This window comes from Copadichromis virginalis, linkage group LG2, assembly GCF_057382275.1.
Source record: "Copadichromis virginalis isolate Kocher_CV1m ecotype Utaka linkage group LG2, C_Virginalis_male_GT1.1, whole genome shotgun sequence".
Lineage (NCBI taxonomy): Eukaryota > Metazoa > Chordata > Actinopteri > Cichliformes > Cichlidae > Copadichromis > Copadichromis virginalis.
The window spans coordinates 16328617-16400705 of record NC_140619.1 but is presented as its reverse complement, the minus strand read 5'-3'; positions in this window follow the sequence as shown (position 1 = coordinate 16400705).

Below are 72089 nucleotides of genomic sequence, written 5' to 3'. Positions count from 1 at the left end.
AACTGAAATCTTTTATGGAGATTCTAGAAAAGTCTAATAATAAAGAGTTACAACAGTCCATCCCAGAGGGGCAAATGCATGGATTAGCTTTTTAACAACACTCACAATATGTTCCTTCATTTGAAAATGTTACATTCGTGAACGATGGACATCTTGGTTATTTGTTTAATGTGGGAGAGACAATACCTCATACCTCTGAAAAATGATTAAAACATCACTCATAGTATTTAGCAAGCAGTCCTAGCATATCAAAAAATGCATTTATGAAGAAAATTCATAAGATGGAGAGGGACATCAATTCCTGCCACATTTAGCTCAAATTTTAATAAAATCATTCTGACACTATTCTATTCTTCATTTTCATGAATCAGTTGACACGCTTGTCTTTGGTCACAAAATGAAAGCAAACACATGACTTGAACATGACTAAAATTGTGGGCTGTGGTTCACAGCAGTGACTTTAATAAAAAAAATATATAAATAAAAGCTCTGAAAAGAAGTTGATGGTGATAAATCTAGACAAACCAATGACTAAATCATCATAGGCCCCTGCTTTTCAAAATCTGGCCTGGTGTCTCTCTCATCCTGTGACTGCTTCACATGCTGACTATAGCTACTCATGACTCCAGTGCAACAGAGAGCCCATGTTACCGGTCTGATGCATAATCAATAGGACAAGCTCTCTCCAAATAGGGTTTTAACTTGTATTGAGCTTACTGAAAAATGAGTGGCCCACTCTGTATACATGCACAGCTCGGCTCTCTGAGACCTAACTGCATTTTGTCTGAGATTCAGGCATTTTTCAGAGCTGACTTCTGCTCGCTGTGATGAAAACTCTGGGTAGAAGACTTCAGTGGCCCCCAATCAATACATGACAGAGTTCCTAAAACAGAGAAATCAATCTGTTGTGACTTTAAAACTGAACAGCCCTCCTCAAGGAATATGAAATATGCTGATTAAAATTGTACTAAAGAAAAACATTCACTCATTCCACTTTCATTTATCCTTTGGTGAAAATGCAGCATTCATCATTTTGTAGCTCTGATCCTGCATTTTTTAAATTTAGCCGTTAAAATGGCCTCACTACAATCACTGATTTCTCCTTTCAGGAACAGACTGCAGTGTGAGAGACTAATGCAAGGTGTCAACAGAAAAACAACACTGCTATTACTACTATACTACTCAAACATGGTACTTCAAGTTGATGTATATTCCTTATTTTCCTCAACATATTTGATTTCTTAAACTTTGCCAAAGTAGCATATCATGATTTACAGTTCAAAATAATACATATGGTTATACTGGCGCTTAGTGCAGCCCTTTATTTAAACATAATGCTCCAAAAAACTGTGGGATGCATGTGGCACAACCAAAATTATTGCCACTGTGTGCAATGAAACTGCAGTCTCAGTTTGAAATCGTTGCTTTGAAGACAGAGAACATGAGTATGGTGATAAGACAGCTATAAGATGGAGTCAGTGTGCTTTCAGTTTGTGATTGAATGGGGTCAAGTTGGCAATTATATGCAATCTATTTGTGATTATACAGTGATTAACTGTGATAAATTGGTGAAATCACAAATCTGTTACCATCTGTTGCCAATCCGTTACCATCTCATTACACAGAAATTCACATTAAAAAAGAAAAAAACTACATCGATTAGTTACATTCAGCCAGAACCTCCTAGCATATTCATCCACTTTTAATGATGTTGTAGTTGAAGCAGGACACTGATTTAGATGCAGAATAACATATAACAGATTTAACAACAAAGCCAGAATACTACCAGTTACTAACAAAATTCAGTGCAATCACCAGAGGACCACCAGTCTTTCCCAGTCATGTTTTTACTCTAGTGTGACTGAGCCAAAACAAGCTGTTTTACCTCATCTTCTTCTAAGACCACCAGCTCCTTGTGTTCTAAGGTTCGAACAGGAGGTTTGAGGGACAGCTGTATTTTGTATTGTGCTGTATTGTGCAATGACAATAAAGTTGAATTCTATTCTAATTCTATTCTATTCTATTTGTGCAAAGCAGTAGAGGATCTTTTACACACAATGTGTTAATAGACCTCTCTGCATTGAATCGTACTTTCATACGTTATTAATCTCTGTCTCTCTTCCACAGCATGTCTTCTATCCTGTCTTCCTTCTATCACCCCAACCGGTCGCAACAGATGGCCACCCCTCCCTGGGCCTGGTTCTTCCTGTTTTTCCTTCTCACTGTCGCCAAAGTGCTTGCTCATAGGGGGTCATTTGATTGTTGGGTTTTACTCTGTATGTATTATTGTAGGGTCTACCTTACAATATAAAATGCCTTGAGGCGACTGTTGTTGTGATTTGGCGCTATATAAATAAAATTGAATTGAATTGAAGTCAAACAGAGATTAGGACAGTCATTGTGTTGAGTTAGTGATCATGACACAGCTGCAATCTTGACACTTCTTGCCTTGCTTGTCTTTGCAGAATTCCAAAAAGCAAGCATATGAAGAAGATCCTCTGGATGCTGACATTTAGCATATCAGCAAAGTAAATGTGAGAAATGCCAGCAAATAAAGCAAACTGTGTAATTGGGCAGTACTCCTCAACCGATAACTATGATATGTCAGATCAATTTGAAAGTATAAAATAAACCCTACAGTTTAAAATGATATATTTTTAATAATTAATAATTATACAGCTGAAACCCCCTTTCCTGTCTGTACACGGTAAATTAAAAATAGGCAACTTTACCAAGGCTTACACATTTATGGACAAAAAAGTCACAAGAATTATTTCCTGAAATTCCATTGCATGGTATTTGTAATTTATTTTAAAGTTCTCTTAAAAATATAAACAACACACTGCATACATATCTAACCAATCAGAACAAAGTTCTGACATGAAAGCTAGTAGGACGAAAATAGACCTCAATGCTCCATGGGCATGAGAATATAATAATTTAGTTTTTTCATTTGCATTGCTGGCTTGGAGAAGAAATATACTGACCTCTATGAGGTCACAAAAAGTTGTGACAGAAAATGCATATGTAATCAAGTGTTAACTTGGTTATCTGATATTGTGTGATATTCAGTATATATGTATATATCTATATTGGGTGTTCAGTTATAAAATGTTCTTCAATGATTTTGAGGTTTTTTTTTTTATTGCTATTGGTTTGCGGCTGCTTTACGACAGTCGACTGTGGTAGTACATCCTAGCGGGAGGGGCTATGAGCTCACGTGGCTTGTAGCTGTGCCCTGCTTCATGCCCTGGAGGACGGGGCTGTCCCCCCCACACACACACCCTCTAGCAGATCATTACATGAAGGAACCTTTTAAAAAAACAAGCGCGTCCATGCTCACAGGTGTACACACGGGTGATCACACCCACAAACTACACCCTTTTTTGCTCCTACCTCAAAGCACACTGTGCTCTGTTGATCTTATGTGCTGCACAATAATGTTTAATATTTAGTATTTACTGTCATATTCCCATATATCATTGTGATGTTGTTTATTCTATTACTCTTGTTTTCTTCTGCTTGTTTTCTTTTTTCTTTCTCAACCAGGTGATCAATAGATGCATTTTTTTTCTTTTTTTTTTTCCTGCCCATTCTGTTGGTTTTTGGTTTTTGCCCTTGTCCCTTTTCTCAGCTGTTTCTCTTTCCCTCTTTCTTTCTCTCCTTCTTTCCCCCAGTCAAGTCTGTCCCGTATTCAGCAAGTGAAAATAAAATAAACAATAAAAGGTGAATCAAATGGACCATTACGGCAAGGCTGGGATGGTCAATTTGGTAAAGTAAATCTGTTGGGCATCTTTCTTTGCCTTTAGACAATAATTCTGATGGCAAAAGAGCCAAACGGGACAGGCGCAAAAAAAAAAAAAAAGAAGCTGTGCCAGAGAGCAAGCTTGGGTGAGCTAGCGGGGAATATCTCCTTCTGCAGTAGCCTTAAAAAAAGACTATTGTTCGTTCTCCTGCCAGACGCCTGTGCTGCCTTACTGCTGTGCTGCCTTACTACTGTGCTGTCTCGCTGGTGCCATTAAAGGACAAGCGGCTGCCATCCATTCATTCATCCGGACCTCGATTATTTGGACCAAAGTACTCACACACACGCCCACACTCAGTGCCATACACTCTCTTTATTTTGCTGGCCAGCTAACACCATTGTTTGTTTTTGTTTTGTTTTGTTTTGTTTTGCATTCACAAAGACTATCCAAAGACATTTTGGTTATTGTCAAATAGACACTCTCTGATTACGGACTGAGGAGGCTGTGGTGTTACAACCCCAGGACTGAGAAAAAAGACTCTTTACATAATATATTCACTTGTCTCCTGGTTAGGAGAAGTGGCTATTGATAGAAATATTTTTTTTCTTCTTCTTGTCTTTGTTTACATTGTATCCCAGAGAAGGTTTAAGTTGTTCAGGTTGAAACATTTACACTTAGAGTCGGTTAAGTTTCCTTTGATGTATCAGTGTCAAGCTGATGTTTAAGAGGGTATGTTAAGGACAGATGTGCTCCAGTCCATCAATCCTTTAAAGTGCTGGACACCGATGGTAAATTGCCATCAGACCCTAAATAAATTGTCCTCTGCTGTTATCCATATTGCTTCACTCATTCTTTGGTGAGTAGACGTATTGGTTACACATACAGTTAGAAATCGTTTTTCATCTTTTTGCATATTTTAATATGCTCAAGTGCAATTTTACTGTTTTCATATAAAACAGTGACAGGTTTGAAAGGAACCATGTTAAAACTACAGTGACCTGAAGATGGACTACAGAAAGCTCATGGCTATACAACTATACAGAAGCTAAGCATAATCTATATTCAATCCATGTAAATATGCATATACAGCATGTCTGTATGTGCAGAGGTTAAAGACAGTTGGAATGACATTTAGCAGAGTTCTTGCACCTTCAGTAAATGGGTAATTAAATCTCATATGACGTAAAATGCAAGATGATATTCAGCAAGTCAATTTCTTATGGTCTACAGCCTGTGAGTCATTCCTGCTGATTAATTAATTCAATTCACTTTATGTCATTTCAATTCGATTTTATTCATATAACACGCGTTCATAACAACAGTTGTTTCAAAGCCCTTTAGATTGCAAGGTAAAGTGACCAAGCACTTGGTGTCAGTGGGAAAAACTCCCTTTTAAAAGGAAGAAACCTCCATCAGAACCAGGTTCAGGCAGGGGCAGCCATCTGCCACGACCACTTAGGAGTGAAGGGAAAAGAATAGAGCAGGGAAAAGCAAGAGAAAAGACACACTGTGGAAGAGAGCCAGAGATTAATAACAATTAATAAGTGAATGCAAAGTGGTGTATAAACATGTGATTTTAAATCTGATTCTGGATTTAACAGAGATAAAATGAAGAAAAGCTAATTTGGGAGAATTCCTATCGCTTCTACTTCTACTTCTACTTTCTATGGAAGAAGTAAGTGTATACGTATTCTTTCACAGGATTACGCAGAGCCCTATGAAAACTTAGGTCAGTGGTTCTCCAACATTAACTCCATGATGTCAGTAGCACTTAAAAAACAGTTTATTCTGATGCTCTTTTCATTGTCATTGAAGATGTGATCTGTTCTATACAAACAGGTTCTATACAAATATTAACAAGTATTCTCATGCCTTGAAGACATGAGAATACTCCAAGTTATATACAGTTACTGCATGAGCTGTTCAAGAGAGCCAAAACTCTATTACAAACAGAAGCTGTATGGCTCCTAATGCATTGTTGCTGCAAAGGGTGTGTAACAACAGGAGATCTTATCAACTGTAATGGTAAAGTGCTATATAAATAAACGATGATGATGATGATGATGATGATGATAAATACAGGTATTTATCATCATCATCGTTTATTTATATTTATTTATATAGCACTTTACCATTACAGTTGATAAGATCTCCTGATGATGATGATGATGATGATGATGATAAATACAGGTATTTATCATCATCATCATCATCATCATCGTTTATTTATATAGCACTTTAAAAACACACAAGGCTGACCAAAGTGCTGAACAACAGAAACATAACAGATACCATAAGAATAATAAATACGATAAAATAATAAACATAGCGACAACAATAAAATACAAGTCAGTCAACCACTGAATCAAAAGCCAGTGAATAAAAATGCGTTTTCAATCTGGATTTAAAAACCATCACTGATGTCAATTGCCTAATGTGAAGAGGAAGAATATTCCAAAGCTTAGGAGCCACAATAGAGAACGCTCGGTCTCCTCTCAGTTTCAACCGTGATTTGGGGACTGAGAGCAACAGCTGCTCAGCTGACCGGCGCGAACGAGTGGGGACATAGGGCTTCAGCAAATCAGACAGATACAGATACAGACAGATTTATATAGCACTTTACTAGTCCCTATGGACCCCGAAGCGCTTTACACATCCAGTCATCCACCCATTCACGGACACATTCACACACTGGTGATGGCAAGCTACATTGTAGCCACAGCCACCCTGGGGCGCACTGACAGAGGCGAAATTGTCCAAATTGGAGTCTATCTAATAGACTCCAATAGACTCCAATTTGGTTGACAGATGGTTGACAAATTGGAGTCTATCTAATAGACTCCAATTTGTACATGTAAATGGAGAGTCCTCTTCACACACTGAGGTTAATTATGGAGTTCCACAGGGTTCAGTGCTAGGACCAATTCTGTTTACATTATACATGCTTCCCTTAGGCAGCATCATTAGAAGACACAGCATACATTTTCACTGCTATGCAGATGACACCCAGCTCTATCTGTCTATGAAGCCAGATAACACACACCAATTAGTTAAACTGCAGGCATGTCTTAAAGACATAAAGACCTGGATGGCCGCTAACTTTCTGCTTCTTATTTCAGATAAAACTGAGGTTATTGTACTCGGCCCTGAAAAGCTTAGAAATATGGTATCTAACCAGATTCTTACTCTGGATGGCATTACCTTGGCCTCCAGTAACGCTGTGAGGAACCTTGGAGTCATTTTTGACCAGGATATGTCCTTCAACGCACATATTAAACAAATATGTAAGACTGCGTTCTTTCATTTGCGCAACATCTCTAAAATTAGAAATATCCTGTCTCAGAGTGACGCTGAAAAACTAGTTCATGCATTCATTACTTCCAGGCTGGACTACTGTAATTCATGTCCAAAAAACTCCCTGAAAAGCCTTCAGCTAATCAAAAATGCTGCTGCAAGAGTACTACAGGGACTAGAAAGAGAGAGCATATTTCTCCTGTTTTGGCTTCCCTTCATTGGCTTCCTGTTGAATCCAGAATTGAATTCAAAATCCTGCTCCTCACATACAAGGTCTTAAATAATCAGGTTCCATCTTATCTTAATGACCTTGTAGTACCATATCACCCTATTAGAGCACTTCGCTCTCGCTCTGCAGGCCTACTTATTGTTCCTACAGTATTTAAAAGTAGAATGGGAGGGAGAGCCTTCAGTTTTCAGGCCTCTCTTCTGTGGAACCAGCTTCCAGTTTGGATTCGGGAGACAGACACTATCTCTACTTTTAAGATTAGGCTTAAAACTTTCCTTTTTGCTAAAGCATATAGTTAGGGCTGGACCAGGTGACCCTGAATCCTTCCTTAGTTATGCTGCAATAGACGTAGGCTGCCGGGGGATTCCCATGATGCATTGAGTTTTTCCTTTCCAGTCATCTTTCTCACTCACTATGTGTTAATAGACCTCTCTGTATTGAATCATATCTGTTATTAACCTCTGTCTCTCTTCCAAAGCATGTCTTTTATCCTTTCTTCCTTCTCTCACCCCAACCGGTCACAGCAGATGGCTGCCGCTCCTCCCTTAGCCTGGTTCTGCCGGAGGTTTCTTCCTGTTAAAAGGGAGTTTTTCCTTCCCACTGTCGCCAAAGTGCTTGCTCATAGGGGGTCATATGATTGTTGGGTTTTTCTCTGTATCTATGAAGCGCCTTGAGGATACTTTTGTTGTGATTTGGTGCTATATAAATAAAATTGAATTGAGACTGCCGGACATTGGCGCCACCGGCCCCTCTGACCACCACCAGTAGGCAACGGGTGAAGTGTCTCGCCCAAGGACACAACGACCGAGACTGTCCAAGCCGGGGCTTGAACCGGCAACCTTCCAATTACAAGGCAAACTCCGAACTCTTGAGCTACAATCAACAAAAGAACAAGGTATAGTGTCAGAATGACACCGTCTTTAAGCTTTCCAGGGTGTCCACAACACTAATGACCTCAGTGGGACCTTTAATACCACCCAGATGGTTGAGAAATCACACCACCAGCAGGAATTAATTTCTAAAAAGAGTGAGGATGTTTTCATCAAGCATTCAGTAGTTTTTACTGTTGCCTCAAACAGAGTGTTTAAACCAACTAGCCACCAACGTTAAGTTATTAAGATTGTTAAATATATCATCAAGGTGCTCCTATCTTCTCCGCAGGCGATCACCACCCCACCTCTAACCCTGATTATATTGCACAGTGTTTCTCACATATGGGTTTCACTGGGGCAGGCTGTGCAAGTTTAACAGTTACACAAATATTTCTTTTTTTTTCTTGTGTCTGAGAAAAAACGCAGTCCCCCTGCTCTTATTCAGTTGCTAACAACTATCAATCCCTGTCATGTCCCGTCTTGTGTTTTCTCTACCAGCTGGCACACTGGCCAGACTGCTGGTCCAGTCTGCTGATACAAGTCTTCAATATTATTCACTCGATTCCCCAGAATTACATTAGTAACCCTGCTAGATTGATGGCTAGCAGGGTTACTGAATGGTTAATGGCATTCAGAGTTAATGCTGCTTTACAGCACTTTGATTTAGTGTGTAGCAGTATTGTTAAAGCCTGTATTAATTATATCACCGGAAATGTGGAAACGGTGAGGTTGAGGTTGACTACTAACTGCTACTAATCCAATTTCAGTGTGATTTCCTGACTGATACAGTTCTCTTTATGAAAAATAGAATTTTACTGAAATTGTGTTAAAATGTATAAAATGTCAAATAAATTCTGGAATGCATTTATTTCATTTAAATTGAGATTTAAGCTTCATAGTTGATTCAAACAGCCGGTGTGTAGGCCCCTTGTGGCCACATTTGAAAAGCTTTGAACTAGTTGGTCTACTTATTAGTCTACTTGGCCCATGACTGGCACTCCATGTTTTTCTAACAAGTAATATCATGCATCATCATTTCCTATCAAAATTTTCATTATCAAGTTATATCCTTGTGTTTATTCTTTCTTATTATTTCTTTATTTCTAGGAAGGTGAGATTGAAAAGAAGTGAAACATTTGGAGCCCACAATATTTATTGCTTACACAAATTATAATTTTGTGGATTTTTTTCTCCTGTTTTATTTTTAATTATCAAGCTAATTATCTTGTTTTCACTAGATAATAATTGTCACAGAACATAAAAAAACTCACTAAACCTTGTAATGTCTTTTGGTATTGTCCATTCAACTGCTGCTGCTCACTGAATAATGACACTGCAGATAACCATGGAGCACTGGTTATATAAACAGAAACACTGACTTCACTTCACTTGAATGTATGAATGGTTAAATATATATAATACACAGGGCCTGGCTGATTTGGCTGCAAGGAGGTAGCAGCCATATGAGCAATAAACACTATGTTCTGGAACAACATTAAAGGTGAGTGCATGTTTGTAAATGTATGGAAGACTGTGGATGAGTGACAGCTAGAGGCAATAATTTTGATAAATATCAGACCAAGGTGGCATGTGACAGTGGTGTGAAAAAGTGTTTAGTCGTGTAAGACTTTTATTTTTAGGTATCAGAGGGTGTGTGAATTAAAGCTTTGATTTTCATAATACTATGTGAAAATTGTGCCCTTAGAGCTTTCATACAGTGTTACAGCTGCATATCTTGCAATGGAGATTAGCTTGTGTTACAATCCATGTTGCCAGATGCTTCTGGCCCTGGCAGCGACTTTGATAGAGAAAACAATTGTGACCTTGAAAATGACTTATACTCTAAGAAAATGATATTTTTGTTAGAAGAAATACAGCTGCAACTTACTATGTAACCACACTACTCAATATTTTGTCTCAAGATGCAATGGAATGAACTATTTTAAGAAGAAAATTAAAAATTTTCCAAAGCTTTTCATCAAAGTAAACATAGAGTGAATATGAATAAAAAAGGACTGTGTAAAGAGGACTAGCTTAAAATCAATGTGTTGCAGAAATAATAGTGTGTGTGTTCCAACAAAGAAAGTAGTCAGCTTAAAGGGTTAAGCTAATTTAATGAGAGTCTGGCTTGTTTCAGCATTTGTTACCTCCTTCTTACTCATGAATTAGCATCAAAGTTAGCTCTGTTTCCAATTGAACAAGACCAATTTTCTATCTCAAATCATCTATTTCCATAAATACTACACTTGCTATTTTGAGTGTACAAGTGCATTCAAAGTATCTAGTATGGCTGTATTATGTGCTTGAGTACCTGGTTGAGGTATACATAAAGGTCAAAAAACAGTGTGCCACATTGGATACCACCAAACTAGTTGCAGTCAGCTGAAAAAGAATGCATCACCAATCATTATGCAATTATGTTACCTGGCTGATTGTTTTCTGAATATTAACAACACCATAGAACGTGGAGTTTTCCTTGCAATACACAGTGTGTGTGTATTTTTTGACTTAAAAAATAAGTAATGTTTGGTTTAAAACAAGACTATCCAGTAAAACGTCACCCACTGCACCAATATTTTGTGTAGCCTACGTAGTTTAGTACTATGCTGATAGAAGTATTGAGAGACACTACCTGTAGTAATGGTAGTGGCTTTGTAAAGCTATAATCAAGCTCAGTTTTATATAGTAGATAGCAATAGTTTCATGTCATATTGTTGCTACCTTTGTCAAAGCGTGTTATCATTTGTAGCACTAACAACAAGATGAGACCAACCAGCAGCTCTTATTCTGTAAGCATAAAACATGGACATAGCTTACAGGTAAGAAAATATAAGCTGGTGCAGAAATCCTACAAACCTGTATTTGTACCAGATGGGTAATGAAAAGTATCTGTTGTCTTCAAGATAATACTACCTTAGTAGTATTATTTGTCAATAGGTTTGTCAATAGCTAAACGTAATTTTTCAGATCACAGTGTCCTGTTGCTAATGGCACCCTGTTAGCAAGCTACTCTCAGTTGCTATGTGGGAGTACTGTGCAGATAAATTATTTCATGCGAGCATTCCACAACCAAGTCAAAGTCAAAAAAACTTTATTTATCCCCAAGGGGCAATTAAGACCAACCAAACCATAAAAGACAAAGTACAGTCAAAGAAATAATTTCCATCAAAGCCCTTCATCATGTAGCTTATCTGTGTAGCAATTTAATCAAAAACCTAGATACCTTCTTATTTCACAGTGTAATATTCACATGCTTCATCCGAAGCACACTTTCTGTGTATTCACTAGTTAACTTCTAGTCACAGTACCCGCTCACTGTGTTTTTAGGGTTTCGCTACCTTAGCTTAGCTCGTAGCCGACTCACTAGCAGCATGGCCTCTTCAGCTGTTCTTACTGCACTTTCCTGCTCATTGAGTCAGATGTTCAGTTACTCCTCGACATCCTTTAGCAGTAATGATACTTGTAATAAATGTAACCTATTTGCAGCTCTGGAGGCCATGATCACTAAATTGGAGACCTGGCTTCGCACCCTTGAAAAACCTGTAGTTAGGCCCCTGTAATTGATGCAGCTGAAGGTAGTGTAGGCCCTGCTAGCTGTCTCCTAGCAGACTGTCCCAAGTAGCAGGGGAAACAGGTCGGCTGGGTGACCGTAAGGAGGAAGCACAGTCTTAAACAGAAGCCTCTGGTACACCACCAACCTGTTCATGTGTCTAATCACTTTTCCCCACTTGGCCACACACCCATCAGGGATCAAACTCTGAAATGTGGATTATTAAACATGAGGTCTCTCTCTTCTAGGTCGAGGCCAAACTAACAGGCCGAGAACGCGGTGTGGCAGCAATTTTTCACACCACCTTATTAATTAACCAAAGACCAAGACAGACTTTTAATTCATTTGAAACCCTGATGCTTAGCCTTGTCCACCCTGGGCCTTACACAGAGTTTACACAGAGAAAATCAGAAATACCTCACTCCCTGGTATAATTCTCAATCACAAACCTTAAAGCAGGTAACTCATAAGTTGGAGAGGAAATGACGTATCACAAATTTAGAAGATCTTCATTTCGCCTGGAATACTAGTTTCCTGATTTATGAGAAAGACCTCCGTAAAGTACCCTGCCTCTTGCCCTATGACAGCTGGGATAGGCTCCAGCGCCCCCCGCGACCCTGAAAAGGATAAGCGGAAGCGAATGGATGGGTGGACCTCCGTAAAGCTAGAACATCTTATTATTCATCACTAATTGAAGAACATAAGGGAAACCCGAGGTTTGTCTTCAGCTCTGTCAGAGCTCTGTTGAGCCAACCATTCCTTTAATGTTAACTAGTAATGATTTAATGAACTTCTTCACATGCAAAATTTTAACCATTAGAGAAAAAATTACTCTTAATCATCTCACAAGTGTAACATTAGCTACAACTACTTTCTGTACCATGGATATTCGTTTAGTGTCTTTTTCGCCAATTGACAGTCAACTCATCTCTGTTCTTGCCCCGCTACACCTCAATGCAGCGTTTGTGACACCGTTTTGTAGACAGAATCAGGCGCAGACCAGGAGACCTTTGCAAAAGCAGACACTGTGTTTATTTACAGTGATTTCACCAGGTGATAATATATACAAAGTGTTCGGGGGGAAGGGGGAAGGGTCCAAAACCACACTCCACTCTCTCGGCTACAGTCCCACTCCTTTCCTCCCACGCTTCTCTCGCTCACTCAAAGATACAGGGATGGGTCCAGAGAAGATCTACACACACACAGAAAATCCAATTAGTACAAGATCGCACGGAGACTTACAGACTGAGACTTGCTGATCGCAGAATAACTGACGCTGGTGGCTCAACATTCCAGCGATGAGTAGTGATGTGTCCTGTGTGTCGAAGCTTCGAATCGTGCGTCGGGTAATCTCGGGGGCATTTTTCTGAAGCGCGTATCGAGGCTTGCGTTGATTACGTATGCAGTGACGTTCGAGGCCTCGCAGGCAGTCCGTACCATGTGACTGATTCGGGAACTGGTTCACCAGTTCGCACCAGATTCGAAATAAAATGGGCAGCAAAACACAGCTGATTCCCCCATCACACCGTGTTGTGGAATTGGATTACGTACGTGTTACATAGTTACTTGAGCATTTCCTCCCTCGATGGAACCAGCAAGGAAAAGAAAATTTTCCCCTGTCTGGCAACATTTTGATGTCATCTCTCCTAATAAGGTATACACACTGTAATAAAGAAATGATAAGTACCATAATATAAATAAACCACACCACAGATCCTATAATCAGATTTCTGTCTTTTTGTTTATTAACCCTTTAGAGCCGATCGGAGCGGGAATGCTCTGTTATGCGTAACTATTTTTAAATCCCAGTAGCACTGCAACCACGTAAGCTAGCGCAAAAATTTTTTTTGCATATGAAACCGGAGTTGTACTTACATCTGATGCCATCAGCTTGTCCTAGGTCACGGTTTCCTTCCACATAAAGCTTTGCAAAAACTGCATAAAAAGCACTTGCAGGAACAAAAACATAATATTCCAGAAACACGGTTTACCGATCTGATCAGCTGTTCAAAACACTTCCTACGTTGGAATAGACGTCAGCGCGAACTTTTGCATTTCCGCCATTACCTGCCTGAAACCGGAAGTGACGTCATTTTCGCGGAAATGTAGTCTTTTTTGTGATCAGGGCCTCAGGGCCTATACTGCTCTTTTTAAAAGTTATCTTTGACTTTATGACTTTCTGTGTCGTTTCTGGGATGCTTAGGACTCATATTGCACTGCTGGAAATAGTTTATTTTGATGCATATGCTGCTTTTTTGCAAATTTGCAGTATAATATTTATTTTCGTTTTTCCTGCAGTGTATAAAAATTGGTGTATTTCAAAAATAAAACTATGAAGACACTCAAAATAAATTTCCTGTGGTGGGAAACTATTTTGTGCAACTTTTTTGTATTTACAGTTTTGAGGGATAAGACTCTTAAATTTCTCTAACTACAAATATATGTTAAAAAATCAAAAACGATTTTCAATTTTTTTGTAGTTTATTGCACTTTTTTGCAATTTATGTAATTACTATGCACTTAATGAATACATATTATTAAAATCTGGGCTATAATGGTTGTATTGATGTATATCAACTTGAAATGCTCCCAAAAATGGCTCCACAGCATGTAAAAATATAATATAAGCTCTGGCGGACTTGGTTCTATGGTAGGTCTTAAAGGGTTAAAAGGTGAAGTGTTTGCTGTGCTCTAAAGAACTTGGATACAGCAACAACACCTCATCTATGCTGAGGCATTACAGAGCCCTGCATGAGAACAAGGAGACTAACCAAGGTGGACCAAGCTCAGGTGAGTTTTTGTAGGTTTTAAGGATACAGTCATTTGATACATTTATATTCCCCATGTAATTCATTAATATTTGGGTTGTATTTACTGATATATGTAATTTCTTAATGTTTTTTTGTTGTATCACGGGAGAGGAATGATGTGGATGAGGCCTTGGTCAACATGGTGATAGAGGATTCCCAGCCCTTCACTATTGTGGAGGACAGTGGGTTTAGGAAGCTTGTTAACGTTTTGAACCCTAACTATGTTCTCCCCACAAGGCAGGTGTGTATCTTAAAACATGAAGCATGTTTCCATTTGGCCTTTATTTCCATATTAAGTACTGTGCCTTCTTTTGTTTAGGCTTTGAAAGCTATGGTGGACCAAAGATACAAAGAGTCCAAACAAAAAGAAAAACTGACTGTGGCCAAGGTTTCTGCAGTTAGTTTGAGATCTGATATGTGGACCTCCATTAACACAGAGGCTTACCTAGCCGTCACCTGCCATTTCATTGACTCTAACACTGCATTGCATTCTGTAGTGTTAGGTGTTCAGCACTTCCCTCAAGCACATACTGCTGTCAATTTGTCACGAGTAACAGCAGCGCTCATGTCAGAGTGGGGCATTACAGACAAAGTTACATGTTATGTGACTGATGGAGCAGCAAACATGGGTGCTTGTGCTAAGGAGCTTCGTTTGCGTCACAGTAATTGTGTGGCACATACATTAAACCTAATGGTCAAAAAAGTATATGTATGTGTGTGCGTGTCCATAGTTCAGCTGAGACAGTGTCCTTCGCCCTGCCAGGCTAAGTAAACAGTCTTCCAGCCAACCCAGGTGATGTTAATAGTGAGTTTCAAGATCTGAGATTTGTGTTATAGCGTGTTTGTAGTGTTTAGTAATTGTGTGGTGTAGTCATTTGTTTTGTTCTGTGTGAAACAATGAGATCACTACTGAATGTCACGGATGCTAAAAAGCCACCAAAGGCAGACTGCAATTTAAATGCTGTCTCCAGGTGGGAAACAGGAGGAGTAAGATGTAACCCTTGTAACGGATTATTAATGAAATATCAGAGGCTCTACCAAGGTATAAACATTGATAATGAAGAACCACAGCAGAAGGAGCAGTGCACAAATGGTGTATTTAACACACAGCAGTTGCAGATAAATGCACTTCATACAATAAAATAAACTACAAAATATCCCCCCCAAAATAACAAACTAAAATAAAGGAAAAAAACTCCTTTTTAACAGGGCGAAACAGGATGAGTAAGAACCATGTAATCAGTTTTCTTGAATGAGCCAGAGGGACAGAAGCGGGCCACAAGTTCTCTTTAATAATCCAAGGTGTAGCAGCTGAAGCCAAGATGTCCTATTCTACCCAGCTGGCTGCACACAATGAGTAGTGTCAGACAAGTGTTAAGGGTTCAATATTGAGGAAGGGTACAAGAGGGGATCGAAGAAAAACCACACTGATCTGGCCGGGTGAAGTCAAACGATGATTTTAATACACGCGTGGGAAGATCACCACAGACGGCAATTGATCTTCGACTTAATCAAAGCATAAACAGATATTTTATATCACCTGGGCTTAAATTTAATGACGCCCCTTCAACATCACAGATACATTTTATACATAGATCAGATCAAAACCACAATGACTGTTAACACAATTTAAAAAGAACGCCGCCGTCGTCTTCATAACAGGTGCATCCTGTTACTGCCAGATGCTCGCTTGTCATCCAGACACATCAGCAGCAGTTCTGCGACAAACTGCTCCTTTTGCAACCCCACGCAAAACATGATTAAACTTTCACCTATAAATGATTCTCTCTAACTGAGTGTGTGTGTGTGTGTGTGTGTGTGTGTGTGTGTGTGTGTGTGTGTGTGTGTGTGTGTGTGTGCTAACCACAATTGCACCCTACTTCACCTCGCCGACTAGCTCCTGACCTCTCACCAGACAGAGAGACAGAAGCCACTCTCATATATGTACTAACCTGAACTGAAACTATGTATATATCATCTACTAAATAAATGTTTTAATCAAGCACCTCTACTAAAAGCTTAATACAAAAATATGAACTTATAAATGATAATAAAAATAACCTGATATAAGTGTTTTGTAAGCATGTATTGCAATTTCTTCTATGTTCTAGTTTCCCTCAGCATGTATCACCTGGACAGTCACGCCAGTGAAGCTTAAGACCCTTAATGAACCGAACATCAACTCAAAATAAGCACAGATATGCAATGTGTATAAAATAATTATAACTGCATCTGAAATACAAAGTTAATATGATAACAGTATGCATAAACATCTTAAGGCCATCTTAAAGCTATCTGTTACATTGTTAAAGCAATGATCATACTGCAGATTATATTATGCTGGTAAAATACTTTTGTTCATCCCCACAATCCCCCTTTCGACCTCTGGCAAACCAGAGGTCGATACATACGTCGTTGTTCATTCCTCGGCCCACTCAGCTACTTCCATATCCATCAATGGCATCATGGACATAGGGCCACCGCCCCAGGGTCCACTGCCCTTTGTAATTACCTTTTCTAACAATCTTCGGGCACAAGGAATGAGACAACAACCACAAGTCACCAGAATACCCACTAAAACAGCTAGAGAAAACATAATTGAAAGTGCAAACCCCTTCCACTGTCCGAACACTGAGGTCATCCAGTTCTGCAGCGGGTTGTCAATTCCCGAGTGGTCATGCATGGTCCTAGAGAGACTCTTTAGCCCCTCCAAAGCTCGCGTCACCGAGCCATCTGGAGCAGTGTTATTCGGGATAAAAGTACAACACTGGTCACCGAACATAGCACAAACGCCCCCTTTTTCCGCCAACAACATATCAAGGGCCATTCTATTTTGGATCCCCACTAATGAGGTCGGACACATCTGCTCCGCTAACCCTTCCATCCCGTCTCTGGTAAGGTTAGAGAGCCTCAGCAAATTATAGTGAACATAATTGATCCTGTCTACATTTTTGTTCGGGGTCACTGGAAAGAGAGCAGAGATTATTGGAAGATTCTCAAGACCGGCAGCTATTTGGTCTGCAAGTTTATATTCACTTGGAACTCCCCTGGGGACCCCTATTGAGTCAATCCAGGTTGGCGAGTTCAGCCTAGGGTCATAAGCGTGTGTTCCCTCAGTCCCGCTCTTGGACAGGATATGTCTCTTCCGCCTAGCTGCCAATGTGCATGTGTTGTGCTGTGGAATGGTTTTTACCTGATTTCCAATTAGCATAAGAGGTGCTCCTAGTCTCACCATCGCGCACGTCCCCACACTTCCCAGAGGAACACGAGCCAAAAGAGTCTTGTGCCCACAGTAATAATAAAGTCCACTTCTAGCCCAAGTCCCAATTAAAGTGTTGGGATCACTTATATTGTTTGTGGTTCTCCCCGTCTGGGTAACAGCGCACCAACTTGGGTCGATTTCTCCCACGTCATATGCTACTTTATCTGTGGAGAACTTAAAACACGTATAATTATCTTTTTTCGGCAAAAATGGTCCTGCCCTTGTCCGCTTATCAACTGGAGGAAACAAACTGGACAACACAGTGCAGTTTCCAGTACTCACCGCTCCTCTAGTCATTCGCAACATGCAATCATAGCCCCACTTGTCCTCCGGATGGAGTGGAGCGGGCTCTGTGAACAAACGTGGTCTAGCAGAGGCACAAGCAACACAATTAGATACCTCTTAATCCCTAGCATTTAGAGCCATCCAGTCCAGCCAGAGATTACTGTCACTGAACCCAGTGGCATGCTCAATTAAATCTTGAGGCTTCAGTCTGGTGTAGTCCACTGCCAGGACTCGTCTATCCTTTGGTTCCTGTTCCCTTGGTACCACATATGACGACCCATTTCCCCTTTTTCCTGTAAAATTCTTCTCTAACTGGCTCTACGGGATTTACGTGATTGACCTTTTCAAGGAAATTAACTATAATCAACCCCTTCGGATCAGTTCCCACAGTCTCCACACCCAGGACTAAATACACAGAGTTTTTACGCCGCCAGTTGCCCAGCGACATAGTCAAAGGATTCTTAGATGGACTATAATCTCTTTGACGTTTCAGCACGTTCTCTGACCCTTGTTCTGACGCTTCCCCATTTTCCCCAGTGTAACCCTTTACCTGATTCCAGTTCCGACACCAGTTTGCAAAGGGCCGACTTCCTCTCTCACAATGTGTACTCACTGCATAATCCCAGCAAACCCACACATTATATCCTCTCCAACTACTATCTGCTCCTTTACACTTAAAAACATCACATAAATCAAATGTGAATGAAGTTGTAGACCCATTAACATAGTTCAACTCTAGACCACCATATGTACTGAGGCACTCATCCCTTTTACCCGAGACCTTGCGCTTTGATCTCCTTTTTAGCCCTGTTTCAATAAACGGTTTCTCTTTTGGTGCTGGACTGAACTGGCCTCTGTGTTCAGACAGTTCGCGTGGGCCTTTCTGCAAAATATAGACAAACAAACATAGGGCCATTATTAATACCATCACAGACATCAAACTGACAATCACAAGCAACATTTTAATCAGTACTCTCTCCTCACGAGTCAGTTTAAAACTAGTGTGACCGGTGAGGGAATCTGTACAGAGGCTGAGAGAATGAGTGTAGTGGTTTACATGTTTACCTATATGCAAATAAGTGCATTCTATTTCTATTCACATTTTACACACTATCACACGTTTTGCATATCTTGTGTCAAAGTCTCAATTGTTTTTCTCTCCATGATGAACCTTTGAACAGAGTTGAATTCCTAGAATTCCTCCTACAACAATCCACAGTATATTTTTCTTCACGGGTATGCAGAGACAGTTGCCTGGATTTTTCAGTTGTGAATGCAAACAATCCAGCTTGACTCTTTTTTTTTCCAATGACAGATTCCTATTCAACTATTCCCTCATTACCTTATTATTCTGGGTGTTTATTCTGGCTCAGTGGTCTGGACTGGAGTAAAACACAACTGAATCAGTTCTTTCTCTAAGAATTTGACTGATAGTGGGAATTTTTCTATCACTCTATTATATATATTTACTGTCTGTTTTCATTTACCATAGGAAGGATTATGCACTTGAATTGATAGGGGTTAGAAAACTCAATTTAATGCAATGTAATTTAATTTAATTTAACTTAATTTGGCAGCGTTATTTACTGAATGAAAACATTTTCTTGTATCTAGTTACCTTGAAATTAGCATAGGAGATCACTAAATTCATGAGAAATGTTGCTTTCCCATAGAATTATATACAGCTACAGGAGTTGCCCCCTGCTGACCAATATAAAGAATGCAGATTTAAGGCACATCCACAGTGACATAACCTTTATTATCCAGAAGTTACATCCATCTTCTATAAAGTATGTGGATGCCCCTTAAAACCCCACTGATGCTTAATGTTTTTTTTGTCCTATAGGATCATGTCCATGTATTCTGACAAACACGACAAACTTGACATAACTTTCAGCTCTAACTATTCAGCTACCATGGAAACAGCCAAACCTTGACATGGTGTTATTAGTATAGCAATGAAGCAAAACACTCAGGAGGCAGAGCAGGTCATCTACTAATTGGAAGGTTAGTGGCTCAATCCTTGGCTGTGCCAGTCTCCGGCCTGCATGCCTAAGTATCCTTGGGCAAAATACTAAACCCCAAATTGCTCTCCACTGTGTTGCTTGGAGTATGAATGTGTGTGAATGGGTGAATGAGTCATGTTGAATAAAGCTTTTTGAGTGCTCAAGTATAGAAAAGCAATATATAATGGCCAGTCCATTTACCTTTAGAATAGAACAGACAAAGAAAATAGCCCTTTACTGTCATTGTACACATACAAAAAATTTTTGACTGCTCCACATCAACGGTGCCAGAATAAAATATAAATAGTAGACAGCAAGAATAAATAGCATACAGGAGAAATCTATACAATAAAGAGAGATATATGAGAAACAACAACAAAATTATTTACAGAAGACATGTTCCATCCATTCTCTTCTGCTTAGCTGGAGGCTATCCCAGCTACCATAGGCGGAGTACACCCTAGACCAGGGGTGTCCAACTCCAGGCTTCAAGGTCCGGTGTTCTGCAGGTTTTAGATGTGTCCTTGATCCAACACAGCTGATTTAAATGGCTAAATTACCTCAAGTTCAAGTTCAAATTTTATTCGCCACATGCAGTGGCAGGTTGCCCTGCAGTGGAATGAACCCGCCCCCCCCGACCTTACATACACAACACAGACATCACATGGGGATACAAGTCAGAGAACGGTTGCATTACAGAAAAAAACCACTGAAATGTACACTACAATGGGAATGTACAAGAGGAAAAAAAGAGACCTCTACTCATGCTGGGCTATAGGAGGACAGCATGAGAACAGGAAACAAAAAAACTCCTCTGCACAGAAAGCACATAAATGTCCACAGTACAACATTATAGAGCACGTGACCAGCAACAGGGTTGGATAGGGGATGAGGAGTAATCCCAGACAACACAGCAGCCATCCTGCCACTGCGCCGTCTCTCCAGCGCGGGCCCAGACCCGCCCGTGTTCCCCAGGAGGCAACGAGCATCGAAGGCATTGGAAGGGGAGGGGGATGTGTGAGTGCTTATAAGTGTAAGTGTATGTGTGTGCGTGTCCAACCCAGGTGGCCTTGCATAGAGTGGGAAGAACAGTCAACACACAGTCGTTATCGGGGAGTTTTTGTTCGGCTCCAGCCTTGAGCCCACAGCTGGTGCCGAGGGGATATCCGCACACAAGTGTTGAAGTTCTCCAAGGGGCCTGGTAATGAACTAATCATGTGATTCCATTGTGTTGACCCAGGGAGATAATTAAGGGCAGGACACCGGTCCTTAAGGGCCTGGAGTTGGACACCCCTGCCCTAGACAGATTGCCAGTCTGTCGCAGGGCTAATACAGACACAGACAACCTTACCCGACTAACTTCTTTGCTTTGGACTATGGGAGGAAGCCAAAGTACCCAGAAAGAAGCAATCCAAACATGGGGAGAATATGCAAACCAGGTGATGGAGTCGAACTCAGGACCTTCTTGCTGTGAGGCAAAAGTGTTAACCAACATGGTGGTTAGTACTGTCGCCTCACAGCAAATAGGGGCAGACATGATTAGTGTTATATTTATCTTGTTTGCCAAGAGGATATATTGCAATATATATAAATATTTGACAAATTTGTTGCATGTTGCATGTTTAAACAGAAACCCCCAATCTGATCTAAACAGAACTAAAAAGGAAATCTCTTCAGTCTTGGGAAATCTTGAGAAATTCTATTAAACTTTGTAATTACTAAAATACAAGTGAACAGATAAAAGATATAGATAGACTGTCAGTGCTAAACAGACTGAAAGACCAAAAATTAGAGCAAGGTGGACAGACGAGAAATGAGACAGAGAGGAAGACAAGACAGAGAATGAGAGAGCATGAAGATGAGAGAGACAGAGAGAGATGTCCTCTTATTAGAGTTTTGTTCTCTGCTAGAAGTGGGTCACAAAGGGCCGTAGGTTAACACTGTGACAACAGCACTCTGCTTGCTTCTAAAAGACCTGTTCCTTTTTAGAAGAAAAAAAATGATATTCCATGAAATTGATTTTTGAGGCCAAAATAAAGCGACAGAGATTGAAAGTGGAGCACAGAGAAGCAAAGTGCTGGAGAGAGAGGAAAAGGAATAATAGCGAGAAAGACAGGGCTAGTACAAACATTATGTAAATGAAATAGTTTCAGTTTGTGAAATAACTTGAATGAATTATACTTTACCTAACCTGCGGGTACATTACATTTCCCCATTTTTTTCTCCCTGGAATTATTAAGTATATTTATATAACTTTTTCATTGTGCAGGTGTGGGTCAAATGAGCTTGCTGAAGGAGCTTTTATAAACCTGGAAATTCAACTTTTAGAAACTTTATATTATTGAAGAATGTAATCATATGCGGTAAAGAAAATAGTCTCAGAGGTAAGCATATATTAAATTAGAAGCCTTTTTCTATAGAAGATAATTAAACTGAGAGGTGGGTAGGGATCAAAAGTGTAGGTGTTTCACCAGCTTAAGAAAGCTTTTCAGGAAGTGAAATTAACTTACTAACAAGAGCTGAGAGCAAAAAAAGAATTTAGAAAGAAGTGAGAGAACCTTTTGGAATTCCTGGGATTTCTGCCTTGATTATAAGTCATAAAATCCTATCTGATCCTTAACAGTTATGGACAAAAGCAAAACTAATAATACACACATTGCTGTATATTAAATTTCTCTGCATTTATAAGATTAAATAATCAAGTGAACTCTTACATTTAGTAACTATTTTTTAGCAGCAACATCTATCTATCCATAAGTCTGTCCATTAGACTTAAGCAGAAATGAGAAGGAGATTATGCCTATTCCTCCATTTATTTGTATTTTTAAGATGTACTACAGTAAGTAGCTGTCTTCAGGCCATGCCACTGCATCTCAACTAGATTAAGGTCAGGACTCTGACCTAACCATTGCAAATGCTGAATTTTACTCTTTTTTCATACATTATGTTTATTTATGTGCTTCTCATTGTCACCATCTTGAGCTCCCAGACTCCCATCTTTACATTCTCCTGCAAAATTTCTTTATACATTTTTAATTTTAATGTTTAGACACTTGCAAAGTATCTAGTGATGCCTTGCAAGTGACAACAATGCATCAGATGACGGAATGTGTCATCTATGTCTAACAATTTTGGATCAAGGGATTATCAATTTGATGGTATGATTGCTGATCTTGGGCAATGTTCAAAGACAGCAGGTGTTTTGTTGCAGTCTTGAAGCGGATGATGCAGCATAGCTTCATTAGCGTAACAAATTCCAAATCTTTTTCAATCAGCACTACTGTCATTTCTTTTCATCATGCTTAAACTAGCAAAAATATCTATGAAACCTTCCTCTATTTGGAATGCACAAAGCTATGCTAACTAGTACAGGGGCAGTTGATACAAAGAAGTTTGATTTTCATGGCTATTTCAAGTTTTTCTATCAAACTGGGATGATATGGAGGCCTACAGTGTTCTAACACTGCAGTTCTAGGGTAGTGCTTTATCCTTTTCATTTGAATATCGGACAGCTTCATTTAATCTAAAAATATACTGACTCGTGGTACTTAAATTTTTTCAATGAGAAATTTCCTGAGAAATTGGGGTTTAAGTCCAGCATGCTTTGCAGTCAGTTTTTTAAAATGGGATTGAAATTCTCAGATCCCAGTTTCGGTCTTACCCATATACCCTTTGGGCTTTAATGTCCCAATTCAAACCTGTGCACTTTGGAATTCATGTTAAATTAATAATTAAGTTGGTCCCAGTGTCAGGAAACTGTGGTGTTGAGTAGGTTTCCAGCACAAGGAAAAATGTAAATGCAGAAAATATGAAACCCTTGGTGGCAAAGAAGACAAAAAGGTGATTAAATGTAATATGACCATTTCCTGAATTTAAATGATTGTGTTCACTGTGCAGCCTTTGTCCTGCTTGTTAGCCTTTGACAAATGTTGTGAGTGGATGACATTCAGTGGCTCAGGAAATCAATGACTGGCATCCTCATTACATTGCAACAGGTAATATATCGTTAGCTTCATAGCATAATTGCCTAAGTCATTTGACTAAGTCAATGACTTAGGCACTTATGCTATGAAGCTAACGATATAGTAGGTCACACACCCATTCTCAAATATAAACTCACAAACATATGAAATCTGCCATGTATGCATACGCACTCTCTAGCTGGGTGGCCACTATAATTATGTAAAATATAATAATTTAGTCAGAGTTAAACCTTCATCCAGTTAATTTAAAAACAATTTTAATTAAGGTGACAAACATTTAAATTACTTCTGGGAGATTTTTTATGTATTTTATTGCACCTTCTGTCTCTGCCGTCTCTCTCTGTAGAGTCCCTTTTCTTTCTAACTTCTCTATTTTTCTTCCAGTCACTCGCGTCTGTCCTTCTTTCCCTGTGCCCATCTTTCTTTTTCCTTTCCATCTTTTCTTCACATCTTTTTGTCGACTGTCTTCAGGAGATGAAAATTACATCTTTGCAAGCCAGGGTAGTATTTCCTGTGTGAAAAGTGACTCATTCACTGTTTCAATTAGCCCATTCCTGTTGATTCAACTTTGAAGTCCTTTTCCATTCTTTGGCTCTCAACTCTCTTCCCAGTGCCACTCTGACACACAGACTTTTGGGGGTGGCAAGCCCTTCCCAGGCACCTACCCAAATTCTCTCTAGCAACTAGAAATGGTTGCATATGTCCTGCTTTGCTGGAGCATTAGAGAGAAAATTGCATTTGTGTTGAGAGGGATGATCCATCTGAGATGCTGTTGTTCCTCTTCGAATTCATGAAGCACATCTCCATCAATTGCCAACGTGTTTACTGTAAGCCCAATTGTGCTTGCACTCCAATGGATCCAGTAATAAGCTAGAATGTGTCCTATTATGTGACCCTCTTAAATACCCAGCTGTAGGTTTGGAATCATGATGATAGATGAGGGCATTTTGTAGCCAGGGCTCTATTTTTCTGAATTCCCCAACTTGGGAACTAATAAAGGCTATCTTATTTATCTTAAATTTGTCTATGATAACTTTAAATACTTAATGTCATGCCATTTCATGTAATGCATTCCATGCGTGTTAATTACATTTTTTGATAGTACTGGGTCATCACTGACCAATGTTGGGCAAATTACTTTGAAAAAGTAATTAGTTATAGTTACTAGTTACTTCTTCAAAAAGTAATTGAGTTACAATATTATCAAAGTAACTAATTACTAGGAAAAATAACTATTTTAAAACATTTTTATACCTCTGGAGTCCAGGGTATAATTGGCCATTTTTTTTATATCAATGTTCTTAAAAAATGTACTGAGCTCATGAATGCAAACATCAGTCTAGTACATTAACAGCAGTAATTACAGTGCTGCACTGTTTGGCATCAAAATCCAAGGGTTGCGGGACCAAACTAAAAGCAGGTACAAGAAAATACAAGCAGACACAAGGAAAGAATAAGATGACCTTACAAAGCTCAAGGGAGAAAACACTGAGTAAATACAAACAGAAAAGAAGAATCTTCACACAGAAGTGAACTAAATCAGAGCAATGATGTGGGCAGGAAAACAGAAAAAGGAAAAACAGAAAGCCACATAATGAAATGAGATATAAGAATAGTGATGAGTATGAGAAAATGAGAAAAGTAAATTGAAAGAGACGAGCAAAGAGTACTGTATACTCATGCAATCAAGCATGAGATGCATGGAAAATAAAGCAATTAAAACATTTCAGCAAAACAAAATCTAAGAAGTCCAACAATAAATCATGTCATAACACAAAGACAGTGGTATCGATAAAGGTGGAACCCTGTAATTGACAACTTCAGTTTAAGGAAGACGTCAAGGTGGATGAATGGCTCCACAAAAGTTGGGCATGGGGATCCAGTTTTAGCAGACACGACTTTGACATGGCCAAAACAAATATGGGCAAAGGTGGATGTCTGTTTATGTAGCATTGTAGCCATTAACCAAGTACAAAGAGGATGTCAGAGTGGATGGATGACTTGATGAAATGCCTGATGAACGGACTGCTATTTGAAGCTTTCAAGCATGTTGCTTGGTCTTCTTTAGCAGGGAAACACCCCAACTTTGCATAGTTGTAGATTCTAGCTTAACTGTTTTCATCTCCTTTCAATATCCTCTTACAATCATCAAGTCTTCTCCTGGAGTCTTCTGTAATGAGTATGTTCTTTGAGGGAAGGAAAAATAAATAAATGAGAGAATAGGTGATCTAGGATTTTCAGCATGGTGCAGAAAGGCTGGCAAAAGAGAATGTGTCTGGCTGTGTATTTAGAAGTGTAGTATGTCATATTCAGCCTGTAGACAAAGTTACTCGGTTTTCTGAGCTCTGTAGACATTTAGGTAATGTTGAATGTCTGACTATAATGACAAAATAACTCCATATTATCTGTTTGAAAGTGGAACACAATGCTACTCTGCTGTTAGGATGTACGATTTGTATCAATGTAAGTCACTTTTTCGATAAATTGAGAAGGACAAATTTCTTGTTTCACTCTCCAGTGTACACAACTTATTTACGACACCACCTCAGTTAGATTCAGATGACGTTAGCTTGGCCTCCAGTAATACTGTGAATACTGTAATACTGAGAATTTTTGACTAGAATGTCTTTTACAATAAGAAAACATCTAGCACTGCTTGGAGTCATTCCTGCAATATCTCTAAAATTAGAAATTAGACATCACCTTGTCAGTGATGCTGAAAGCTAGTTCATGGAGTTGGGGAGGAGGATCACAAGCACAGAATTATTTCTGAAAGCACAGAGTCCCACTACCAAGCACTGTTGGAGAACTGGGAGAAGATCACTATTGGACTTTTGCACATTGAATTGTATTCTGAACAGTTTTGCACTGTAAATAAATGCACTGTCTCTTCATTAAGAGCTCCACATCTGGGTCCTCTAATTCCACTTACCGTGACAGTTTTCACCAAACTTTAAAAGTGGCATTAAGCTAAGAAAGCCAAGCGGAACTCATAACCTGCGATTTTAGGTGGAAAAATATCTGACAGCCAGAAGCACACAATGATTGTTGGAATACGGTGGACCCTGAAGGATGAAATTAATCTGATTGAATCTTCAAATTCTAGGAAAAGAACATTTACAGTACATTTGTACACACTTTTAAAAAACTGTACTCAAGCTGCGAGAAACCGCCTCTGACCCTGACGGACCCTGACCCTAACCCTAACTGTAACCCTTTAATAAACGGTAAGCAGAACTGAAAATGTCCTTGCAACATTGGAATTTCATAAATGCACGAATGGCTTGGCGAGCTAAAGAATAACGTCACAATGTGATTGGTCACTTGCAATGTTGAACCTGGAACAACATTTTCATGATGATCTGGGAACAACACCAACACAACGATATCAGATCATCCCTGTGACATCATCAACCTCTAACTGTGGAAACATCATGTGTTAGAGCTGCTATGGTGGCATAAGGAGGACACAGTCATATTGCTGTATGTCACATAGTATCAAAAACATTTGCATGCACGAAACAGCAATCTTGTCGTAATTGTATTCTGAGATTCAGATTCACAACATCAAGTCACACAGAATTAATGAGTGATAGAAATGCATTTCTGCAGCTCACAGTGGGTGATGGCACCTCTGTGTTTTACTTAGAAAGAAATGAGGAATATGCTCAAATCTCCCATAACCCTGCTGAGAGAGGCAGTTTAGAAAAAGGATAGCAATAAGCTTGAGGATACCGTGGTTTCTGCCAGGGTGAAATGGGGCATGGCAAGAAGTAAAAGACAAGAGGATATTATCCATGATCTTGGATAAGTCTTCCTAACAATATGCATTAGCCAAAGAAACAAGACACCCCCCATCTGCAAAGAATTGTGCCACTAGATACGATTTAGTGGAAAACAGCACAGCTGGGAAGACAACGCACCTTATTATCCTCCCATGGAACCCTTCAAGAAATGCTGGGGCCCTCAGAACACTCTTAGCGATGCACTGAATTGAAGTATATTGCCAAATAGATGCAGTGATCATGGCTTGGTGTTTTCTCCCTGTGTTCTCAGAATCTCTCTGGTGAAACGTTGCTCTGTAATGGAAAACAATTTCACCAGCTGTGTTCATACAAGTGCACACAGAGTAAAATGATCTTTTTCATCAATGGTGGGTCTGTCAAACATATGTTTAATTTTATTTGGCTTAACTAAGCTAACAAACTGATGCAATGATTATTTCCCACTGTAAACAAGAAGCGGACCTTCAAAATGGACCCAACTGTACAGAAAATGAAGCTACAGATCCAATTTCTCTTTTTATGTAATATGCATTAACAATCAGGTCAGACTGCAGAGATGTTTTCAGTCTCACATGCCTCAGAATTAAATAATAAAATCCATTGTATTGCAATGGAGTTGGAACAAGGTTTTCATGTTGCAGACTAAACCAGTGAAAGTTACAAAACCTTTTAGAAGACACTCTACCATGCTATTGTGCTTTAGACTTATCAAGCATTTCCAGATTTTCTTTAAATTTTTTGATTTATTTGACATTTCACAAATGTTCTGATAGGACAGGACACCTTGATGTAGAGCACTTCAATCTTCCTTGCCACATGTCTACAGTTCTGTACCAGTCCACAAGTTACCCCTTCACTGATGACACTGAGACTGGCATTTGAGGTTACAATTTAATAAAGCCTACAGCTGAGTACCTGTGGAACATCTGATTTTTCAGACTTTTACTTTGGTGACGATGCGGTTAGTTTATTTGTTTGCACTGTTATTGGGTGGCTGTGGATCAGAAAGTAGAGCAGGTTGTCTTCTAATTGGGAAGCTGATGGTTTGCACCCTGGCTGCTCCAGAGTACATGACAAACCTTGAGTAAGATGCTGAACCCCAAGTTGCTCTGCAAGAATGTAAATGTTAGATACAAAAGCACTTAGGCATAAAAACAAGTCCTTGTATGAATGTGACTAAGTAGATACACAAATTTCTTCAATTTGATAAGTTTTAGTCCCTCTAAAATTGACTGAGACTTGAATGAAATGGACTAATTTGCCTTTTATTATGCACACTTGCTGTGGGAAAGTAAAATTTAAAAGAGTGAAAACAAAGCAGCCTTCTACTGTGCCTTTTAATGCCTTTATCCTGAGTCTCCATTAATAATCAACTTGGATCACACACAGTAGGAAAAACATTAAATATAGTTTGTGACCAAATTTAGAGGTTCTAAATTTGTCATGACAAGGATACCCAAACAATCTAATTCACTTTAAGTTCACTTAATCCCAGGGTGAGTCTGACTGTGGAGCTAAACCTAAAGTCTATTGCATTCAGGAGTTATCCAAAGGTAACTTAAATACTATGAGCCATAGCAAAAGTGCACAAAGGATACCTACTTATAGTGGAAAACAATCAACAGGCATACAGAAGAGGAACAAGAGAGAGCAATAAGAATTAGAAAAGGACAGAGAGAGATAGAAGAAATAAAGCAGACAGGAGACGGTTCACGCATGGCTGAGCTCTTTATCTGAGCTCTCACCTGAACAACTGACGTCTATCTGCTCTTCAGACTGTCACGGTTGACAATGATACACTGGAGCTTCCAAAAATACCACAGCTGTAGACGAACAACACTAGTGTCAAGAAGACAGAGCAGGGGCTGATGGAAAACTCCTCCCTGGTCCAGCAAATTACAAACAGTAATGAAATCTATGATAACCTTGCAAGTCCTCCAAGGGCCATTGAACTAATCAACAGGGGGGGTATGAATACAGTTGCACTCATACATGTCAAATGCAGATGCTATAGACTGAAACAACAATCACAGCTCAACTGATTATTTTATCTTCTCAGGTGATTCAGCAACCGCAACAATAATGCATTACTGAGAAATATGAGGTTGGGAAAACATGGCAGTGTGGATTGGTCTTTGTAAGACCTTCTTGAGAATTGCTTTATAAATGAATTTTTACTGGCAAGGAAGAACGTTTTACCTTTGACATTTTTGTGGAGCAGTTCATTATATGCAGTGTTGGGGAGTAACGGAATACATGTAATACATGTACCGCCGTTAGGTATTTAAAATACAAAATATGAGTAACTGTATTCCATTACACTTCTAGGGATGCAAACTGCATTTTGTTGCCCTGTACCTGTAACATGTGCAATGACAATAAAGTAGAATTCTATTCTATTCTATTCTATTACAGTTACCGTTTAAAAAGGTGGTATTTAGAATACAGTTACTTTGTTGAAATAAATGGATTACACAGCGGTATTTTCCTGTTTCATATTGTCACGGGTCAGGGCTGTTTGGGTTTTGTTTGACAGCTATGTTCTGTTGTTCCAGGCGGCAGTGACGTATGAGGTGCCGTAAGGGACATTATTACTGAAACGCTCTCACACACACTACTGAAACGCTCTCACACACACTACTGAAACGCTCTCACACACACTACTGAAATTTTAGCTCTCACACACACTACTGAAACGCTCTCACACACACTACTGAAACGCTCTCACACACACTACTGAAACGCTCTCACACACACTACTGAAGTTTTAGCTCTCACACACACTACTGAAACGCTCTCACACATACTACTGAAACGCTCTCACACACACTACTGAAACGCTCTCACGCACACTACTGAAATTTTAGCTCTCACACACACTACTGAAACGCTCTCACACACACCACTGAAACCAGAGGCATTTCCGCTGAACAGGAAGTTGTTTCCTGATAAGGAAACTGATGGAAAAAGTGGTATATTTCAAAACACTACAAGGATTTCTACTCAGCAACCTGCTAGTACAGCAGTCCCCAACCTTTTTTGCGCAACGTAAACGATATAAAAATAAAAAAACGATAAATACCATGAAAACCATAAATAGAAATGTGTTCGAATTTTTGTGGAGGAATAAAACCCATTACATAGAAAGATCTCAGCTTGTGAAGGGATACAATAAAGGTGGTATCAAAACTCCAGAATTGGAATTTATGGTTGGCACCCTTAGAATTAAATGGTTAAAATCTTGTCTGTCACAGCCAGACTCTACTTAGCTCCACATCCCATGATTCTTGTTTAATAAAATAGTATTCAAGATTAGACTTTATTTTGAAATGTGATTTTGCGGCAAATAAAATCCCCATAAAGATATCAAACTTTCCAAAACAGACGTTGCATTTTTGGGAAAATGAGATTTACCCACAACTTCTCCCCATAATTCAACCTTATGGAATAATAGGGTAATAACACTTAATCAAAAATCAATTTTCAAGAGTGACTGGTTTGAACAAAAATATTATATTCATAACAGATTTGTTGGATGATAACGGTGTCATTCTAAGTTACACAGACTTTTCAGAAAAATATTGTCTAAACTGTTCTCAAAGAGAATATAACAAATTTTGTGAACTGGTCCCACTGCCTCTGCTTCATTTGATTAAAAATTTTATGATATACAATAATTTCTCATCAGTGCTCCCAAATTTATTGCTAGGGCAATGTCAGCTGTTTGATAAAAATGCAATAAGAAATTTGTTAGTAGTTTCTTCAAAGACAAAATGTTTCATAGTTACCTCTGTCAGTGCGCCCCAGGGCAGCTGTGGCTACAATGTAGCTTGCTATCGCCAGTGTGTGAATGTGTGTGTGAATGGGTGGATGACTCAATGTAGTGTAAAGCGCTTTGGGGTCCTATGGACTAGAAAAGTGCTATACAAATGCAGGCCATTTACCATTTACCATTTTACAACAGAATGGTTACATGGCATGGTTCTAATTTAGTTATTTCATATACACTGGATAAAGCATACTAAAAATTTATGAAATAGCCTATTCTACCTAAAGTTAAAGAAACACACTTTAAACAAAACTAATACTGTGGCAGAATTTCTAAAGAAAAAGAGATTTGGCGTTGAGGTGGGTCAGTGTTCTTTTTGTACTGATGAAAATGAAACCCTAGAATATCTTTTTTTTTCTATGCCCTATCACACAATGTATTTGGTGCAACTTAAAAAATTGGATTTCCCTAAATATTAATGATGTGCCACTGTTTGAATTACATCATAATTTTTTTTATATGGATCATCTAGCATTGGATGTCTCAGACATTATTAACATCATCATACTTTTGAGTAAATATCATATCCATTGTGCTAAATGGAGGAATGCTAAGCCTTCTCTCCCTGGTTTTATTGATGATTTTAAGATATTTTTCTTTGCTAAAAAAGACAAAAAGCACATATGCCAAAAAAATAACCAGGATAATGCACGTCTCCCGCTATTCTAAATTTTGACTTATGCTGAGGCTAATATATTGTTAAGTAATGCAGCTGTCTGACTAAGGTCCAGAATCGATTTGTTCCACGATTCGATTCAATTCAATTCGATTTGATTATGGGGAATTTTGACAGTCAGAAATATTATAATTCAGATCAGTACATTTACATATTTTTGTATTTAAAAAAAGGAAGCTGACACACGCAAGACTTTATCAAAGGTGTGAGCATCACAGCAGATGCCTTTGTGTCAAAGTAGCTGAAGATAAAACACATAAAAACATGAAGGTGGTTTTCCTGGCCTGGGATTTTATAAAAAATATTCTGCAGTACATCAAAAACGAAAACCATTAATCAACATATGAACGTTACCTCTGACGTTACAGCGGTTTTATTAGAGACACGGCTAACGTTTTGCATTTTGCATAATTTTAAAAAGTTTAAATTTGTTCAGTATTGAACGGCAGAAATTAGGTTTTCTTTTCGGAAGTATGTAAAATGAAAAAAAAAAAAAAACAGCGGCCGACTGCACTGTGAACAACAGTAGACTTGTGCCTAACAAGCAAGCAAATAATGCAGAAAACAGATTTTTAGACGGGAAACTGTTCTTGAAGTACAGAGAGAGAGAAAGAGAGAGAGAGGGCTGTGCATGACGTGCGATTTTATCGTGGTGGAAGCAAAACAGTGAGGGAATTCATGACGATGTTTATGTGAAGCGCAGTTTGGATCTTCTTTTGCTGCTGGTTCAGTCAATATTGTTTGGTGAGAGATAAAACTAACAGCTTTAGAATCGGCGCAAAAACGGCGTGAAAACAAAGCGCGGACCTGCCGACAGATCAGAGTCAGCGAGCTGTCGGCTTTCAGCCCCGACCGTGTCCGTGCTGTCGGGTGAGAAAGGCGACATCTCACTGATTCTGATCCGCGGGTCCGCGCTGTGTGTTTACGTCTTTGTGCAGAAGCCGTGTACCTGCTCTCATTTACTGTCTTAGCTGTTTGGTGGTTGTTGAAATTTTGTGAGGTTTCACCAGAGATTCTGGCATTTCGGGCAAAATAAATTTATATTAAAAAATCGATTCAGGATTTTAATGAATCGATTTCACATTATCCAAGCCAGAATCGATTTTAATCAATAAATCGGTTATAAAAACCCACCCCTAACTAACAGGTTGCTGAGTAGACATCTGTGTAGTGGTTTGTTTGAAATCTAACACTTTTTCCTTCAGTTTCCTTGTTAAGAATTAATTTCCTGTTTAACTGAAATGCCTTCCTGTTCAACTGAAATGCCTTCCTGTTTAACTGAAATGCCTTCCTGTTCAACTGAAACGCCTTCCTGTTTAACTGAAACGCCTTCCTGTTCAACTGAAATACCTTCCTGTTTAACTGAAATGCCTTCCTGTTTAACTGAAATGCCTTCCTGTTCAACTGAAATGCCTTCCTGTTCAACTGAAATGACTTGGTTTTTCAGTAGTGTGTGTGAGAGCGTTTCAGTAGTGTGTGTGAGAGCGTTTCAGTTGTGTGTGTGAGAGCGTTTCAGTAGTGTGTGTGAGAGCGTTTCAGTTGTGTGTGTGAGAGCGTTTCAGTAGTGTGTGTGAGAGCTAAAATTTCAGTAGTGTGTGTGAGAGCGTTTCAGTAGTGTGTGTGAGAGCGTTTCAGTAGTGTGTGTGAGAGCTAAAATTTCAGTAGTGTGTGTGAGAGCTAAAATTTCAGTAGTGTGTGTGAGAGCTAAAATTTCAGTAGTGTGTGTGAGAGCGTTTCCGTAGTGTGTGTGAGAGCGTTTCAGTAGTGTGTGTGAGAGCTAAAATTTCAGTAGTGTGTGTGAGAGCGTTTCAGTTGTGTGTGTGAGAGCGTTTCAGTAATAATGTCCTTTACGGCACCTCATAGTGACGCGCGCCCTCTCTGCGACTGTGTTTCCTGGGTGAGAGAGCGCCTTTTTGTTGTTGTTGTTGTGCTAAGCTAATAGACAGAATGCTGCAGGCATAGCCCTAAAGAATGTAGCCTCATGGGCAGTGTAGTCCGTGCTGCAGGGAGAATGGACTGCCATACCCGTTATGTGTCTGTGAGCGCGAGGAGGGAGAAAAAGGAGAGTGGAAAAGTAAAGTTGTCATTGAGCAGAAACGGGAGCTGGAAGCATGTAAATATAATAATAACCACTGCAGCCAAAAAGAGTGCCTGAAGAGCCCAGCTGTAAGTAAGCTATTAAGACTGGAGCAGCCTTTCAACGCCTCTCTCTGTCTATCGCTAGCAAAGTTGACCCAGACAACAAGGTAAAGCTAGTTTTTGGCTACGAGCCTACACGGAACCCGACGTATTAGCCAGAGGTCCCTTTACTACGGTTCGGAGCCGCGGATCTTCGTAATCGTAATAAATCACACAGCAATAGTACATTTATATAGTTGTAAAAAGCATGATAATATATTAAGTAATCTAAAGTATTCAGAATACTGTGAATACAGAATACTCTCATTGAGTAACGCAACGGAATACGTTATACATTTTGGGGCATGTTTTTTGTAATCTGTAGTGGAATACATTTTAAAAGTAACCTTCCCAACACTGATTATACGGCAGAGCGCCTGATGGTGCAGAAGACAAATTGCATGAGGAAGAATAAAGTAGTCGTGGTAAGCCAATCACATGACCACTTCAAGATGACAAAGCAACAAGGTAATATATATCAGTTTTTAAATTGTGTTGATAGGCCACGTAAAACCATAGTCGTGATAAATAATATATACGCAGCGTTTTTTCCTCAATATTTTCATCACGTTTGCTGTTTAAGGACAGCGCTAGCAGGCACGCTCTGCTTATGACCAACTAAACAAAAATCATCCCGTTCATGTTGGTGGAAAAATGCACCATGTCGACCAATCAAAAAATGATATCGCGACATAACATTTGGTTGTTTAGGGAAGAGGGGGAAGTTTTAGGAATGACGACAAGAGAGAGAGAGAGAGAGAAAGACAGAAGGAAAAGAGAGAGAGGGCGAGTTTTGAGATGTGAGAGATTTGTTTTGTTTAGCATGTTTGGAGTGTGTAGTTAATGTGTAGTGTTGTGGATAGTTTTGTGTTGTGTGTCAGAACAATGAGGTGACTGCTGTCTCCAGGTAAAAAACAGGATGAGTGATACACCTGCTGCTGTCAGACCTGCAGGTATCAGGCTGTGATGTTCTCCTTCATAGTGGACAGAAATTATTTTTTTTGGAGTGGCTGTTACACACCGGCCCGAGGCCGGGGTGCAACACAACAAAAAGATAAACCCTACACATAGTAACGACAAAATAAATCACACCGCGGCAGATTGACGAGAATTAGTTAATTTATTTACTGAACAGGTAGTGAGCTTCAGGGTGGGCAATGCCAAAACAACAAACAAAACACACTAGAAAGAAAAACAAAGCTAACTTACCTCCCACGATTCCAAAACAAATTACAATTCTCTAACCTGTCTCCCTACCCGAAACAGGAGAAAAGAGGGGAATGAAAGAAAACGGCTTCCCACCCCTACAGCTACCAAGCTCAGGTACACCCTTTTTCAACATTTATATTGCAGCCCCGTGCAGTCACACACCACGACGGTCCCCCAGACACACAGCTCACGGGAAAACCAGGAAGTCTCTTCGCCGGCCCAGTCCAACCCCTTTTGTAGCTGGCCTCTTTCCTTCCTCCACCAATGGGCGGCCTCCACCTGGAAACAAGCGCGTTCATGCTCACAGGTGTACACACGGGTGATCACACCCACAAACTACACCCTTTTTGGCTTCTACCTCAAAACACACTGTGTTCTGTTGATCTTATGTGCTGCACAATAATGTTTAATATTTAGTATTTACTGTCATATTCCCATATATCATTGTGATGTTGTTTATTCTATTACTCTTGTTCTCTTCTGCTTGTTTTCTTTTTTCTTTCTCAGCAGGTGATCCAGGTGATTGATATATGCATTTTTTTTCTTCTTCTTTTTTTCTTCTGCTCATTCTGTTGGTTTTTGTCTTTTGCCCTTCTCCCCGTCCCTCTTCTCAGCTGTTTCTCTTTCCCTCTTTCTTTCTCCCCTTCTTTCCCTAAGTCAAGTCTGTCCCGTATTCAGTAAATGAAAATAAAATAAACAATAAAAGGTGAATCAAATGGACCATTACGGCAAGGCTGGGATGGTCAATTTGGTAAAGTAAATCCGTTGGGCATCTTTCTTCGCCTTTAGACAACAATTCTGATGGCAAAAGAGCCAAACGGGACAGGCAAAAAAAAAAGAAAAAAAAAAAAAAAAGAAAAAAAAAAGATTTTCTGGAAATATATTTATGTTTGTATGATAATCATCAGTTTACCCTCCACAATAAATCTAATAAACTTGTGCCAATTAGTGACGCCAACCATGGTGAAACTGCTTCTCCAATCTCCTGGTGGATGTGCTTGCCAGCTTGTGAGCTATGCTACTAATTTTCTTCATCACTAATGTCATTTCGAAAAGATGGGAAAAAAAAAATCTTCTGTAACTCGAATACATTGTGTGTTTTTTTTTTTTGTTTTGTTTTTTAAACAGTGGACTCCCAGTAAAGAAAACTTTTCCAAATAAATGACACAGACTACAAAAAAAAAAAAAAAAAAGGAAACAAGCGTCACTGAATACAAATACAAACAATAACAACACCGTACCGCAAATAATGACCCTGGGTCATAACAGTGGCACAAAAAATTTGTGTGGCATCTTATTGAATGCAGAACAGCTGACTGTTATGTAAATCGTATGAAATGGTTATAAAAAAAGAGTAAAAGGTAAATGGCTGCAAATAACTTGTTGTTTGCAAAACTTGTGCATATGATTTTAAAATTGACAATTTTTATTTGCATTTAAGGTTAAGAAATTTGATTCAATGAACATGTTTGTGGTTGTTACAGTAAAAATATAACTTTTTCTACTCGGATTTTATGTTTTTTGTCTGATTTTAGATCAATTGTTAATAGAGTATATCAAAATAAAATCTTAACTATAAATTCAGACAAGGTTGTGCTGAAAAGAATGATACCAAACAAGGCAAAGTAAATAGTTTTTAAAGGTGAAATGTAGAGGTAAAATCAAAAGTGGTTAAAATGGCCAATTATACCCTGGACCCCAGAGGCTTAAACATTTTTTTTAAGCAATTAATTACTTTTAGAATCTGGTAACTCAGTTACTAACTCAGTTACTTTTTTGAAGAAGTAACTAGTAACTATAATTAATTACTTTTTCAAAGTAACTTGCCCAACACTGCTTGTCAAATCTTCTTAGACTCCCAGGTGAAAATGATCAACTTTACATTAATATATATATATATATATATATATATATATATATATATATATATATATATATATATATATATATATATATATATATTAAATTTTTTTGGTCAAACAAAATCCGCTTTGCAGTTGTTAGGAATGATGTGAGTGGAAATGTGTCTTTCCTTTGTTGGGATAAATAGCAAGACAATACATTGCCAAAGGTACTCAACATACCAAATCATTGAATTCAGGTGTTACAAATACTTCTGTGATCACAGATCTATAAAATCAAGCACCTAGGCATGCAGACTGCTTCTATATAAATTTATGAAAGAATGGATCGCTCTCAGTAAAGCTCAGTAAATTCCAGATTTGTACTATCAAAGGATGCCACCTGTACAAAAAGTCTAGTTGTGAAATGTCCTCAATACCAAATGTTCCACAGTCAACTTTTTTTTGTAAACTATATTTTTTGGCCTGTTAACTGGCCTTATAGGATAGCTACAGCAAAGATTGACAGGAGAGGGGAGGTTAAGCCATACGGAACAGGACCACAGGTTGGAATTGAACCCAGGCCGGCTGCTTTCAGCCATGCGGCATATCGTAACCTGTTCAACTGACTGAGCTAAACCAGTGAACCACAGCCACCTGTTAGTGGTATTAAAACAACGGGAATGCAGCAACTCGGCTACAAAGTGGTAGACTATGTAAAATCACCAAGCAGAATGCAAAGTCTTGGATGCAGTGGAGTAAAGCAAGTGTCAACTGGATTCCAGAGCAGCAGAGATGCGTTCTCTGGAGTCAGTAATCATGCTTTGCTATTCCTATACTATTGCAGTGTCTGGCAGTCTGGGTTTGGTAGTTACCAGAAGAACAGTACAGTCTGACTGCATTGTGCAAAGTGTACAATTTGGTGGAAGGGGGATTTTGGTGTTGATATGCTTCAATATATCAACACATTTTGGACACTTACATGCTCCCAACTTTGTGGGAACACTTTGAGGATGGCCCCTTCATGTTCCAATGTAAGTGCGCACCAGTACACAAAGAAAGCTTTTTACTCCTGAGCCACTGGAACCAGAGGTGTTAATAGACCTCTCTGCATTGAATCATATCTGTTATTAAGCCAAAGTGCTTGCTCATAGGGGGTCATATGATTGTTGGGCTTCTCTCTGTATCTACTGTACAATACAAAGCGCCTTGAGGCGACTTTTGTTGTTATTTGGCGCTATATAAATAAAATTGAATTGAAATTGAATTGAAGTTAGCGGGTCAGCAAAGGTCTAACATTTTTCTCTGTTTGACAGCTGTTTAACGTTTGGAAAAAGAACTCTTAGCTTATTGTTAAAGGAGTTCAGTGACTTCTTATCCTCGACTATAAACCTGTCCAGACTGCTTGTAGTTGAGTATTTGAACATTTAAATAGATGATGGCTCTGACCTCTTGCCAGAATCACTATCAGCATCATACATTTTTTACATTTTATCCAGCATGTTTCTCACCCCACACAAAAAAAAGTAAAGCAAAGTACACCTAAATATCACTTACATTCAAAAAGTTTGAAATGGAGTGGGAAGTAGTGCTTTGGGTTTAAATATTGATTTTCTTTGTTCTGAGGACATTTTTAATTCTGATCATAATTGTATTCTTTCTTCTGTTTGCCATTTGTTTAGCACACACATTTTAAATTCACTCCTGCAGACAAATTATCTGATGCTTTTAATGTATTCTTATTCCCTTAAAACAATGTTGGTCTTTCAACTCTTTTTTTCATTGTCTTTCTATTTTAGATTAAATCTTTCTTGCTAAAACATGATTAGCTCCTGTTTCCAAGTACTCACCTTGACTAAATGACAATATTTGCAGCTTAAAATATTCTTGTCGAAAAGCTGAGCACTTGTGGAGGAAAACTAGTTTACGTGTTCATCTCCTTCATTTAAAGGATCTTGAAATCTTTTTCAACAATTTGGTAAGTCATGTCAGGGCAGTTACAGCACAGATAATCCTAAGGTGTTATTTGACACTTAGTGATGTTGTTACTCCTGCTCCACCTGCTGTCCCAATTTCTTTAAATAAATATTGTCATTTTTTTCTTTCTTTTTTAGCTGAAAAGCATCAAAAACATAAGGAGTAATATTTTTCCATTAGCATTTTAACTGTCTGTCCCTGCTTCAGCTTGGCGTGTTCTCTTAGAAAGATTTTCACAGTTTCTTTTCCAGAACTGATAAAATTAGCTTTCACAATAAAAGCATCCTCCTGTTCTCGAGACATTTTACCTGCAACTTTGTTCAAAAATGTCTTTTAGTCTATTGTTCCCTTTGTGTTCACTATAATCAACACCTCACTACTCTCTGGTCAACCCCTGTTTTTTTTAAAGAATGCTGTCATCCACTCCACTTAAAAAACATTGGCTGTTGTAGAGCTCATTCTACAGAAACTGCTCTTCTTGGGGTGGCGAGTGACATTTTAATGCAAAATGATGCAGGAGAATGTTCTATTTTGCATATGTTGGATGTTTTTGATACTGCCGGCCACGTCATTTTGCTTTATAGGATTAAAAATTAGGTGTAACTGGATCTGCTTTGGAATGGTTTGCATCATATCTGTCTGAATGGTGCTTTTCTTTGACTGCCTCCAAGTACAGTTCCTCTTACTCTTCTCTCAGCTATGGTTTGCCACAAACTAATGCTTTGGGCCCCTTATTGTTTATATCACATGTGCTCCCTCTTAAACACGTTTTAAGCACCGTTAACCTTCCTGCCTTCTTGGGACCTTTTTGTGCCACTGCTATGTGTTAAATGGCTGCCATTTCCACTGTGTTCAGTGGAATATAACCAAACTTGCCACAGGATAGTTTTTACCTGTCAATGTTAATATTCCAGTGTGAATTCCTTAAATCAGCCTAAAATGGCTGAGCAGCAGAAATCCCCACACCCATCACCCTGGGGACCATTTTCTGCCCATTGACTTCCATTATAAATGCTATTTTTCAACCCCAAATTATCATCATATGATTTTATTTTTTCTTCTTTTCTTGGATGTCAATGAAGACTCAGGGCCTTGAAGTTTTAATTTTTAAATTGCAAAAAAAATGCAAAAAAAATAATGGCAGGTCAAAATGTATGTTGGTGCCAATCTTTGGTCCATCTAAAGGCCTACTTATAATGACAATCACATATTACTTCAACTGGTTTTTTGTGGAAATATTTAGTTTCGTTTTTTGGTTTTTGGGGCTTATAACACAGGGCGCTCATGTAATAACACTGGGATTTGAAGGGTTAAAACAACGAAAATATAATTAAAACTTTACATGAATATTTCAGGGAGAAGTAGTTTTACAAGGTTGGCTAATTTAAAGTGGAATAAGATATGGATATATGGTCTTTTTATGGCGTGGCTGAGAATGGTCCCTAGGGTGATGGGTGTGAGTTTTTTAAAGGATGGCAGGAGGGTTAAGGACATTTGCTCTCATGGCTATGCAGATGATATCCAGTTATATATGTTTTAAGCCTCAAGATGTTTCTAAGCTGCAGATCCTAATTGTGCTGAGATTCCATTAAAAGTTGCATGGATGACAACTTTCTTCAATGTAATGAAGAAAATAAATGCAAGACCTTGTTTGTGCCCCTGACAGATTTGTGCCTGAGATAATGAAAGTTCTTGGTCCCCTTGCAACATTTGCTAAATTGTCCTTCAGGAGCCTTGGGGTAACTTGAATCTGCTGTTCAAATCTCTGGTTTATTCTTCTGTGTGACACTCTAAAATGGAAATTGTTATTCATGCATTTATTTCATCACATTAGGATTACTGTAATTCATTTTTCATGTGCAAAAACTTCCTGGAACGTCTGGATAATCACTCATGTTACTTCATGATTTTGGTTCTAACTTTTGGAACTCTTCATGGACAACCACCAGCTTACATCAGTTTTCTACAGTCTTCAGCAGGTCCCTGAAGCTTTGTGATCAGGGCCTACTTTTTGTATATAATGCAAGGATGAAAACTAAAGACAGGGCTTTTGCAACATACTCTGGAACTCTTTCCCTTTGAGTATGAGATCTGTGGACTCAAAACAGCTCCTAATTGTATTATATGTATTACAGACAGAAAAGAAACATGCAGTAAAAAGACAGCAAACAGATACTTGAAGATTAAACTCATTGATTTATGTATGTCAGATATTTCACTTTGGTATCCATAAATCATACATCATATTAGGACACATAATAAAAAATTTAATTTCAAAGCTAAAAAAAGGCTTTTAGTTGACTGTTGCATTCAAGTTGGCTTACATCTTGAGGAAAAAATATTTACAGCTAAAAGATTTTCTTTTACCACTTTTACGGAAATTGTTTATGGTGTCTCTTGAGAGGAAGAATGATTACAGTATCATCACAAATATCACAAATCAAGTATCCTTGGGCAAGATAGTAACCTCACGTTGCTCTCCGATACATCCATCGGAATGTGAAAGTAGTTAGGAAGCCCTCAAAGTTTAGAAGAAAGTGACTGAGTTAATGTGGCATGTTGTATAGAGCACTTTGAGTACACTGGGAGAAACACTATGTAAGAATCAGTCCATTTTGGCATGCTAGTATTTCTACAACAGATTTTAACCCACATCAACCTGTTCGTATGAGGATACAGTAACCCACTGCCTTGTTCCAATTTTGGACTTGAGAGTCTGTCTCGAGTGCTTCTCTTTCTGCCACTCTCAGAGTGGGGTTTGGATGTTCTCCTTGCACCTGTCTGTGTTCTCTCTAGGTACTCTGACTTCCTCCCATAGTTTTAAGAAATAAGTACCTCTACTTTCAAAACCTTAGAAGGTATATTTACTGTGAGATGAATTATTAGTTCAACTCATTGTGCACCTTACAGACCTTAAACTGATGTGAACCTTAATGGAGTGAACAAATGTATTGCTGTTCTGAACCACTCCTATCATGCAAGAAAATTTTGCTGTTCCACTGCTGTGCTTGTTTTGTTGTCAGAGACATGTATGCTGCAGTGAGTAAGAAAGTTGAGCATCCTGTAGAGATATTTTACAGTGCAAACAGCAAAGTGTGTAGAAAGAAATTCTCTACTATGACAACACCACCAATTTTCACAGAAATATGAAAATATAACTTTCTCTGAGAACAAGCAGTAAAAGAAAGAAAGAGAGAAGGTGGAAAATCCCTCAGACAGACCCAGACTCCCCCATGTAACGCTGTGTGGCAGGCAGGATTTGGATCCAGGTAGAGACAGAACGTGAAGCTTTTATTGCTTGTTGGAGATTTATTGATGGAAATATTGCAGGGACAAATAAGAAATAATGAGACAAGGAAATTAAACTCAAAGTACAAGAGACTATCAAAATAAAACAGGAAATAACCTGCACCAAAACAAGGAATGCAAATATTAAATGTAACTACATTTTCCATTTCGTGCCATGACTTGTTGATACAGTTTAAGGTTTTAACAACAGCCTGGTAAACACCCAGCTGAACTCTGAGCATCACAACATAATACTGCTGGAATAATAAAAACAACCCCCAAAACGTTTTTGCTACATGAAGAACACAGATTTATATAAGCTTTCTAAAGATTATGCAGTCTATTAACTGATCAAAGTGGGTTTAAGGGTCTTCTGCATTTATGCTGTACTGCAATATAACACACTACAATTATTTAATTTGACAGCCTATGGAACAGATTTGTGGCTGCTCCCTTTACTTTAGAAAGATGCAGACAGTTCACTTTTGTAATAACCAGCATACTGTCAAGTTTTAGGACAGACCCAAAGTTTTGGCACTGCACTCCAAATTTGGAGACATCTTCACAAAGTACCAACTACGTATTTGTTTTGATGACATTTCTCCTCCCTAAAAAGAAACTCTCCCAGACTTTAAAGAAAATAAATTCTGTGGAAAAAAAATGTCCAGTAATTTTCTTCATTTTTTTAGTTCACAGACTTTTCTGTAAATGGTAAAAACGGAAAATTCTGTAGATCTACAGAATATTCTGTTTACTATTTACGAAAATTTCCTTCACCTCTAAAATGGAAAATTCTGTTTATTCTCAGTATATTTTCTGTACCATTAAATGATAACCATGCATTTCTGTACAATTAAAACTTTATTCACCATTTTCTCAAAAAGTCTTACATTTAAACTTTTTAATTAATCTGTGCATTGTACACAATGCTGGTGCATTTAATGTTAAACATCATTTTATTCTCCTCAAAGCAAAAAACTACAATAAAATATAATGACAGCATCCATCTCGTTATAAAATAGCTGTTTAGTTAATACAAGAATAACTAATAGAAGAACAAAATAACTCACAATCTTTAAAATTTGAGCATTTTTATTTTCCTTGAAATCAGTTTATCCTCATGTAAATATATACATGCACTTTCAATTGGCTTGAAAGTGTTTTCTTCAACAGGATATCTGACAAATAAAAAATGTCATAATATTTAACAACATTTGAACATTCAACAATATCCAAAGTACCTTTAAGTTAGAATCACTGCCTTGTGGATGTTTTGCCTCAGTCAAAGAGTTGAATTACGTTTAATTCATCAATGAATCCGAGTGAACAATTGTTCTAGATTAACACTGTAGGGTCTTTACCTTACAATCCAAAGCAGCTTGTTTGCAGGGTTAGCTCATCTGAGCAGGCGACCATATGCTGTATGGCCAGAGAGCAGTGGGCCCCGCTTTGAATCTGACCTGCTGCCCTCTGCTGCATGTCTTTCTCTCTCTCTCCACACTGTTCCAAAAAAATAGTAATGTCAAAGTATCTTACTGTATATTTTACAGTTTTGTACTGTCATTCTAGAATATCATTAAATTACCATAAGTGGACTGTGATTTTACATGTCAAAGGTAAAATAACATAACATCACTGTAAATATAGTAAAACACAATTTGCTTGTTTTTTAAATATATATGTTTTGTACATATGCATATTTAGATTGTAAAAATACATTCAGAAATGTATCATAATTTCACAAATATTTGTCTGTTATGTGAGAGAATGATCTGTTAAATACAAATGTAATACTATGGAAAAATATATAAAATGATCGAAAATTAATGAGAATAATCAATAATTAAAGGAGTATTTCAATTATAATTTTGCTGAAAATTGCATGTCATCTAGGTCTGATTCAATAATTCAGAGGTAACAAGTGAAAATATAATTAATAGGAATAAAAACTAAAAAAAAACATATAAAACATTGCATGGCCACGCTGTGCTAATTACAGTGGGGCAAAAAAGTATTTAGTCAGCCACCGATTGTGCAAGTTCCCCCACCTAAGATGATGACAGAGGTCAGTAATTTGCACCAGAGGTACACTTCAACTGTGAGAGACAGAATGTGAAAAAAAAATCCATGAATCCACATGGTAGGATTTGTAAAGAATTTTATTCGTAAATCAGGGTGGAAAATAAGTATTTGGTCAATAACAAAAATACAACTCAATACTTTGTAACATAACCTTTGTTGGCAATAACAGAGGTCAAACGTTTACTATAGGTCTTTACCAGGTTTGCACACACAGTAGCTGGTATTTCAGAATCAGAATCAGAATACTTTATTGATCCCTGGGGGAAATTATTTTTTGTTACAGTGCTCCATTATAAACCAACATTAAGACAAGACAGACAATATGCTAACTAAGAATAGTACAATATATACATATATATACATACATACATACATACATAAGTCACTCATAAATAAATAGCTGGAAAAGAAACATGTGTAGTTGTAGCAGTAACCAGTGTGTTAAGTGGATGCGTTGTACAGGGAGATGGCCACAGGCAGGAATGATTCCTTGTGTCGTTCAGTGGTGCTTTTCGGTAATCTCAGTCTCTCACTGAACATGCTCCTGTGACTGACCAGCATGTCATGGAGTGGGTGGGAGGTGTTATCCAACATTGTCTTTATCTTGGACAGCATCCGCCTCTCCGACACCACCTTGAGGGAGTCCAGCTCCATCCCCACAACATTGCTGGCCTTACGGATCAGTTTATTGAGTCTGTTGGCATCTGCGACCCTCAGCCTGCTCCCCCAGCATGCAACAGCATAGAGGATCGCACTGGCCACAACAGACTCATAGAAAATCCTCAGCATTTTCTGGCAGATGTTGAAGGACCTCAGTCGCCTCAAAAAATAGAGACTCTGGCCCTTTCTGTAAAGTGCTGTGGTGTTTTTAGCCCAGTCCAGTTTATTGTCAATGTGTACTCCAAGGTATTTATAGTCCTCCACAATGTCAACACCGACCCCCTGGATTGAAACAGGGGTCAAGTGTTTCCTGGTCTTCCTGAAGTCCACTATCAATTCCTTGGTCTTTGCCACGTTGAGCTGCAGATGATTCTGCTCACACCACGTGACAAAGGAGTCGACCACAGCCCGGTACTCTGTCTCATCATCCCTGCTGATGCATCCAACCACCGCAGAGTCATCAGAAAACTTCTGAAGATGGCAGGTCTCTGTGCAGTGGCTGAAGTCTGTGGTGTAGAGGGTGAAGAGGAAGGGGGAGAGGACTGTCCCCTGTGGTGCCTCTGTGTTGCTGATCACCTTGTCAGACACACACTGTGGGAGACGTACATATTGTGGTCTTCCTGTCAGGTAATCAACAATCCAGGACACCAGAGAAGCGTCCACCTGCATCGTTGTTAACTTATCACCCAGGAGGGTCGGCCTGATGGTATTGAAAGCACTAGAAAAGTCAAAAAACATGACCCTCACAGTGCTCGCCGGCTGGTCCAGATGGGTGTAGACACGATTAAGCAGGTAGATGATGGCGTCCTCAGTTCCGAGACAAGGCTGATAAGCGAACTGAAGGGGATCCAGGTGTGGTCTTACTATGGGTTGCAGCTGGTCCAGGATGAGCCTTTCCAGGGTCTTCATGATGTGGGAGGTCAGTGCCACGGGCCTGTAATCCTGGGGGCCACTGGGACGAGGCGTCTTTGGTACAGGGACGAGGCATGATGTCTTCCACATCACTGGGACCCTCTGCAGACTCAGACTCAGCATAAACAGTTTATGAAAGACTCCACAGAGCTGGGGGGCACAGGTCTTGAGGACGAGGGGACTCACTCCTTCTGGTCCAGCAGACTTGCCTGAGTGAAGTGTCCTCATTTGCATCTCAACCTGGTATTGAGTGAAGGTGATGGGTGGGGGAGGGGTGTCAGGAATCTCACAGGAGGCAACAGCGCCATGTGAAGAGAGAGGCTGACACAGTGGTGTGGCCCATTTTGGCCCATTCCTCCATGCAGATCTTCTCGAGAGCAGTGATGTTTTGGGGCTGTCGCCGAGCAACACGGACTTTCAACTCCCACCACAGATTTTCTATGGGGTTGAGGTCTGGAGACTGGCTAGGCCACTCCAGGACTTTCAAATGCTTCTTACGGAGCCACTCCTTTGTTGCCCGGGCGGTGTGTTTTGGATCATTGTCATGTTGGAAGACCCAGCCTCGTTTCATCTTCAAAGTTCTCACTGATGGAAGGAGGTTTTGGCTCAAAATCTCACGATACATGGCCCCATTCATTCTGTCCTTAACACGGATCAGTCGTCCTGTCCCCTTGGCAGAAAAACAGCCCCATAGCATGATGTTTCCACCCCCATGCTTCACAGTAGGTATGGTGTTCTTGAGATGCAACTCAGTATTCTTCTTCCTCCAAACACGACGAGTTGAGTTTATACCAAAAAGTTCTACTTTGGTTTCATCTGACCACATGACATTCTCCCAATCCTCTGCTGTATCATCCATGTGCTCTCTGGCAAACTTCAGACGGGCCTGGACATGCACTGGCTTCAGCAGCGGAACACGTCTGGCACTGCGGGATTTGATTCCCTGCCGTTGTAGTGTGTTACTGATGGTGACCTTTGTTACTTTGGTCCCAGCTCTCTGCAGGTCATTCACCAGGTCCCCCTCTGTGGTTCTGGGATCGTTGCTCACCGTTCTCATGATCATTTCGACCCCACGGGATGAGATCTTGCGTGGAGCCCCAGATCGAGGGAGATTATCAGTGGTCTTGTATGTCTTCCATTTTCTGATGATTGCTCCCACAGTTGATTTTTTCACACCAAGCTGCTTGCCTATTGTAGATTCACTCTTCCCAGTCTGGTGCAGGTCTACAATACTTTTCCTGGTGTCCTTCGAAAGCTGTTTGGTCTTGGCCATGGCGGAGTTTGGAGTCTGACTGTTTGAGGCTGTGGACAGGTGTCTTTTATACAGATGATGAGTTCAAACAGGTGCCATTCATACAGGTAACGAGTGGGGAACAGAAAAGCTTCTTACAGAAGACGTTACAGGTCTGTGAGAGCCAGAGATTTTCCTTGTTTGAGGTGACCAAATACTTATTTTCCACCCTGATTTACGAAAAAATTCTTTACAAATCCTAACATGTGAATTCATGGATTTTTTTTTCACATTCTGTCTCTCACAGTTGAAGTGTACCTCTGGTGCAAATTACTGACCTCTGTCATCATTTTAAGTGGGGGAAATTGCACAATCGGTGGCTGACTAAATACTTTTTTGCCCCACTGTATATATTTTAAAAAATAAATGTAGAGGTAGGAATTGCAATTAATATAAATCTCAAAGTATTCACAACATTCCTGAACAGAAATAGGCCTCTGCACCGGATGTTGGGACACATAATAACATGACGCTAAGCATCGGCCAATGAATGTGAACTAACAACCACAAGGTCGCGGGTATGGCTGTACTGTAGGAAAAAATCCTAATATAAAAGTATTTTACTGTGCATTTTACAGTTTTGTTCTGTTCTTCTAGAATATCATTAAAGTTACGTAAATAGACTGTGATTTCACATTTCAAATGTAAATTAAGGTTAAATCCCTGTAATGTAATAAAACATAATTTTCATGACGATTAAATGTATCTGTCTGTACATGTGGTGTCTCTTCCTCTCAAGAGACACCATATTTAGATTGTTAAAATACATTCACAAATGTATCATGATTTCACAAATATCTGTCCGTTATTTGAAAGATTAAACTGTTGAATTCAAATGTAATGCTATTCAAAAGTATATAACATGATTCCTATAAGCTTGTGTTACATCACATAAATATTATTATCATTGCTATTCAGGGCGATCGTGGCTCACGAGTTGGCAGTTTGCCTTGTGATCAGAAGGTTGCCGGTTCGAGCCCCGGCTCGGACACTCTCAGTATTGTGTCCGTGGTCAAGACTCTGCGCATACTGGTGAGGGGCCGATGGTGTGATATGGCAACCTCCCCTCTGTCAGTCTGTCCCAGGGCATGCAATCCATTATTATTTAACCCAACTGTTAACTGTATATTTCTGTACATTTACGCATTATGATTCGTATTGCCACATTCATTGACCTTGTTTATAGGTAATTTCATTGTTTGATCACGTTAAAATGTTCCTAATTTAATGTTTAAAATCACTTGAAAAGGCAAGATCCCATGTAAAATTAGCGCAAACTGTATCGTCATTACTGGAAAAAAACGTATTTTTATGAGGAAGTTAATTTCTGTTATTTTACGCTAGTATTTTAGCATACCAGCTGCCAGAATATTACCGTTTTTTAAAGATGTTTTTTTAACAGTGCAGATAATATGGAAAAACAGCTGTAAATAACTAATATAGAAATTTCCTTTACATTGTACTGTATTTTTATAGTCTAGTAGCAAGTATCACAAAACAGGACATTTTTCAACATTAATTTTACAGTAAATTGTGTGACACACACTTTGTAATTCACATTTTCATGACTCATTTAAATATTCTCCTGAAAGTGAAACTTGTACAGATACACATAAAAAATGTAATATACTTGCATCACTTTCCATGTTTAGAAATAAGATCGAAATTGAGCCTGTTCTCTTTTTCACTCTTCTCCATAATTTTCTGTGTAACTGCTTTGATAATATGCTATTTCGACTTACTGTACTGGATAGTGACTTCCTGTGAGCTCTGGCTAGTTTAGCCACTTTAGCAATGTTAGCTCTGAGTAAGCTATTGGATTGTGCATGAATAAAATAGTAGAAATGCTGTTTATTAGCAGTAACCAGATGCACAAGTACAAACCAGATGGAGGGAACATGTTTCTCTAGAGCTGGCTTTTTTTCTATAAACTAATTACTCAAGTCAAAAATTTCATTTGAAATGATTCTGCTCACATACTAGGTCTTGAATAATCAGGCACCATTATACCTTATTATCCTAGTATATTGTCCTAATAATAGGACAATAATAATGGGAAGATAATACCATATTATTCTAATAGAGCATACACACGGTGTGTGTCCTGTCTCCGTATGCTCTCCTTTTATCAATTTTCCTCCAAACTGGTCATGGTAGATCACTGCCCTTTCCTGATTGATTCTGCCAGCATCCTGTTTTTCCGTCCCACTGTCACCAAGTATAAGAGTTTATTATGGTTGATTATTGATTGATTCATAGGGTTTTCACTTTTAATACTGTAAGTTCTTTAGCTTAGAATATATGGCACCTTGAAGTGACTGATATGAATCAAACTGAATTGATGTGAATGGGATAGCAGAGTCTTAAAAGGACATGAACACAACAAAGTCGGAAGACTGTCTTACTAATTAAAGAAACTGTCTGAGGAGCATACAGATGGACGTCTGATAGGCACTAACTGTCAGTAACAGTAAGCCAGTGTCACTTAATTAACCTACGCGCAGGTTTAAAGCTTCTTTGTCTCCAAAAAACAATTTAATCAACTTCTGAAAAGAGGTAACAAAAATCTGTGGTTTCTCTACACCATTACAGCCCCAGTATCTCTTCCTTTGAATCTTCACCTCTCTCTCTCCTGCTGCCTGTCTTATTCTCCATTACTTATCTTTCATGTCTCGCCCACTCTGTCTTCCACTTTTGGTATGCAGTACCTTGCACTGATCGCCAACTTACCTAATGAGCAATCGGTGCATTTGGGTGACTGAGTGTGATTGCATGAGCATCACTCCCGTACACATACTCCTGAGCTCCAACAGGCAATTATTCATAGAAAGGACAGTTAAGGGCCACCAGAACTTTGCCCTTCCTCTGTGTAATTAATTTTAAGTGCCAACACTTCAAATGATCCTCTTCCTTGCATGCATGCTCATGGGTGGAAGTTCAAATCAAGTCATATGATGTGAGATCAAACTCTGTTTGATAATGGATTAGTATTATCTGTCATATTTCATAACACATAAGGTGGAATGAAGCCTCCACTGGTGGTTCTTTGATAATAAATTCATTCCTTTTGTAGATAATAGTAAACTCCTACCTGCTTTTAAACTACCGTTTTATCCCTCCTTTTCTAAAAAAGCTTTGTTGTTCAGAGCTGACTTCTCATTACCCTTTGCAAACAACAGCTCCTTTAATTATACGACTGCAGATTTACAACAGGAACTCCACAGGCAATGACTCATTAGCAATCAATGCATCCAGGACCTATGTAACTTTTGCATTAAATAGGCAGTAGGCCATGAGGAAAAGGATTTTCCTTTACTACAGTATTTAGTAGCAGCTTTGTTTATCAATTATACTCACCTAAGAAAACCGTGCTCTGGTAAGAAACGAAGGAAATTTTTTTGGTAATAACATATATTAAATAGTATTAAATCTTCTGTGGTCTAATTGCAGCAGCACTCAAGCTATAAGGACTTTAACTTTAGTAAAAACCCAGCAACCCATATTATGGGAGTCTATAGGGACTTACTCCTGCTTTTGTAACCAGCCTCAAGTGCCCATTATAAGTCATTATAAGAGTTTCTTTGTAAGCTTAATTTTTTGACCCTGCAGGGTGCCACTTGGTCTCCAAGTTACCCCATAAATATTTGATAAGATAAGATAAGATAAGATAACCTTTATTAGTCCCACACGTGGGAAATTTGTTTTGTCACAGCAGGAAGTGGACAGTGCAAAAGTTATGAGGCAAAAATTAGAATACAATAAGAATAAATACAGTACACAACTGTACAGAATAGAATAAAATACTATATACAGTAGAATAAAATAAAATAAATATACAATAAGATAAAAATAGAATACAAATACAAATACTATATACAACTGAGTAAAAATACAACGATGACAGAAAGGATTATTGCACTTAGTATTATTGCATATGTATGGATGTGTGTGCTTGATCAGTTAAAGTCTTTATTATGGAGTCTGACAGCAGTGGGGAGGAAAGACCTGCGAAATCTCTCCGTCCCACACCGTGGGTGCCGCAGTCTCCCACTGAAGGAGCTGCTCAGTGCTGTCACAGTCTGCTGCATGGGGTGGGAGATGTTGTCCAACAGGGATGACAGCTTAGCCGCCGTTCTCCTGTCACTCACCACCTCCACTGGGTCCAGAGGGCATCCTAGAACAGAGCTGGCCCTTTGGATCACCCTGTTCAGTCTCTTCCTGTCCCCAGCAGAGATGCTGCCGCCCCAGCAGACCACACCATAAAAGATAGCAGAAGCCACAACAGAGTCATAGAAGGTCTTCAGGAGTGGGCCCTCCACTCCAAACGACCTGAGTCTCCGCAGCAGGTACAGCCTGCTCTGCCCTTTCCTGTAGAGGGCGTCTGAGTTATGAGTCCAGTCCAGTCTATTGTTCAGATGAACACCAAGGTACCTGTAGCTGTCCACAGCCTCAATGTCCATACCTTGGATGTTCAGTGGTTGCAGTGGAGAATGCTTGTGCCTGCGGAAGTCTACCACCAGTTCCTTGGTTTTACTGGCGTTGATCTGGAGGTAGTTCTGCTGGCACCAGTCCACAAAGTCTTGGGTCAGACCTCTGTACTCCTTGTCGTCCCCATCAGTGATGAGGCCGACTATTGCAGAGTCATCAGAGAACTTCTGCAGGAAGCACTGGGTGGAATTGTGGGAGAAGTCTGCAGTGTAGATGGTGAAGAGGAACGGAGCCAGAACCGTTCCCTGTGGGGGCCCCGTACTGCAGACGACCCTGTCCGACACACAGCCCTGAGTCCTCACATACTGTGGTCGGTCGGTGAGGTAGTCCAGGATCCAGGTAGTGAGGTGATGGTCCACTCCAGAGTTCACCAGCTTGTCCTTTAGAACCGAGGGAAGAATGGTGTTGAAGGCACTGGAGAAATCAAAGAACATGATTCTCACAGTGCTTCCAGCGGTCTCCAGGTGAGCGAGGGAACGATGTAGGAGGTGAATGACGGCATCATCCGCTCCAATGCCAGGCTGGTAGGCAAACTGAAGTGGGTCCAGTGATGAGCTTATTAGGCGCCGAAGCTGAGCCAGGACCAACCGCTCCAGGGTCTTCATCAGGTGGGATGTCAGAGCCACCGGCCTGTAGCTGTTGAGGTTCTTGGGGCGTGAAGTCTTTGGCACTGGTACAACACAGGAGGTTTTCCAGAGCTGTGGGACTCTTCCCAACCTCAGGCTCAGGTTGAAGAGGTGCTCCATCACCCCACACAGTTGGTCCGCGCAGGACCTGACGACCCTCGAGCTGATGCCATCTGGACCCGCTGCCTTCTTGCCATTAATCCTCCTCAGTTCCCTCCTAACCTGGGTGGTTGAGAGAGACAGGCTGGAGCCTTGTGTTGAGTGTGTATTGGATGCTGCAGTTGGGGGTGGGGGGGAGTGAGCAGGGTGAGTAGAGGAGGTGTGAAGTGTCTGAGGTGGAACAGCAGCAGTGGGGGTGGGTGAGTCTGCAGCCGATGTTGCAGACTGCCTCATGGCTGAATCAAATCTGTTGAAGAAATGATTCAGTTCATTTGCCCATCTCACATCCCTCCCAGGCAGAGAGTTCTGCTGTTTGTGGCCCGAGATGGTTCTGAGGCCTCTCCAGACTTCACCAACGTTGTTTTGTTGAAGCTGGTTCTCCATCTTCTGCCTGTAGCTCTCCTTCCCATTCCTTATCAGTCCCCTCAGCTCTCTCTGCACCCTTTTCAACTCCTCTTTGTCTCTGGATTTGAAGGCCCTCCTCTTCTGCTTGAGGACGGTTTTAATTTCTGGGGTAATCCAAGGTTTGTTGTTGGAGAAACACCGTACAGTCCTGGTAGGTACAGTGTTATCCACACAGAAGTTTATATAGTCAGTAATGCATGTAGTAAGGCTGTCGATGTCCTCTCCGTGGTCATCACAAATCACCTCCCACACAGTCGACTCAAAACAATCCTTAAGAGCCTCCTCGCTCTCCTCTGACCATCTCTGTACTGTGCGGGTGGCTGGTGGCTCCCTGCGCACTAAGGGCTCATACACAGGGACAAGGTGCACCAGGTTGTGATCAGATCTGCCCAGGGGAGGGAGAGGTGATGAACTGTATGCCTCTTCTGCATTGGCATACAGTAAGTCCAGTGTTTTATTGACTCTGGTTGGGCAGGTCACATACTGGGTGAAGGTGGGCAGTGTGGAGTCCAGTGAGGCATGATTGAAGTCCCCTGATATTATGAGAAGGGCTCTCGGTGATTGTGTTTGCAGTCTGCTGACCACAGAGTGGAGAGAGTCACAGGCTGCATCCGCGTTGGCCGAGGGGGGGACATACGCTGTTATCGCGATAACATGCGAGAACTCCCGGGGCAGGTAGTACGGACGCATGCTAACGGCTAACAGCTCAATGTCTCTGCTGCAAGGTTGCTCTTTTACAGTGATGTGCCCAGGGTTACACCATCTGTCGTTCACAAAAACTGCCAGTCCCCCTCCTTTCCTCTTACCGCTGTCTCTGGTCCTGTCCGCTCGCAGCAGCTGGAATCCCGGTAGTGTCACGCTTGTGTCCGGAGTTAGCGATGTTAGCCACGACTCCGTTAGCATCATGATGCTACATTGCCGGTACTCCCTCTGTGACCAGGTTAGCGACGTGAGCTCATCCATCTTATTGGGCAAAGATCTTACGTTTCCAATAATTACAGAAGGAAGAGATGGTCGATAACGTCTCCTTCTCGGGCAACGGCGCTCCTTCCCAGCACGACACCCCCGTCTTTTCCTCCTCAGCTCGCTGGGAATATCGGGTCTGTCCGCCGGCAGTACCGCTGCAGGACGCAGCGCTAACAGCTGATCCTTACTGTAAACAAAGGATCTCTGCTCTGGGTCCCCAGACACGGGTGAAAAAAGTAGAAATAAACTGAAAAAAACGACCAGGACTAGCACAAAACGGTAGAACATGGTTGCAGAGTCTAATTACTAATACGTTAGTTATAAAAAAATTACGAGAAAAAAGATAAGAAAGAAAGAAACTCAGAATGAGCAGAGCTGCTGTAACAGGCTGCCGCACACGGGGGGCGCCGGAAGAGGCTTTGTGGGTGAGATCAGTTGTAGTGATGGTAAATTTGATTCCATCCATCCATCCATCCATCCATCTTCATCCGCTTTATCCGAGGCCGGGTCGCGGGGGCAGCAGCCTAAGCAAAGAGGCCCAGACCTCCCTCTCCCCAGCCACCTCCTCCAGCTTATCCGGGGGAATACCAAGGCGTTCCCAGGCCAGCCGAGAGATATAATCTCTCCAGCATGTCCTGGGTCTGCCCCGGGGCCTCCTCCCGGTGGGACATGCCTGGAACACCTCACCCAGGAGGCGCCCAGGGGGCATCCTTGTCAGATGCCAGAACCACCTCAGCTGGCTCCTTTCGATGTGGAGCAGCAGCTGCTCTACTCTGAGCCCCTCCCGGATGGCCAAACTTCTCACCCTATCTCTAAGGGAGAGGCCAGCCACCCTTCAGAGGAAGCTCATTTCTGCCGCTTGTATCCGCGATCTCGTTCTTTCGGTCACTACCCACAGCTCGTGGCCATAGGTAAGGGTAGGGACTTAGATCGACCGGTAAATTGAGAGCTTCACTTTTACACTCAGCTCCCTCTTCACCACGACGGACCGGTGCAGCGTCTGCATTACTGCAGCTGCAGCCCCAATCCATCTGTCGATCTCCGGCTCCCTTCTCCCATCACTCGCGAATAATACCCCGAGATACTTGAACTCCTCCACTTGGGGCAGGAACTCATCCCCGACACGGAGTGGGCATTCCACCCTTTTCCGGCTGAGAACCATGGCCTCAAATTTGGAGGTGCTGATCCTCATTCCCGCTGCTTCACACTTGGCTGCGAACCGTTCCAGTGCGAGCTGGAGGCCCTCACCCGATGAAGCCAACAGAACCACATCATCCGCAAAAATCAGAGATGAGATTCTGAGGCCACCAAAGCGAAAGCCCTCCGCCACTTGGCTGCGCCTAGAAATCCTGTCCATAAAAATTATGAACAGAACCGGAGACAAAGGGCAGCCCTGGCGGAGCCCATCACCCACCGGGAACGAGTCCGACTTATTGCCGGCAATGCGAACCAAGCTCTTGCAACCGTTGTATAGGGATCGAATGGCCCGTAGCAATGGGCCAGACACCCCATACTCCCGCAACACCTCCCACAGGACACCCCGAGGGACACGGTCGAATGCCTTCTCCAAGTCCACAAAACACATGTAGACTGGTTGGGCAAACTCCCATGCACCCTCAAGTATCCTCGAGAGGATAAAGAGCTGGTCCAGTGTTCCGCGACCAGGACGAAAACCGCATTGTTCCTCCTGTATCCGAGGTTCGACTAGCGGACGAACTCTCCTTTCCAGCACCCTGGCATAGACTTTCCCAGGGAGGCTGAGGAGTGTGATCCCCCTGTAGTTGGAACACACCCTCTGGTCCCCCTTCTTAAAGATGGGGACCACCAGTCCACAGGTACTGCCCCTGATCTCCACGCAACATTGCAGAGGCGTGTCAACCAGGACAGCCCTACAACGTCCAGAGCCTTCAGGAACTCGAGGAGGACCTCATCAACACCAGGGGCTCTGCCACCAAGGAGTTGTTTAACTGCCTCAGTGACCTCGCCCCCGGAAATTGGCGGGTCATTCCCCTCATCCCCAGACTCTGCTTCCTCCTCGGAAGACGTGTCAGTGGGATTAAGGAGGTCCTCGAGGTATTCCTTCCACCGCCTGACAATTTTCTCAGTCGACGTCAGCAGCGCTCCGCCAGCACTATACACAGTGCAGGTAGAGCACCGCTTTCCCCTCCTGAGACGCCTGACGGTTTGCCAGAATCTCTTCGAGGCAGTCCGAAAGTCTTTTTCCATGGCCTCTCCGAACTCCTCCCACACCCGAGTTTTTGCTTCAGCCACTGCCCGAGCCGCATTCCGCTTGGCCTGTCGATACCTGTCGGCTGCCTCCGGAGTCCCACAGGCTAACCAAGCCCGATAGGACTCCTTCTTCAGCCTGGTGGCTCCCTTCACCTCAGGTGTCCACCATTTGGTTCGGGGATTACCACCACGGCAGGCACCAACCACCTTGCGGCCGCAGCTCAATGCAGCAGCTTCGGCAATGGAGACGCTGAACATGGTCCATTCGGACTCAATGTCCCCAGTCTCCCTCGGAATGCTGTTGAAGCTCTGCCGGAGGTGTGCGTTGAAGATCTCGCGGACTAGGGCCTCTGCTAGACGTTCCCAGCACACCCTCACTACGCGTTTAGGTGCACCAGGTCTGTCCAGCGTCCTCCCCCGCCACCTGATCCAACTCACCACCAGGTGGTGATCAGTTGACAGCTCAGCCCCTCTCTTTACCCGAGTGTCCAGAACATATGGTCGCAGGTCTGGTGATACGATTACAAAATCGATCATCGACCTACGGCCTAGAGCGTCCTGGTGCCACGTGCACTTATGGACACTCTTTTGTTCGAACAGGGTGTTCATTATGGCCAAACTGTGATTAGCTCAGAAGTCCAATAACAAAGCACCGCTCGGGTTCAGATCAGGGAGGCCGTTCGTCCCAATCACGCCCCTCCAGGTCTCGCTGTCGTTACCCACGTGAGCATTGAAGTCTCCCAGCAGCACAACAGAGTCTCCAGGTGGAGCACCTTCCAGCACCCCCCCCCCCCCCCCAGGGACTCTAAGAAGGCTGGGTACTCTGAACTGCCACTCGGCGCATAAGTGCAGATGACAGTCAGGACCCGTTCCCCGACCCTAAGGCGCAGGGAACAAACCCTCTCGTCCACCGGGAAAAACCCCAACGTACCGGCAGCAAGCCGAGGGGATATTAGAATACCCACCCCAGCCCGCCTCCTCTCACCAGGGGCAGGCCCTTATGAAAAGGATATCGAGGGAACAGTTTACCCTGCCCGGGATAGTGTTACCGGGGCCCTGCCCTGGAGCCAGGCCCGGGGAGGGTGCCCGAGGGCGAGCGTCTGGTGGCCGGGCCTTAGTCCATGGGGTCCGGCCGGGCACAGCCCGAAGAGGAGACATGGGCCCATCCTCCCGCAGGCCCACTACCCGCAGGAGGCGCCATAGGGGTCGGGTGCATTGTGTGCCGGGTGGCAGCCAGGAGCGGAGGCCCTGGCGCACTGACCCCCGGCTGCCAAGATTGCCAAATTTGATTCCTTTTACTGAATCGAGTGTTAATGAGTCACTCACCAAAGTGAATCGGGTTTTTTGAGTGATTTGATTCACTGAGTCAGTTGACCAGAGAGTGCAAAAATTTTACATTTTCACTCAAACTTAATTTGTTTCCCTTTTCATGTAAATCCCACTGCTAAGATGAATGATTTAAAAAAAAAAAAAACTATTTTATAGAGAAAAAAGAGCAAAAACATTTCTAAAATTAAGCAATTTCCTTTCAAAATTGCTTAATAAACATTTATTTTGTTTATTTGTATTTTATTAAGTGTGTCAAATATATATTTTCTCATCTAAATGTCCACTGCGCTGTGAGCCAGGGGGCGGTAATGCGCCTTAACATTGGTTGCCAACCGAGAAGAAGAAGAAGCTGTGAGCCAGGAGGGAGGGGGTGAGTGAGTGATTTGTTCGCTCGCTCTATGATTCAGCACAGGAGGGAGGAGGTGAGTGAGTGAGTGATTCGTTCGCTTGGTCTTTGATTCAGCACAGGAGGGAGGGGGTGAGTGAGTGATTCGTTCGCTCGCTCTATGATTCAGCACAGGAGGGAGGGGGTGAGTGAGTGAGTGATTCGTTCGCTCGCTCTTTGATTCAGCACAGGAGGGAGGGGGTTAGTGAGTCCTGAGTGATTCGTTCGCTCTATGATTCAGCACAGGAGGGAGGGGGTGAGCGAGTCCTGAGTGATTCGCTTATGCTTACGATTCAGCACAGGAAGCGAGGGGGTGAGTAGCTCAAATGTGTTGTTAGCATGTTAGCAGCGCGATGCTACTCTGAACCGAGGAGCTATTTTCTTGATGTGAGCTTCTACTCAGGGTTTTTTCTTCCAGTTCAGAGCAGAAATGCTTTTGTTACGAAACTGGCTGTTGTATTCCCCCCACAATTGTAATTATAAGCTAGATATATTTCTACTAATGGAATTAGTTTGCTAACAGCAACAGGGATGAGTCAGTGAGTCAGTTGGGCTTGTGAATCATGATTCACGAGTCAGTAAAGTGATTCTCGAGTATTGAACGATTCGTTCACGAATCGAACATCACTAATCAGTTGACTCTAGAAGAAAATCATTGTCAGTCATCACTACTTGCACTTCTTTGTCATAATCTGAGACTTGACACACAAATACTGACACGAATGCAAGATGCACCACTATGCACCACTTTAGCCGGTGAATAATCAGCAAACTCAAGCAGGTAAATGATTAGCCATTTCCTCCAGGTGTATAAGCAGGAAAGGCAGAGGGCCAGGGAAGGCTCCGCTTTAGGAACGCACAAGCAAAATTACTTCACATACACCTGCACTCAGCCAGTGAACAGAGAGAAAGAACAAAAAAGTAGAGAAATGACAAAAGCAGTATGTCTGTGAAGGTTCTCAGTCATCCAGGTAATCATAGTCAAAGGAGCTTGCAAAGAAAAGCGTCTGGACTTCTTTAAGTTGCTTGAAGATGTTTCACCTCTCATCCGAGAAGCTTCTTCAGTTCTAAGGTCAAATGGTGGGGAGTCCCAGATTTAAACCTAGTGGGAGTATCAGAGGGACAAAAGGACCCCCTGATGATCCTCTAATCACCTGAGCCAAGGTGTGAAACTGGGTGTGGGTCTCAATCAGCCAGGGTTTCGGGTAAGCTCATTGTGAAACCTGGCCCCACCTTATCATGCGAATTCCTGAGGTCAGATGGCCCAGGATGTGAGTGGGCGTTAAGGCCAATCCTGGGCCATCTGACCTCAGGAATTCGCATGATAAGGTGGGGCCAGGTTTCATAATCAGGGGGTCCTTTTGTCCCTCTGTGGGGGGACACTCCCACTAGGTTTAAATGTGGGACTCTCCACCATTTGACCTTAGAACTGAAGAAGCTTCTCGGATGAGAGGTGAAACGTCTTCAAACAACTTAAAGAAGTCCATATGCTTCTCTTTGCAAGCTCCTTTGACGACAGCAAAGCTGGTTTAGGTGGGAGGTCAAGGACACTATGACACTTTTGTCTTTTATTTGTTTAAGTTTGCATCACCACTTGAGTCTGTTACAATGAATTCTTTGCCACAAAGCTAATCAGTTGTGGAGCGTGTCACTGAAGAATAAAGTAGTGCTTCTCCCTCGTCAGGGTGCAGTTGATTCTGTGGGTTTTATCTACTGTGGTATCATTCTGTTATGTTAGTTATCTAATTTTTCTCCATCAGTAATCAGAAAATACCCTGCACCACATCTGATCACCACTGTTTAATATTGCTATGACTATGCTCTCATTTTGCCTTCTAAAAAGTGGTTTGGAGATGTAACTTGTCATTCTAGAATATCACAAGACAGCCTTATTATAACAGAACTTTTGATAATTATATGTACTAGGGTTGCTTATCTGTCTCATTTGGAACTTAATGTTGTGATCTGATCGTTTGTCACTTTTGATGTCTGAATGTGCTTTGGATACAATTGATGCTCTTCCAACTAAGCATTTTAGGTACATGCACTGACCCCAAAGAAACCTCCAGTAAAGCCGTCAGTTGACAGAGAAAGACCATGATTGTTAAGAACAACAATTTAAATTCTGACATGCTCATTTTTAGTTCCATAACCCTCCATAATAATAAATTTTTTATTAACGCAATCCCACTTATTTCTTTATGGATGATTAAAATTCAAAATGAAACGGAAGCATAGTTGTGTTGTGAAATATCCTTAAGGACTCTTCTTTTTAGGGAAATTGGTATTTGCATCTTGTTTCTGTAAGAACACTGATAAAATAGGTACAAACTCAGATGTTATACCTAAATCCACCTTCACACTTCGCATGAATGTAGTGTCTGTATCCAGAAAGAAAACGGTTTAATTTTTCTTATTTCATTTCGAGATGCATTGTGAACAAATACTGTAATGCAAAATGGTAGAGAATTTCTCCAAACAATTCCAATAATTCTGGATCAAGATTGGACAGGATCCAAAACCTAATCAGGTCAAAGTTTGGTCACGTACCACTTGTGGTAACACTTTAATGCAAAGTTTGAAATTTATGTGTTTGCTTATAAATGAACTGAACAGGTTATAGACTTGTATAATGTTGGCGAACTGGTAGAGTCTGCAAACAGGGAAGCACAAGGTTAGTTCGTGTTGATGGAGAGTTAGGGCAGCAGTGTTCATAGAGACTGGAGACAGGATTTTTAGTAAGACAAAAGTCTTGTCTTACTAAAAATCCTGATGGATAATGACTTGGAGGTGTGGGAGAAAGTGAGCACAGGAGAGCAGCTCTGGCTGAAGGCAGAGGCAGCAAGGGAGTCACCCGAGACCACCAGGAGAGGAAAGAAGAAACAAAACATTCAGCCCTTGAACCTCACAAAATTCACCAGTAACATTTTAAGTACAGTGGAACCCCGACTTACGAATACCCCATTTAACGAAAAATTCAAGTTACGAAGGCACTTAACGGCAATATTTCTGCCCGTGTTACGGCAAAATATCCGTGTAACGCTGGCTCTGATTGTGTCACAGAACACGGAGTGTTCAGGTAACAGGACCCCAAAAGCAGACTCAGCACACCGCAGCTCAGAACTATGTACAAGTTTTATTTAACTGAGGAACCTTTTAACAAAGCTAAGGAAAACACTGCAACAGAAAGGGGAGACACAGTTTACAGCACGCAGGTTGCCAAGAAATGAAAAGCTAGACTTCATAAGTTGCCGAGGCTAGGGAGGGAGGCAGTCAGGCAGGAGCACAGGCAGGCCCACAGGCTTCCACGGACTTATGGACTGGCGAGGAGAAGCCGTCAGAGCTGGCTGAAGTAGTCCGGTGATTGCCTCTGATGAGACGCAGGTGGTTTGGAGGCAGCCCAGCCCAAGGGTGTGGCCACCGCAGCCTCCCACGGCTCCCTGGATGCCAAGCCACGGGCCGTGACACCTTGGCTGAGCCCAGAATGCCTAGAATGCCCACAATGCCTTCCGAATCATGTGACAACCCCCTTGGCTTTCGTACTTGCGCTTTGCTGTTCCACTTGAACGACGTATTGTTGTTGCAGTTAGCAATTAGCCTGTAGCTTATCGTTCACTCAAAAGGTGCGATGGGTGCTTCAACTCACGAAAATTTGCGAAACTGTATTTGAGTAACCAAAGACATACCGACCAACCCAATCATATAATCTCATGCACGAGATAAGAATAGTTAACCAGAAACATTGCAAAGATGTTTTTCTTTACCTCCTCTCTTCCCCCCTTTCAGTACTAATATCCCTAGTGTCCTGTAGCTTAACCCTTTACCCATGATTCTTTGTTTTTAACCTTCCTCTTTTAGTTATTTATTAAGGAATGGCAATGAAGAAGGCTGCAAGTCTGGTCTGCAAGCAAAAAGATCTTCCTGAAACATTTATTTAATATAGAATTTTAATGAAGGGTGGGGATGTGGGGGAAGGTTGGGATTCTCAGTGGAAATGTGTGTATAAGAGAGAAGAAGAAAGAGAGTGCTGAAGCTGCACAGACGAAGAATCATGCAAAATTTATGGACAGGGGAAAATCTGACACTGCTGTCGAGGGACAAGAGGTGAGGAAGGATAAAAAGGCCACGCAGGAATGGAGATGAGGAGGAATGGAAGGATGATAATGTGGGTAGAGGAGGAGGAGTGGCTGAAAGAGGAAAAGCGGAAAGAGGATGAAATGCAAAGTGCAAGAAATGAGAGGGCAGATAGTTTGTCTGTTGCAGAAATTGAGGTAGAGGAAAGGTCTGATAAGAAACACAAACCCCTGCCACCGGATGCTTTAACATGTATTTGGAATCACTGAATTTAGAAAAAGTAGTACTAGATTACTTCCAGTTAGCTGTACTATTAGTACTCCAACAGGGAAGATTGATGCTAAGTGTTCTCAAGTCTCATGGAATTGAAATGTTTTTTATACAGCATTGCTGTATCAAAGTCTCCTGGTAAATGTGGGGTTATAGCTTATTTGCTGAAATAATAAGCAGGAGGGGTGGGGCTGCAAGGACTAAGAATCCTGTGTAATTTGCATCTCACAGAGAGATTAATACTAGGGCTGTTCAAATTCAGCATCCTTTGAAGGATGCAGCAGTAGTCTCTCGGCATAGATGTTTATGTTTGCCTTAGCTGAAAGAAGCTTGTCCTAGCAACAGAGCTGGCTTATCAAATTTTACAGTCACCTTGCAAGACGTTAATAGACCAACAGCACTGTCATACCAAAGGTATGGCGTCTAAGGTTGGGTTGGGTCGGGATGCCCAAATAAAATAACTCCGGTTTTGCTTTTATCTCCGTCCATTGCTGTGTGCACTGTTGGACTGGGAGAATGTGTATGTGTTGTATGTCACAAATTCATCATTTGAGGACGTACAAAATGTGCAAAAAGTCTGTGGAAAAGAAAAGTTATTTACATACGTTTATGCATTTCCGCAAATATATAGTCTCAGGAATATTTCCCTTTGTTTGTGGTAATAATGTGTATTTAAGTTGAATAAGTAATTATATAGTATGCTACAGAAAAAAAATGTTACTGTTACAGGTATGTTAAGCTGATCACTTGGGACTTGAAAGATGCATATTCGTATTCCACTGGCAAACCTTTTGGTCTAATAAAGCAAATTTCCATTCAAATGTAGGTTTATGCCTCAGCTGCCCTAAACCGACTGCGTTATCAAGGTAGTGTTAGTTATTTCACATTGCCTGTTTAATTGTAAAGTCATTTACATCAATGTAACTGTTTTCTTATTGCTCTTTTAATAGTGAAGTTGAGTTGCTCCAGTTGATACAAGCAAAGGCTTAAGTTTTACATCACCTGGGATGATCTTGTTCAAAGAGAATTTTTTCAGATGCAAAGACAAAAGGACTCCTCTCTTAACATACTGAATGTGACCTTCATTGAAAAGCAGAATGTAATACTGATGCACTAAGCAAAGAATTTTAAGTTTGTAATGCCATGCAATTTGCAGGACAAACTCAGGCACAAACTGCTAAAACTGTCATGAATCGCTGTGCGGCAGGCAGGAGTTGGACCCAAAATGCAGGACTCACAAACTCTGGGAGGTGAACTCAAAACACAGCTTTATTTGCTGGCAGGGGGAAAAAAAAACCAAAAAAAAAAACCAAAAAAAAAAAAAACTACACAAACTAAACTGGGAACAACAAACTAAAACTCACAAGGAGACACAGGGAGATCCACACAGCATGAGGGACAACGCGACACTGACTCAGAGAAACACAGGGTTTAAATACACTGGGGAGTAACGAGGGGAATGAGACACAGAAGGAGGGCACAGCTGGGAGAAATCAGGACTGACGAGACAAGCAAAGCAGGACGCATTCACATAAGACACGGACCTTCAAAGTAAAACAGGAAGGATCACACAGAGATGCAAACTTGACACAGTGGAGACAGCAACTAAGAAACACAGAGACATAAACCATAAGGCAGAGAACTCTAAGAACCGAAAGACACAGAGGGGAACTCAAATATGCAGACACAGACTTACACAGAACAGAGGGGACATAGAGAAACATGAAGGGCAAGGGATCGAAAACCATAGAATAACTCACACAAGTACAATAATATAAACATCACAAAGAACTAAAAACGCTGGGTCAGGAGACCCAGGACCGTGACAAAAACATATTTATTGACATCATTAATTTACTATATCATGTTGTCATGTTCCGGCTCCAGACAGTCCAAAACCAGAAAAACAAAACCAAACAGAAAACAACCCAGGGTGGGCGGCGGGGGTCCAGGACGGAGGGCTCGGAGCAGAAAACAAAAGCAGAGCACAGCAAACACCGGAGCCCAAGAAAACAGCCCAAACACAGGGCAGTTCAGGGGGCCGACCATGCGGACGGCAATGGCAGCGGGGAAACAGTTCAGGGGGCCGGCCGCGCAGAAGGCAGCGGTGGCGGCGAGGGAGACGACAGAGCAGTTCAGCGGGCCAGCCGCGCGGAAGGCAGCGGCGGCGAAGGAGACGATGGAGCCGTTCAGGGGGCCGGCCGCATGGAAAGCGGTGGCGGCTCTTAAGTGTCAGGCGAACTGGCCGAGGCTCGGTGGGCACAGGACCAGGTGAGGCAGGACCAGACGGGGATGAAGACTCGGAGGAGGCCGGACCAGACGAGGCTGACGAAGCCGAAGCGGAGGCCGGACCAGGCGACGCCGAAGCTGATGAAGCAGAGGCCGGACCAGGCGACGGCGTGGGTGGAGACACGGAGGCTGCAGCTGGCGGCGGCGTGGATGATGCTGGTGGAGCAGCAGGAGGCTGAACAGGCCCCTCGGACCCTCCAGCGGAGACGGGAGGCTGAACGGGCCCCTCGGACCCTCCAGCGGAGACGGGTGGTGTTATGGCCCTGTCCATAATCTGTTTTGGTGGCTGTTGTTGTCTGTGCCTTTAAGTTTTTGCAGGTTCCGGAGTGGATGAGCTGACGGCTGCTGATTGGTCCCCTGGCCATGTGATCTTCTTCAAATCCCTCACCAGCAGTTGTCCCGGGGCAGTCATTTCAAACTTATGTTGCGTTCCTGTACCCCTAGACTGGGGCGTAACATAAAGTGGGGGCTCGTCCTCTTTTTTCTTTTGCCATTCTTTTTGCTCATTGTATTTTGTGGGTTGTCTGCAGTTTTTGGTTGGCAGTTTTCTTGTAGTGTTGGGGGTGGTCTAGTCACAATGACTTTTGACGTGGATGATTTTGCACTACTACTAAGTTGGATCGATGCACAAAGGCGGATTTGTTGTTGGTGGCAGATTTGTTTAATGTTAGTGTGCCTTTACATGCTAAAAAGGCGGAAATTAAGCAGTGCCTGACAGCTCAGCTGGTGGATAAGGGGGTATTTGCGAGGTCGAAACCTCGGCCGGTTGAGGCGACTGGAGGTTTGGTGGTGGATGCGGGAGCAGAAGCTGCTGCAACCATCCCACAAGCTGCCAGTGGACGGGTGTCGCCAGGGGCGGAGGCTCCTGCTGCCATTCAGATCCCAAACGTTAGCCCAGCCGGACAATCAACAGGATTGGTTACGGAGGATCTTGGGCTCGCCCTTCGCCTGAAAGAGGTGGAGCTTGCGACTAAGTCCAAAGAAGTTGAGCTTATGCATCTCCGCATAAGGGCTATGGAGCTGGATCCTTCCCGACAGCGCAATGTTACCTCTACCCCAGTGAGTAAAACTGTGAGTAAATCTTCTGATTCGTTCTCCTCTGACCAATTTGATGCAAGCAGCCAAATTGCTTTAGTGCCACCTTTCAGAGAAAGTGAAGTTGACTCTTACTTTAATGCCTTTGAACGCATCGCAACCACTTTGAAATGGCCCAAGGATGTGTTGAGTTTGTTGCTGCAGTGTAAATTGGTGGGGAAAGCACAGGAAGTGTGTGCGAGCTTATCTATTGATGACAGCCTGGATTATGAAATTGTGAAATCCACTATTTTAAGGGCTTATGAGCTAGTTCCGGAGGCATATCGCCAGAAGTTTCGGTCATGTGAAAACTCTGCCAACCAAACACATGTAGAGTTTGCCAGGGAGAAGACTGTCTTGTTTGATAAGTGGTTAGCTGCAAGTAAAGTGAAGGACTTTGCTCAGCTAAGAGAATTGGTCCTGCTGGAGGAATTCAAAACGTGTCTTCCAGAAAATGTTGTTGTATATATCAATGAGCAAAAGGTGGATTCGTTGTCTAAAGCTGCTGTTCTCGCAGATGAGTTTGTGTTGACCCATCGCGTTACGTTTTCAGCTGTGCGGCATGAATGTGCCCCGTTGTCTAAAGCTGTGAGGAGTTTGAGGGTTTCTCCTAAGCGTCAAACGCGCCCTGATCAGGTCCCCATGACTGTCCGAGAATGCTTTTATTGCCATGATACTGGCCATCTCATTGCCAATTGTCCGTCGCTCCGTCGCAAAGAGCAAATTCACACATGGAAAAAGCCAAAAAGCATTGGTTTGGTTCAGTCGGTTCCTACTCCTAATCCCGTCAGTGATGAACCAGGAAATGACAGTCTTGACAGCAGTTACCGACCTTTCATTTCACAAGGGTTCGCCTCACTGACTGGAATAGAGGAGGATCGCGTGCCGATTGTAATTTTGCGCGACACTGGGGCTGCCCAGTCTCTCATTTTGGAAAGCGCGTTGCCTTTTTCAAGTAACTCGTTTTATGGTGCTGATGCTCTCGTGTGGGGAGTGAAAATGAGTGTGTTACGAGTTCCGCTGCACAGAGTCTTCCTACAGTCGCCTCTTGTTTCGGGCCCGGTAACAGTTGGGGTGCGCGCTCGCTTGCCCGTGCAGGGGGTTACTATGATTCTGGGGAATGATCTAGCCAATGGGAAAGTTTTCCCGATCCCTGAAGTAATTGAAAACCCCGTCGATGATTTTGATTTTGTTTCTGAGCCTGCTGCTGACAGTCTGCCCTCTGTGTTTCCTGCCTGTGTTGTCACATGCGCCCACAAGCGTAAATATGGTGATGTTGACTTGTCTGACTCTTTTCTATGTTCTGAAGCTGTTCCTGAGAAAGCTGAACTGCCTGTGGAAAAAGCTGAAAAATGTGTGTCTGATAAAATGCTACCCGCTACACCTGACCTGTCTTTTGAGGTAAACAAAACAGATCTCATTCATGCGCAAACAGAATGACCCGACTTTGGCCAAATGTTTACTCCCCGCTAATTCAAGCGATCAGAATCCCCGTGTCTACAGCATTGAAAAGGATGTGTTAATGCGCAAATGGCATCCTCCCTCATCTAGTGATCTTGGCTGGAATGTATTTCAACAAGTGGTTGTACCGCAAAAATTCCGACCCCAAGTGCTCAGCCTCGCACATGACAGTTTCTCTGGATATTTAGGAATTAGGAAAACTTACCATCGTATTCTGCGTCACTTTTTCTGGCCAGGTTTGAAATCTGATGTGACCAAGTATTGCCGTTTTTGTCACGTTTGCCAGGTCAGTGGAAAACCCAACCAGGTTATTCCTCCCGCTCCATTGCATCCAATCCCGGCTTTAGGGGAACCATTTGAGCACATAATCATCGATTGTGTAGGTCCGCTTCCAAAAACAAAGTCAGGACATCAGTACCTCTTGACTTTGATGTGCGCCACCACACGCTTCCCCGAGACTATTCCGTTACGCACTATCAAAGTCAAAGCCATCGTCAGAGCATTAGTAAACTTTTTCTCCACTTTCGGTTTGCCGAAATCAGTTCAAACGGACCAAGGGTCTAACTTCATGTCCAAGATTGTCGCTCAGGTCTTAAAATCTCTGTACATCAAGCATCGGAAATCCAGTGCATATCATCCCGAATCACAGGGTGCGCTTGAGCGTTTCCACCAGACTTTAAAAGCCATGATGAGGAAGTTCTGGCTCGAGTCAGAAAGAGAGTGGGACGAGGGTCTGCCACTTCTCCTTCTAGTGGTGAGAGAGAGTGTGCAGGAGTCCACGGGTTTCAGTCCCGCAGAGCTGGAAACTGAGAGAGAAACTGAGTGACACAGATTATGTTATAGGTACCCCAGACCGTAGGAGAAAGCGTCGTGTGTGTCATCTTAATCTGATGAAGCCTTATTTCGTTCGTGATGCAGGTGTAAACTCCTCCTCATCCACCGCTGCGCACTCCGTCTCGCACTACTGTCCTCGAACATGACATAGATGTAGGTGACCACCCTCCGATCAAACAACACGCTTATCGTGTGAACCCTACCAAACGTGCACTTTTTCAGCAGAAGTTTAATACCTGCTGGAAAATGGTCTTGCTGTCCCTAGTTCGAGTGCCTGGAGTTCCCCATGCCTTCTTGTGCCGAAGGAAGACAAAACTCCACGTTTTTGTAGTGATTTTCGCAAAGTGAACAGTGTGACCAAACCCGACTCCTACCCTCTTCCCTGCATGGAAGATTGTGTGGATAGGGTTGGCTCCGCAAAGTTTGTCACCAAACTGGATTTATTAAAGGGTTATTGGCAAGTTCCCCTCACTCCGCGTGCATCTGAAATTTCTGCTTTTGTCACTCCTGATCACTTCCTCCAATACACCGTCATGCCTTTTGGCCTTCGAAATGCCCCTGCCACATTCCAACGCCTTATGCACATTGTCTTAGGTGGTGTCACAAACTGTGAAGTGTACTTAGACGACATTGTAGCCTATTCAGAGACTTGGTCAGATCACCTTGGAACACTCACGGAGATTTTTGAAAGATTAAAAGAGGCATCCCTTACCCTAAATCTTGCCAAATGTGACTTTGGTAAGGCCACTGTGACTTATCTAGGGAAGCAGGTGGGTCAGGGACAGGTGCGCCCCTGCTGGCTAAAATCCAGGCTATCCTAGATTTCCCTGTGCCTCGCACTAGACGTGAGCTTCGCCAGTTCCTTGGTATGGCCAGCTATTATCGTGGCTTCTGTAAGAATTTTGCAGATGTAGTTGCACCTCTCACCAGTCTCACAAGTGTGTCAAAACCATTCGTATGGTCCCCCACATGCCAGAATGCTTTTGAGTCTGCCAAAGCTCTCCTCTGCAGCACACCAGTACTTGCCGCTCCTGTTTTCACACATCCATTTAAACTTGAGGTGGATGCCAGCGCCAACGGTGCAGGTGTGGTGCTGTTGCAGGAGGATAGGCAGGGTGTTGATCACCCAATTGGTTACTTTTCAAAAAAGTTCAACTCCCACCAACAGAAGGAAGCTCTCTCTCTGTTGCTGGCTCTACAGCATTTCGAGGTCTATGTCGGTTCTAGTTCAGCACCTGTCATTGTTTACACAGACCACAACCCCCTCGTGTTTTTGACCCGAATGCAAAATTCTAACCAAAGGCTCATGAGATGGTCCCTCTTAGTACAGGATTTCAATCTGGAGATCCATCACAAAAAAGGGACAGAGAATGTACTGGCAGATGCGCTGTCACGTGGTTTTCGGAAACCCTAAGCGCCAAACATCTTTAGGGGAGATGTTTGGTCTTGGGAAGGGGGGTGTAATGGCCCTGTCCATAATCTGTTTTGGTGGCTGTTGTTGTCTGTGCCTTTAAGTCTTTGCAGGTCCCGGAGTGGATGAGCTGACGGCTGCTGATTGGTCCCCTGGCCATGTGATCTTCTTCAAATCCCTCACCAGCAGTTGTCCCGGGGCAGCCACTGACAGCAGCAGCAGACCTGACCCTGGCCTCCAAAACCTGAGACTTTTGTGCCTGTGATTTTTGCGGCCTTTCTGAGTTTTGTATATAGTGTGTATATTAGCTTTCATTGTAAATAGCACATTGTAAATAGCACTGCAACAGAAGGGGTGAGCTGCCGTATTGTTTTTCCTTGCACTGTTTTCTCCTGTTTATTTCAGTTAGGGAGTTAGGTGTAGCGCTTGTCTTTTGTTTGATGTTTGATTTCACATAGGGTTTTAGAAAGCACCTCCTCCTGACTTAGCTTGTTTTGTTTGTTATTTTGGCCTTTGTTCACCCTGGAGCTTCATTTTTGCAGTGTAGATAATAAAATACGATTCACTAAGGAATTGGTTTCCCTCTGTGTATGGTTTTGGGGACCAGGGCGGGGCAGTCTTTTCAAACTTATGTTGCATTCCTGTACCCCTAGACTGGGGCGTAACAGGTGGCTGAACGGGCCAGCGGAGACAAGGAGGTGCTGGCCGGGCTCACTGGAACCCCCAGCGGACGAGGTAGATGGCGACGCGGGAGCCGCGGAGTCCTGGACGAGCTCATCCGAGCTTCCAGCAGGAGCTAATGTAGAGCCAGAGAGAATTGGGACCCCTGGCTCAATGTTAAGCTGGCTAGAAAACTGCACTGCTACGGGGAACTGGGCCAATGGTTCAGGTGCGAGCTGAGCTACTGGAGACATGGGGAGCTGAGCTACTGGGGACACGGGGAGCTGAGCTACTGGGGACACAGGGAGCTGAGCTACTGGAGACATGGGTGAGAGTGGGAGCTGAGCTACTGGAGACACGGGGACCTGAGCTACTAATGCTGGTGAAGTAGATAACTGCACGGGAGACTGAACTGAGGGCATCTGCACTGGCACAGGGGACTGAACTGATGTCTGTTGTAACGGTGGTGGTGAGAGTGGAGTAGGCGGTGGAGTTGATGACTTCACAGGAGAATGAACCAGAGGTGAGTGCACAGGAGACTGAGCTAGAGGTAGTAGTGATAGTTGGGGGGGAAAGTGGAGCTGGTGATTGAGTGGATGACTGTGCTAAGGGAGGCTGCACTGGGGACACTGAAGACTGCACTGGGGAAAGCTCAGCTGCAGGAGACTGCAGTGACGGTTGTGGTGGAGGTGTAACGGGTGTAGGAGCGGCTGAATTGGCTGCGGGTCGGATGGCTAATGGCTCAGCTACAGACTGTCTTAATGGCAGGGCTATAGGTTGAATGACTGACTGAGTAGCAGCCTGAATGGCTGAGTGTAGTGATGGTTGTGGTGGAAGAGAAACAGGTGGTAGTGTGGAAGATGGAGCTAAGGGTGACTGAGTGGCAGACCGAATTGATGACTGAAGCGATGGTAGAGGTGAAAATGGAGCTTGTGGTGGAGTTAATGGCTGTGCTAGCGGGGACACAGCAGATGCAGCTCGTAGCTTTGCAGCTAAGAGAGCTTCAGGAGGCTGGACAGCTGATAAACTGTTCACATTACCATCCGTAGCACAAAACACAACCCCTGAACGAATAGTCACACGGTTCGACACAGAAAAAGAGTCCTTACTCACCACAGCCGGCGATGTACAAGTCCGAACGTCCGGCTGTGGGGTGGCGCGCTGGCAGCGTGATCGTCGTTTCTTCCCCGCAGATGGCTCCGAAGGGCCGGGCAAAACCACATCCGGCCGGTGAGGCTGACGCGGCTGCTACAGGGTGGCTGTTGTCTGTTGCTGCTGGGCCAAGTCTGATATTTCCTGAGCTCGCGTCGCCTCCCGGGCTTCATTCAAATTGGCCAATAAGTCCACACATCCTCTGACCTGGCGGAGATGGGAATTTCCTTTGAGGATTGCTTCAATAGCATTTGTTCCCACAATCTTTGCCCTTGTATTTGAAGTGTGGGTTATCCACTCGACTAGGCGTATCAGATCGCTCTCCCCGGGTAAGTCTGCTGGGTTCATGTTGTGGTCGCGTCGTACTGTCATGAATTGCTGTGCGGCAGGCAGGAGTTGGACCCAAAATGCAGGACTCACAGACTCGGGGGGGGGGGGGTGAACTCAAAACACAGCTTTATTTGCTGGCAGGGAAAAAACACACAAACTAAACTGGGAACAACAAACTAAAA